This window comes from Mobula hypostoma, chromosome 20 (assembly GCF_963921235.1).
Source record: "Mobula hypostoma chromosome 20, sMobHyp1.1, whole genome shotgun sequence".
Taxonomy (NCBI): Eukaryota; Metazoa; Chordata; class Chondrichthyes; order Myliobatiformes; family Myliobatidae; genus Mobula; species Mobula hypostoma.
In genome coordinates this window covers 35,473,792-35,545,880 of record NC_086116.1, presented here as the reverse complement: position 1 = coordinate 35,545,880, position 72,089 = coordinate 35,473,792, and positions in this window count along the sequence as shown.

The following is a 72,089-nucleotide window of genomic DNA, read 5'->3' as shown; positions in this document are numbered from 1 at the left end:
GTATGTGGTGACATAAATACACTTCAATAATAAACTTACTTTGAATTGAACTTGGGGAGGCCAGCTCCGCCTTGATGATAAATCTAGGTTTCGGATTTGTTCAGCCTACACCATTATGGGATCACAGAGACATGGCTCCAGGGTGACCAAGGATGGGAGCTCAACGTTCAGGGATATTCAATATTCAGGAGGGATAGACATGAAAGAAAAGGAGGTGGGGTGGCATTGCTGGTTAAAGAGGAGATTAACGCAATAGAAAGGAAGGACATAAGCCGGGAAGATGTGGAATCGATGTCGGTAGAGCTGCGTAACACTAAGGGGCAGAAGACGCTGGTGGGAGTTGTGTACAGGCCATCTAACAGTAGTAGTGAGGTCGGAGATGGTATTAAACAGGAAGTTAGAAATGTGTGCAATAAAGGAACAGCAGTTATAATGGGTGACTTCAATCTACATGTAGATTGGGTGAACCAAGTTGGTAAAGGTGCTGAGGAAGAGGATTTCTTGGAATGTATGCGGGATGGTTTTTTGAACCAACATGTCGAGGAACCAACTAGAGAGCAGGCTATTCTGGACTGGGTTTTGAGCAATGAGGAAGGGTTAATTAGCAATCTTGTCGTGAGAGGCCCCTTGGGTAAGAATGACCATAATATGGTGGAATTCTTCATTAAGATGGAAAGTGACATAGTTAATTCAGAAACAAAGGTTCTGAACTTAAAGAGGGGTAATTTTGAAGGTATGAGACGTGAATTAGCTAAGATAGACTGGCAAATGACACTTAAAGGATTGACGGTGGATATGCAATGGCAAGCATTTAAAGGTTGCATGGATGAACTACAACAATTGTTCATCCCAGTTTGGCAAAAGAATAAATCAAGCAAGGTAGTGTACCCGTGGCTGACAAGAGAAATTAGGGATAGTATCAATTCCAAAGAAGAAGCATACAAATTAGCCAGAAAAAGTGGCTCACCTGAGGACTGGGAGAAATTCAGAGTTCAGCAGAGGAGGACAAAGGGCTTAATTAGGAAGGGGAAAAAAGATTATGAGAGAAAACTGGCAGGGAACATAAAAACTGACTGTAAAAGCTTTTATAGATATGTAAAAAGGAAAAGACTGGTAAAGACAAATGTAGGTCCCCTACAGACAGAAACAGGTGAATTGATTATGGGGAGCAAGGACATGGCAGACCAATTGAATAATTACTTTGGTTCTGTCGTCACTAAGGAGGACATAAATAATCTTCCAGAAATAGTAGGGGACAGAGGATCCAGTGAGATGGAGGAACTGAGCGAAATACATGTTAGTAGAGAAGTGGTGCTAGGTAAATTGAAGGGATTGAAGGCAGATAAATCCCCAGGGCCAGATGGTCTGCATCCCAGAGTGCTTAAGGAAGTAGCCCAAGAAATAGTGGATGCATTAGTGATAATTTTTCAAAACTCGTTAGATCCTGGACTAGTTCCTGAGGATTGGAGGGTGGCTAATGTAACCCCACTTTTTAAAAAAGGAGGGAGAGAGAAACCGGGGAATTATAGACCGGTTAGCCTAACGTCGGTGGTGGGGAAACTGCTGGAGTCAGTTATCAAGGATGTGATAACAGCACATTTGGAAAGCGGTGAAATGATCAGACAAAGTCAGCATGGATTTGTGAAAGGAAAATCATGTCTGACGAATCACATAGAATTTTTTGAGGATGTAACTAGTAGAGTGGATAGGGGAGAGCCAGTGGATGTGGTATATTTGGATTTTCAAAAGGCTTTTGACAAGGTCCCACACAGGAGATTAGTGTGCAAACTTAAAGCACATGGTATTGGGGGTAAGGTATTGATGTGGATAGAGAATTGGTTAGCAGACAGGAAGCAAAGAGTGGGAATAAACAGGACCTTTTCAGAATGGCAGGCGGTGACTAGTGGGGTACCGCAAGGCTCAGTGCTGGGACCCCAGTTGTTTACAATATATATTAATGACTTGGATGAGGGAATTTAATGCAGCATCTCCAAGTTTGCGGATGACATGAAGCTGGGTGGCAGTGTTAGCTGTGAGGAGGATGCTAAGAGGATGCAGAGTGACTTGGATAGGTTGGGTGAGTGGGCAAATTCATGGCAGATGCAATTTAATGTGGATAAATGTGAAGTTATCCACTTTGGTGGCAAAAATAGGAAAACAATTATTATCTGAATGGTGGCCGATTAGGAAAAGGGGAGGTGCAACGAGATCTGGGTGTCATTATACACAAGTCATTGAAAGTGGGCATGCAGGTACAGCAGGTGGTGAAAAAGGCGAATGGTATGCTGACATTTATAGCAAGAGGATTCGAGTACAGGAGCAGGGAGGTACTACTGGAGTTGTACAAGGCCTTGGTGGGACCACACCTGGAGTATTGTGTGCAGTTTTGGTCCCCTAATCTGAGGAAAGACATTCTTGCCATAGAGGGAGTACAAAGAAGGTTCACCAGATTGATTCCTGGGATGGCAGGACTTTAATATGAAGAAAGACTGGATGAACTGGGCTTGTACTCGTTGGAATTTAGAAAATTGAGGGGGGATCTGATTGAAACGTATAAAATCCTAAAGGGATTGGACAGGCTAGATGCAGGAAGATTGTTCCCGATGTTGGGGAAGTCCAGAACGAGGGGTCACAGTTTGAGGATAAAGGGGAAGTCTTTTAGGACCGAGATTAGGAAAAACTTCTTCACACAGAGAGTGGTGAATCTGTGAAATTCTCTGCCACAGGAAACAGTTGAGGCCAGTTCATTGGCTATATTTAAGAGGGAGTTAGATATGGCCCTTGTGGCTACGGGGATCAGGGGGTATGGAGGGAAGGCTGGTGCAGGGTTCTGAGTTGGATGATCAGCCATGATCATAATAAATGGTGGTGCAGGCTCGAAGGGCCGAATGGCCTACTCCTGCACCTATTTTCTATGTTTCTATGTTTCTATGAACACAGTCACATCTCTCAGCAAAGATAGTCTGAGACGTATATCTCACCCTGGGAAGGGGTTGGCCATCCCAACGGTAGGTTCAGAAGCATATTTGCGGCGTTCAGAGAGGCGAGCCGAATACGGCTGCCCACAATACCAGTCCACAGAAGCAAAGTAATGGGGCACGCTTGGTCAAAGAGCCTGAGAACAGGATTGGCCAAGTGTTATCCTGCAGGGTGAAGATGTGCTGCTGCCGTGGTTCAGTTACTATCAAGTACAAGAACCCAAAAGAAAAATGTGATTCATCCATTGGCTCACATGAGAAACCGGAAACAAACAGGAACATTTTAGAATTCAGCAGGGAAATCGAGATAGAAAAGTAAGATGGACTGAGAGTGGACTTGCAGGAAACATGAAAAAAGGATTGTGTGTGTTTTATGGACGTGGATAAGGCAAAGAATAAGGAGGGGAAACGTGTACTGTTGAAAGTGTCCTGACCGCTTGCATCATAGTCTGGTGTAGCTTTTCAAATGTACGGAAACATAAGATGCTACAGAGAGTAGTGGGCTCAACGCAATACCTCACGGGCACGTTCCTCCTCACCGTGGGTAGTATCTACAGGAGGCGCTGCCTGAACGTCCACTATCAAAGATCCCCCACCATTCATGCCATGCCATCTCCTGGCTGGTCCCATTGAACGGGGGGCACTGAAACCCCTATGGGGAAGAATCTATAGTTTAACGAACTACAGAACACCGCAGGACAGTACAGAACAGGCTCTTTGGCCACCCCCCAAGATCAATCTAACCCTTCCCTCCGGCGTGACCCTCCATCTTTAATACTGTGAAGAAATCAAATATAATTAAGAAATAAATATATGTCTCACATCTTAAAGTGTCATGTAAATGAATAAAGTCAGATGACCCTGATAGCACAAGTGATATTTTCATTACGCTTCTGGTTTGTAGTTTCCTACGGGCAATAGATTAAGCCATGTACTGATAAATTACTGTGATATTGTCATGTGAAGCAGTTTAATAACTGTAAATGAACCAGCTGTCTCTTTTCATAAGTATGGTTAAACAGAGAAAATCCACAAGGGAAACTGATGTGGGGTCACACATGATAAAATGCGCAGAAAAAACAGACAAACCAGGAACTGAAGTGGCTGTTACATCAAAGAATGAAAATACAAATGAGAACTTCTATTTAAACCAGTTCGATTTTTAAAACAATCTGACAGTTTCATGGTTTCCAGATGAACTTTTGCTATTAAATTTCAATTTTATTCAATTACTTGAATTTATTACCCAGCTGCAGTGACAACTGTACAAGCTGAAGTTCAAGTTTATTGTCATTCATCCGTGCACATGTATACCTGCAAACAAAACAGCGTTCCTCCGAACGAAGGTACTCCACACAGTACATGTAGCTCTCACACACAACACACAGAGTAGTTTTACCACAAATAAGTTAACAAATAATAAAATACATTCCAGACATTTAGCATAAGGTTCATTTACAACACGAGTTAAAAAGTAGCCAGTATAACGCTACGGACACTTCACATGTGATGGTGGGGGCAAGGAATTCAGTCATCTCACAGTCTGGGGGTCCTGATGAGACTTAAGTGGTGGCAAGGAGCTCAATCGTCTTATACCCTAGGGGAAGAAGCTGTGTCCCATCCTAACAGTCCTTGTCCGAATGCTAGGGTACCTCCTGCCTGATGGTAGGGTGTCAAAGAGATTGTGGAATGGATGGGAGGGATCATTGACAATGCTAAGGGCCCAAAATATTTGAATTATGTATCCTGAACCACGGTTGAGAAGTTTAGCTGCTCGTTCACTCTGTCTCAGCACCCTCCGACACACACACGGCCATACTGGAAATAGCTGGGCACTTGTTTTCTCTGTGGGGCTCATTGAGCAGAGAGAGAAAGCTCGGAGAGGTGGGGAAAAGTGAAGGGGAACGACAGAGGGAGAAAGATCAGAGAGGTGGAGAAGGGAGGAGGGGAGCAGAGAGAGAGAGAGAGAGATAGCAGAGCGATGGGAACGACAGAGGGAGAGAACTCATTGAGGTGGGGAAAGGAGGATGAAATGGCGGAGAGAGAGAGAAAGCTCAGAGAGGTGGGGAAAGGACGAGGGAATGACAGAGAGAGAGAAAGCTCGGGGAGGTGGGGAAAGGAGGAGGGGAGCAACAGAGAGAGCTCAGGGAGGAGAGGAATGACAGAGAGAGCTCAGAGAGGTGGGGAGGGGGGGAGAACAACCTCAAACTGACCTTTCTTTGTGAAATGTCAGCTCAAATTCTCCAACTGGTTCACAACAGGATGAATCTGATGTTGGAGAATTAATAGCCAATAACAGAAAATAATAACATTTGAATGGTATGGCCCAGAAGGGGAATAAATTGAGATGGAAATGTTCATGTCTCTGATTAATGATAATCCTGAAGTCCATTCATGGTGTACAATCTCATAAACTCCTCACATAAACCTCTTATTCTCTGGCAGTGCTCCCATTATATCAGTAACCCAGGGCTACCTCTATATGAACATTTGCTCCAAGATGCACAATGTGTGTTATTTTGTTTAAACATGCACCATTTCATGAAAATCAGAAAAGAAGTGTCAATGCTGGAAATATAAAACAAACAGAAAATTCTGGAAGTAAGAGATTTTGCAGATGCCGGAAATCCAGAGTAACTCGCAATGCAAGCAACATCTATAGAAATAAATAAACAGCCGATGTTTCAGCCCAAGACCCTTCATCGGGACTGGAAAGGAAGGGGGATGAAGCCAGAAAATGGAAAATGCAGGAAACATTCGGCGGGACAAACAGCATCTGTGGAAATGAATAATGAGTTAATGTATTGAGCTGAGATACTCTTTCAGGATGGGAAAGAAAAGAGGAAGAAACCAAAAAATAGAAGCACTCAGCAAGTCAGGTGGAATCTGTAGAGGGAGAACACCAGTTAATGTTTCAGTTCGAATACCCTTCTCCAGATCCAAGAAGGAGTCAACAGAGGTTGATAAAACTGCAAGGAGCATTGGGGGGGGAGGTAACTCTAGTGGGGTAAAACCAGGGTGCAGGACACCAGACTGGAGGAAATACAAATGAATCTTTGCTTCACCTGTCCAGACAGTCTGGGTCCCTGGATAATGGGAAGGGAAGAAGTGAAAGGATCAGGGGCTGTATCTCCTGCAGCTGCATTAAGAAGGGGACATCTCACATTTATCATATAAAAATCCAGAGAGTTGATGGGAATGTGGAAGAAGTTGGCCTTGGAAGACTGGGAGTGTTGGGAATGCACTGAGAATTAGCATGAACTTGATTGGTCAGATGGTTTTGTTCTATATTATTAAAAAAAAAGAAAATATGTTGAAGGCTGAATTTTTTTTCTTTCTTTCCACAACTCTATAGGTAATTACTCTTGGTAATTATCTTTGCCCTTGTTGTTACAGTGTAATTGTTAGCAAAATGTGCATGTTACTTCAATTCCATCTTGCATTGTTTCTATGTTTGAGACATTAACTTAAATGAAGTTAAATTTACATTTATAATGTTCCTTACGTACCCTTTTCAGGATGTTACAGAATATTTTATGTGTCAATGAAGATTTTGGAAGTGACTCATTGTGTTGTGTAGTAAATATAATTGTAAATATCTCCACACACACCAGCAGAATGGTACATGGTTAGGAAAGGTAAAGGGATAAGGGCCAAACGCAGGCAAATGGGACTAGCTTAGATGGGAATCTCGGTCAGCACAGAGCAGTTGGGCTGAAGGGCCTGTTCCTTGCTGAATGTCTCTATAGCTGTAATGAAAGGGCAGCTTCAGTGTTCCAAGATCTTTTTGGTCATTTGGGGATAGATGTTTTTCTCATTTCTTCAAAGAATGTGGGCTTTACAGGCTGAGCCAGCATTGAAATACCCATCCCTGGTTGCCCTAGGGAAAGTGGTGGTGAGCCTTTGTCCTTGAGGAGATGTCAGGGAGGATGTTCCAGCATTTTGACCCAGTGATGGTGAAGGAACTGCGATGTATTTGCAAGTCAGGATGGTGAATGGATGTTTAAGTTGTTTGGCACTTGAATACTGGTTTCTGGAATGATAGAAGTGAGCTTTAAAATAACAGATATAAGATAAAAATTAATTTTGCTTGTCACATACACGTTAAACATTGAAACCAATCGTGAAATGTGTATTTACATCAACGACTGACATAGTCCAAGTATTTGCTGAGGACAGCCCGCAAGTGGCGCCAATGTGCTAACCCTGACCCGTACGGGATGGCCACCATCCTGGGCTTCTGTTCCACATTGCAGCATCAGGTGCCCTGCTACCCCACTGGAGTATAAAGGAATACATGACAGCAGCTCTCCAACCCTGCCTCTTTGCTCTACAGTTCTGGAAACCTATTGTCACTCTTCATCGGATTGTCACAGATGGGGTAACATGGGAGCGTAGTGGTTAGTGTAACACTTCACAGTGCTAGCGACCTGGGTTTAAATCCCACTGCAGCCTGCGAGGAGTTTGTATGGTCCAGAGAGCAAAGGTTAATTTTTTTCATTGTAAATTGGCCTGTGATCAGGCTAGGGTGGGTTCCTGGGAAGTGTGGCCTGTTCCACATTGAATTTCTAAATAAAATACAATACAGGTCTTATATGAATGGTTCTAAATATACTTTGTGCCACTGTGACCAAGTGTCCCTTCATCATCTTCTGTGACATGAGGACGATGAGACAGCTTCGTTCCCTTTCTCCTCGGACTCCAGCAGACCACTTCTCCCATCGCTGACAGGAAGAATAAGCCTTGTGTCTGTTATCTTCTCCTGCACTTGAAAGCCTCCGTGGTTGTGGGCAGTCCGATTTAGACTCAAGTCAACACGCAGTCAAATGGAGACACTGCATGAGTTCGTCACGATTTCTCTGCTGTGTAGCCTGCTGCTCCCTACAGATAATTCCACATCCTGTCAGCGTGCCTGACTGCTGATGTGCTGTGGACAGTTTTAGCAGTGAGGACTTTGCAGTCAGCTACTTCTAAAGCCACTGGTGACAGGCACCTCCACTTCCTTTGCTGTCTGCAATATTTCACCCTGGAGTGCATTGACTTTCATCAACATTTTTCATCAGGCGACTTTTCTGATGCCTGAGCTGTCTCCTTCTGCTCCAATACGCCTTCCACTGACAGCACTTTTGATGATATTGAAAAGAGTTCCTGAATTTAGCTTATTTTTATAAACTGACCATGAGTTACTGCCCTCAACTTCCCTCCATGCTCCACTAACTCCTCCTCTTCCCATCACCTCTCTCTGGTGCCCTTCCTCCTTCCCTTTTTCCCATGGTGCACAGCTTTTTTCTTCTTCACACCTTTACCTTTTCCACTCAACTTCTTATTTCATCCCTCTCCCGCATCCACCCATCCTCCCACTCACCTGACTGACTTCACCTGTCACCTGCCAGCTTTCACTCCAACCTCTAGCCCCCACCGTTCACTCTGGCTTCTTCCCCCTTCATTTGCATTCAACTGTCTATTGCCCTCCGTAGATGCTGACTGACCTGTTGACTTCTTCTAACATTTTGTGTGTGTTAGCCTGACTTCAGTGGTTGGGAAGGTATTGGAGTCCATTATTAAGAATGAAGTTTTGGGGTGCTTGGAGGCTTAAGAGAAAATAGGCTAAAGTCAGCATTTCCTTAATGGGAAACCTTGACTGACAAATCTCTTGAAATTCTTTGAGACATAACAGGCAGGATAGACAAAGGAGATTCAGCGGATGTTCCTTATTTGGATTTTCAGAAGGCCTTTGACTAGGTACCACACATAAGGCTGCTTGACGAGATAATAGTCGGTGGTATTACAGGAAAGATACTAGCATAGATAGAAGATTGACTGATTGGAAGGAGGAAAAGTGAGCCTTTTCTGGTTGGCTAGTGGTGCTCTGCATGGGTAGGTTTTGGGACAGCTTCCTTTTACATGACGTGTCAATGGTTTGGATGATGGGATTGATGGTCTTGAGGCCATGGTTATGGACAATACGAAGATAGACAGAAAGGCAGGTAATGTTGAAGAAGCAGGGAGTTCACAGAAGGACTTAAACAGATTAGAAGAATGGGCAAAGGAGTGGCAGGTAGTGTAGGGAAGTGTATGGTCATGCACTTTAATAGAAGGAATAAAGGTGTAAAACTATTTTTTAAACAGAGAGGAAATTCTGAAATCAGAGGAGCAAAGGATCTTTGGAGTCCTCATGCAGGATTCCCTGAAGGTTAACTTGTGGGTTGAGTCAGTGATAAGAAAAGCAAATACAATATTAGCATTCATTTCGAGAGGACTAGAATATAAAAGCAAGGATGTAATGCTGAGGCTTTATAAGGCCACGTTTGGAGTATTGTGAGCAATTTTGAATCCCTTATCTAAGAAAGATGTGCTGGCATTGGAGAGGGTTCAGATGAGGTTCATGAGAATTACTCCAGGAGTGAACGGGTTAACATATGAGTTGCATTTGATGGCCCTTGGCCTGTACTCACTGGACTTTAGAAGAGTGAAGAGAAATCTCACTGAAACCTATCAAATATTGAAAGGTCTAGGTATAGTGAATGTGGAGAGGATGGTTCCCATAGAAAATGGACAGAGTGGACGTGGCAAAGTTGTTTCCCATGATGGGAGAGTCTAGTACGAGAGGCCATGACTTAAGGATTGAAGGGCGCCCATTCAGAACAGAGATGCGAAGAAATTTTTTAGCCAGAGGGTGGTGAATCAATGGAATTTGTTGCCACGGGCGGCAGTGGAGGCCAAGTCATTGGGTGTATTTAAGGCAGAGATTGATAGGTATCTGAGTAGCCAGGGCATCAAAGGTTATGGTGAGAAGGTGGGGGAGTGGGACTAAATGGGAGAATGGATCAGCTCATGATAAAATGATGGAGCAGATTCAATGGGCCGAATGGCTGACTTCTGCTCCTTGGTCTTATGGTCTTATAGTCTTAAAATGAGTCCAGGACTAGAGGGCACAGCCTCAGAACAGAGAGACATCCCTTTAGAACAGAGATGAGGAGGAATTTCTTTAGCCATAGGATAGTGATTCTGTGGAATTCATTGCCACCAACAGCTGTGGAGGCCAAGGTATTGCGTATACTTAAAGCAGAGATTGATAGAATCTTGGTTAGTCAGAGAGTCAAGGGTAATGGAGAGAAGGTAGGAGAATGGGGTTGAGAGGGATAATAAAACAGCCATGATGGAATGGTGGAGCAGACTCAATGGGACAAATGGCCTAACTCTGGTCCTTTGTTTTATGGTTTTATGGTCTCATGAACTCCTGAATGGACCTCTTGCATAATATGATGGACTCTTGACCTCTCGATCTACATCGTTACGAACTTGCACATTGTCGTTTACCTGCACTGTACTTTTTCAATAGTCTCTACACTTCATTCTGCATTGTAATAGTTTTAACCTGTTCTTCCTCAATGCACCATCTAATGATCTGCTCTGTGTGAGTACGCAGCACAAGTTTTTCACTGTATCTTGGTACATGTGACAAAAATAAAACAATAAACTCTATCTTCCACCCCTCCTCCATCCTCTCTATCTGCCATCACACACTCATTGCTCCCTCTGGTTCACCGCCCCATCCCCTCCCTTTATTCCTTTCTCCATCTTCCTCTCCTGTCAGATTCCATCAACTTCAGCCCACTGCACAGCATCAGAAAAAGCTGCAGAAAGTAGCAAACTCTGCCAGCTTCACCATGGGCACTAGCCTCCCCTGCACCGATGCCTCAAGAAGGCAGCATCCATCATTGAGGAAACCCATCACCCACGTCATGCCCTCCTCTCATTGCTACCATCAAGGAGGAGGTGCGGGAGTATGAAGACACACACTCACTGTTTCAGGAACAGCTTCTTCTGCTCCACCATCAGATTTCTGAATGGACTATGAACTAATGAACAATATCTCAGTATATTTTCCTCCTCTTTTTGAACTAATTATTCAATTTTTTATACGTACTTCTTGTAAAATTTTAGTTTTTATTATTAGGTATTGCAATGTATTGCTGCTGCAAAACAACAAATTTCATGACATATACTGTATCAGTGACAATAAACCTGGTGATTTTTCCAGCCTACCTGCATATTGAAATTCCCCCATGATTATTGTAACACTACCCTTTTGACATGCCTTTTCTATTTCCCATTGAAATTTATATCCCACATTCTCGCTGCTGTTTGGAGGCCTCTATATAACTCCCATCATGGTCTTCTTACCCTTGCAGTTCCTTAACTCTACCCACAACAATTCTGCATCTTCCAGTCCTATGTCAGCTCCTTCTTACAATTTGATTAAATTTTTTACCAGCAGATCTACGCCACCCCCTCTGCCTTCCTGCTTGACCTTTTGATATAGTGTATACACCTGAATGTTAAAACGTAAACATAGAAACATAGAAAACCTACAGCACAATAGAGGCCCTTCGGCCCACAAAGTTGTGCAGAACATGTCCCTACCTTAGAAATTACTAGGCTTACCGATAGCCCCCTATTTTTCTAAGTTCCATGTACCTATCCAAAAGTCTCTTAAAAGACCCTATCGTATCCACCTCCACCATCATTGCTGGCAGCCCATTCCACGCACTCACCATTCTCTGAGTAAAAAACTTACCCCTGACATCTCCTCTGTACCTACTCCCCAGCACCTTAAACCTGTGTCCTCTTGTGGCAACCATTTCAGCCCTGCGAAAAGCCTCTGACTATCCACACAATCAATGCCTCTCATCATCTTATACACCTCTATCAGGTCACCTCTCATCCTCCTTCGCTCCAAGGAGAAAAGGCCGAGTTCACTCAGCCTGTTTTCATAAGACATGCTCCCCAATCCAGGCAACGTCCTTGTAAATCTCCTCTGCACCCTTTCTATGGTTTCCACATCCTTCCTGTAGTGAGGCGACCAGAACTGAGCACAGTACTCCAAGTGGGTTCTGACCAGGGTCCTATATAGCTGCAACATTACCTCTCGGCTCCTAAATTCAATTCCACGATTGATGAAGGCCAATACACCCTATGCCTTCTTAACCACAGAGTCAACCTGAGCAGCTGCTTTGAGCATCCTATGGACTCAGACCCCAAGATCCCTCTGATCCTCACACACTGCCAAGAGTCTTATGATTAATATTATATTCTGCCATCGTATTTCACCTACCAAAATGAACCACTTCACGCTTATCTGTGTTGAACTCCATCTGCCACTTCTCAGCCCAGTTTTGCATCCTATCAATGTCCCGCTGTAATCTCTGACAGCTCTCCACACTATCCACAACACCTCCAACATTTGTGTCATCAGCAAATTTACTAACTCATTCCCCCACTTCCTTATCCAGGTCATTTATAAAAGTCACGAAGAGTAAGGGTCCCAGAACAGATCCCTGAGGCACACCACTGTTCACTGACCTCCAGGCAGAAGATGACCCGTCTACAACTATTCTTTGCCTTCTGCGGGCAAGCCAGTTCTGGACCCACAAAGCAAGGTCCCCTTGAATCCCATGCCTCCTTACTTTCTCAATAAGCCCTGCATGGGATTCCTTATCAAATGCCTTGCTGAAATCCATATACACTACATCTACTGCTCTTCCTTCATCAATGTGTTTAGTCACATCCTCAAAAAATTCAATCAGGCTCATAGGCATGACCTGCCCTTGACAAAGCCATGCTGACTATTCCTAATCATATTATACCTCTCCAAATGTTCATAAATCCTGCCTCTCAGGATCTTCTCCATTAACTTACCAACCACTGAAGTAAGACTCACTGGTCTATAATTTCCTGGGCTATCTCTACTCCTTTTCTTGAATAAAGGAACAACATCTGCAACCCTCCAATCCTCTGGAATCTCTTCCGTCCCCATTGATGATGCAAAGATCATTGCCAGAGGCTCAGCAATCTCCTCCCTTGCTTCCCACAGTAGCCTGGGGTACATCTCATCCGGTCCCGGTGACTTATCCAACTTGATGCTTTCCAAAAGCTCCAGCACATCCTCTTTCTTAATATCTACATGCTCAAGCTTTTCAGTCTGCTGCAAGTCATCACGACAATCACCAAGACCCTTTTCCATAGTGAATACTGAAGTAAAGTATTCATTAAGTACCCCTGCTATTTCCTCCGGTTCCATACACACTTTCTCACTGTCACACTTGATAAGTCCTAATCTTTCACGCCTTATCCTCTTGCTATTCACATACTTGTAGAATACCTTGGAGTTTTCCTTAATCTTGCCTGCCAGGGCCTTCTCATGGCCCCTTCTGGCTCTCCTAATTTCCTTCTTAAGCTTCTTCCTGTTAGTCTTATAATCTTCTGGATCTCTAACATTACCTAGCTCTCTGAACCTTTTGTAAGCTTTTGTAAACTCCCAACTATGATCTTCTTTCAGCTATGACTCAGTGATGCCTGCCTACCAGTCTGTAACTGCTACAAGATCATCTACTTTATTCCATATACTCCATGCATTCAAATGCAACACCTTCAGTGATGTATTCCTCACCCTTTTGGATTTGGTCCTCATGTTACACTGCAACTCATGACACTGACTGCAATTCTGCCCGATCATCTGCCTGTCCTTCCTGACAGTCTCACTACACATTACATCTGCTTGTACACAACTGCCCCAACCTCAGCCCTATCAATGTGGTTCACATACCCCCGCCAACCCTCCCCAGCAGTTCTAGCAAACCTGCCCACAAGCATATTGGTCCCCCTCGGGATCACGTCCCTTTAGTACAAGTCATAGCTCTTTCGGAAGAGATACCAATAATCCAGAAATCTGAGACCGTGCCCCTGCGTCAGTTTCTCAGCCACATATTCATCTGCCAAATCATCCTATTTTTACCCCCACTGGCCCAAGGCACAGGCAGGATTCCAGGGATTACTTGGCAGGAAACCATACTTTTCAGCCTTCTACCTAGGTTCCCAAATTCTCTCTTCAGGACCTCCTCCCTTTTCCTACCTATGTCATTGGTGTCAATACGTACCAAGAATTTTATCTGGAATATTGTCAAATGTCTTCCATCCTCCCTTAATAACAGGAATAAAGTTTCATAGACATGCAGCACAAAAACTGGCCCATTGAATCCACTGCACCCATACGGCCAGTCAGTACCCGTCTATAGAAATCCTATTTACCAGCACTTGACTGTCCAAGTGGGTGCATTCTTTGGTTATGCTGGTTGCTTCACAGGGGCAGTGAAAGATATAAGCAGAGTTCACGAGGGAGAAGTTGGTTTCTGTGATGTGCTGCTCACAGGCAGACCAGTTACCATACCAAGCTGCCAAGCATTCAGAAGGATGCAATCTAAGACCATAAGACAATAAGGTATAGGAGCAAAATTAGGCCATTTGGCCCATCAAGTCTGCCCCACCATTTCATCATGGTTGATCTAAATATCCTCTTAGCCCGATCTCCTGCCTTCTCCCCAAATCCCATCATGCTTTGATCAATCAAGAATTTATCAAACTTTGCCTTAAGTATACGTAAGGACTTGGCTTACCTGTGGCTCAGAATAGAGAGGTGTCCTTTTAGAATGGAGATGAGGAAGAACTTCTTTAGCCACAAATTTACCTCCTTTTGGCTAAAGAAATTCTTCTTCATCTCCATTCTAAAAGGACACCCCTCTATTCTGAGTCTGTGTCATCTGGTTCTAGACTCTCCCTCCATAGGAAACCTCCTCTCCACATCCACTCTATCAAGGCCTTTTAACATTCGATAGGTTTCAATTAGGTCATCCATCATTCTGCTGAATTCTAGTGAATATAGGCCCAGCGCCATCAAATGCTCTTCATATGATGGGCTGTTTATTCCTGGAATCATTTTTGTGAACGTTCTTTGAACCGTCTCCAGTGTCAGCTCATCCTTTCTCAGATATGCGGCCCAAAGCTGTTCACAATACTCCACATGAGGCCTTATCTGTGCTTTATAAAGCCTCAGCATTACATCCTTGCTTTTATATTTTGATCCTCTTGAAACGATTGCTAACACTGCATTTGCCTTTCTCACCACTGACTCTACCTGCAAATTAACCTGTAGGGAATCCTGCACCAGGGTTCCCAAGTCAATTTTCACCTCAGATTTATGGTTTTTCTCTCCATTTCTATGCTTTTATTTCTTCTACCAAAGTGCATGATCATACACTTCCCAACACTGTATTCCACCCGCATTCTCCTAATCTGTCCTTCTATAGCCTACTTCCTGAAAACTACCTGCCTCTCCACCTATCTTCATATTGTCTGCAAACTTGGCAACAAAGCCATCAATTCCATCATCCAAGTCATTGGCATATAACGTAAAAAGAAGTGGTCCCAACACAGACCCCTGTGGAAGACCACTAGTTACTGGCAGTCAACCTGAGAAAGTTCCCTTTACACCCAGTCTTTGCCTCCTGCCAATCAGCCTCCGCTTTATCAATGCTAGTATCTTTCCTGCGATAATATAGGACTTGTTAAGCAGCCTCATGTGTGGGTCACATTTGGTGAGGGTCAAATTTCTTTAACCTCCTGAGGAAGTAGCAGTGCTGATGAGCTTTCTTGACCCTGGCATCTACATGGTTGGACCAGGAATGTTACAGGATGCTCCCAACCGTGACTGTTTCTGGGATTTAGATGCTCTAACTCTCCAGAGTGTGGATAGCTGGCGAGGCCCCATTAAGGGTTCCTGCTAATTGGCACCATTGGTTTTGGGCACCAAAAATTGAATATTTAATGAGCACCTGAAGTCAATCGTCAGCTTAACTAGAGATATAATCTAGCCTTTTGTTTTTATTCATTTCTCATTCCATCTGTATACCAATACTCCAGCACGTGGGTCCGAACAATCCTCGACAAGGTCTCTGGTCACAGTACGATTCAGCCAACATGGATCACGTGGGGTATCAGAATCTCTTGGCCACTGTGGCCCGCTATAGCGAGAGGATTTCCAGACAGAACCTGGAGATACATGACCTCCAGGCCTCCGTGTACCAGCTAACACAAGGAGGATGCCAGAATCGCTCAGGTGAGGCTGTCGGACGCTCTTTGGAGCCAGTACATCTTCTGATGCCAGAGAGATTCGACAGAGACTTGGGTTCTTGCCACAGCTTCCTCATACAATGTTCATTGTGTTCAAACTCCAGCCGTCCCAGTTCCCTTCACAGCATGGAAAAATGGCCTTCATAGAAACATAGAAACATAGAAAACAGGTGCAGGAGTAGGCCATTCGGCCCTTCGAGCCTGCACCGCCATTTATTATGATCATGGCTGATCTCTCTCCTGACCCAGACAGCCCTCGCCTAGGCCACTGCGCATTGGGAATGAAGGTTAGAGATTTGAGCGGATTCAGAGGAACTCTTGGCTGCCATGAGGAAGGTGTTTTATTAGCTGAACCTCAAGACCATCTGATGGATTCGGGGGTCGGTCAGTGGCCAACTAAGCAATCGAATTTTGGACCTTGGCGCAAGAGAGTGGTTGGAATGGGGAGACCTTGTCTGCTCTATAACACCCCAGCCTCCAGGACAAACTAAAGGATGCCCTCGTTTTGAAAGAGCCAGCAGGGTCTTAGAGGTCCTCATTGACCAGTCGATCCGCCTTGACAATCGTCTGGCAGAGCTTAAGAGGGAATACTTTACGAAGCCGAGAGAAGCTAGCCCAAGCTCGGCCTTGATCCACTGCGGTTCCACCCCCCCCTCCCCAATCTCGAACCATGACCCCCCTCCTTCTCAAGGTGATGTAGAGCTCATGCAGATCAGTCACATGAGGCTCTCCACCAGTGAGCGATCCTGGCATCAAAATCAAGGCTGCTGCTATTATTGTGGGGAAGCAGATCACCATCGGACTGAATGTCCAAAACTGCAGAGACCTGGAGAACTGCTCCGACCATCCAATATCAGGAGGATTGTGATGATAGCAGCCACTGCTCCCAATCTCACAGATTCTGGTTTCATGCTGAAGGTGGAGTTCACCTGGGGTAAGAATTTGAGGCAGGTGAAGGCTTTTGTGGACTCTGGGGCAGCGGGTAATTTTCTGGACTTGGGAACCGCCTGTCAGCTCGACATGCTGCTGCGAGAGTTGGGTCATTCTATGCCCACGACTGTCTTGGATGGCAGCACGCTGGGTTCCAGCAACAGACTGTGGTTTTGCAGGTGATGATAGGGGATCATGTAGAAGACATTAGTTTCTCCATCACTGACTCCCCACGCATATCCCTGATCCCTGGGTACCCCTGGCTGTCCCAGCATAACCCATCCGTGGACTGAAGGGAAGGAAGTATTATTGTTTGGTCTAGTTATTGTAAGAGGGTATGTTTGCCATATGATGCTCTGACTCCCAGACTCTCCCGAGACCAACGACCAGCAGGGTGACAGACTTCAGTGCAAGGCGACCTGAAGCCTATGGAGTCCAGCTGCCAGGTCCCGACTAAAGCAAAGACTCCTAAATTCAGACCTTTGGAGCCTGTTCTTGGGGGTGCAAGGACCCTGAGGATACGACGGAGTCTCGTGAACCTAGAGAGGAGACTCGGAGGTCAGACAAACCCCTGCCACCTAAGAAGCCTCAGGAGTCGTCTTTGAAGGAGGGTTCAGAAGAACTTGCAGCACCCAGGCAGGTCGAAGTTCCTTCCATGTACAAGGACTTGGAAAAGGTCTTTATCAAGGGAAAGGCCCCGACTCTCCCATCACACCAACCCTACGACAGCTGTAGATCTTCTGCCTGGCACTTGTCCTCCACGTGGTCACTTTTTCGTCCTCTCAAGTCCGGAAAGAAGTGCAATGGAAGAATATATAAAGGAAGCTCTTGCTATGGGATTCATTCAACCTTCCCCTCACCAGCTGGCGCAGGCTTCTTCTTCGTAAAAAAAAAAGAATAGGAGCCTGCGGCCATGTATTGATTATAGAGGATTAAACGGCATGACACCCAGGAATCGTTACCCTCTTCCACTCAGGGATGCTGCCTTTCTCCAAGAGACAAGAGTTTTCATTAAGCTTGACCTATGGGGTGCGTACAGTCTGGTCCATATAAGGGAAGGCGATGAGTGGAAAACTGAATTCAATACTCTAAGGGAGGCACAGCCTGTTGTGCATTTCAGTCTTCCGAACGCTCGAGCAAATTTTCAGGCCTTTATAAACGATGTGCGCTGGGATATTCTCCATAAGTATGCCTTCATCTTCTGGATGATATCTTAATCTTTTTGAAGTCCACAGAAGAACACGTCAGGAACATTTTAAAGGGGTTTCTAAACCATGGACTTTATGTCAAGTTGTAGAAGTCCAAATTTCACATGACGGCTGTTTCATTTTTGGGTTTCATCATCTCCAATGACGATCTCAGGATGAACCCAACCAAGATCCAGGCAGTCATAGGGTGGTCACAACCATCCAGTATCAAACTAGTCCAGTGATTCCTGGGCTTTGCAAAGTTCATCAGGAACTTCCGCTTGGTGGCAGCTCGGCTGACAACACTAACTAAGAAATCCATGGTCTTTTTTGTCTGGACTACTGGAACGGAGGCTGCTTTGACAGAGCTTAAACAGCAGTTCACATCAGGTCCCTTCTTGGTTTCTCCCAACCTGGCCCTTCCCTTGATCCTGGAGTTGGACACCTCAGACACTGGAGCGGGTGCAGTGCTGTCTTATTGCTCACTTTTGGACAGCAAACTGCACCCGTGTGTATTCAGCTCCAAGCAGCTAACCCCGGCAGAGAGAAACTATAACATCAGGAATCAGGAGCTTCTTGGGGTTAGGAAAGGTATCACTGGCTGGAGGGGGCCAAGAACCCTGTTATCATTTGAACGGACAACAAGAACCTGGGTTATATTCAGGAAGCCAAGAGGCTGAATTCCAGACAGGCCAGGCGGGCTTCATTCTTCAACAGCTTTAATTTCGTCCTGACTTATCGACCAGGGTCAAAGAACCAGAAGCCAGATGCCCTGTCCCGTCACTTTGATGAACCAGAACGAGAGGAGCAGCCTACCACTATTTTGCCCCAAGCCAGGGTGCTAGCACCAACTTGTTGGGGAATCGACACTCTTGTTTGCAAGGCCCAAGCACAAGGGGAGATTCCTAAGTACGGTCCTCCAGATTGGCTGTTTGTCCGAAGTTCTGTCCGGTCCCAGAACTCAAGTAGGGACTTTCATCGAGAATGGCCACTCACACAGATTGCCAGGACCCTCAAGTTCATCAAGAGGAGGTATAGGTGGCCCGGAGTGACAAAAGAAGTTTGGCAGTATAAGCAGGCATACAAGATGTGCGCCCGGAACACAGAGCCCTGGTGTCTTCCACTCCCTACCTGTTCCAGAAAGACCACGGGCTCACATCTCCATGGACCTAGTCACAGGTCTTGTTCCATCCAAGGGGAAGACTGTCATCATGGTAGTTGCCAATTGGTTTTCGAAAGCCTGCAAGAAGCTACCATCTGCGGCAGAGATGGCAAAATTCTCCTGGACCAGGTCTCCAGGATCCACAGATTGCTGGTTTACCCTTTTTTGTGATCATGGTCCACAATTCACATCGCATTTCCAGTGGGCATTCTGTAAGCTGATTGGGGCAACAGCAAGTCTTTCCTCTAGGTTTCACCCGCAGTCAAATGGCCAGACGGAGGAGAACAAACATGATTTGGAATGCACCCTAAGATGCCTGGCCTCAGAAAGATCTGATGAGTGGTGTGACCATTTGATGTGGGCAGAGGTAACCCACAACACCTTACAGCATTCAGCACATGGGCTATCAACATTTGAGTACCAGTTTAGTTACCCTCTGCCTCTTTTTCAGGAACAGGAGGCTGAGGTTGGGGTCTCTGCGGCCAAAGATTGCATCGGACGCTGTAAGCAAAAATGGATTCGGGTGAGGGAGCTTTTGAAGGTGGAAACCAAAGTAAACTGAAGGAGAAGACAGGGATCCACTTTGCAGCCTGGGTAACAGGCCTGGCTGTCCACTCATGATTTATCTTTCTGGGTGGAGTTTAGAAAGTTGTCTCCCAAGTTCCTTGGACCCTTCAAAGTCCTGAGAAAAGTAAACCAGTGGCTTACACCTTGAAGCTCCCAAGACCCTAAAGATCAATCCCACCTTCCACATTTCTAAATTAAAGCCTCTCGGCACCAGCCCCTTGTCCTCACCACTGTCAGACCCTCTGCCACCCAAGTTTATCAAAGGGGAACAGGTCTTCACGGTGAGAAGACTTTTGGACTCACGTACTGTTTGGATGTTCGTCAATAGCTCATGGACTGGGAAGGATTCAGATCTGAGGAGAGGTTCTGGGTGCCTGAAAGAGGCATCTTGGATCCGGTTGTCATCCACGACTATTATTACTGTCTCTCTGAGCAACCAGGGCCATCAGGAGTCAGCCATAGGGGACAGGAGTGGGGTGGGAGTTCCTGTTATGAGGTGCTCCCAACTGCATCAGCTGCCGGGATTTAGACACTCTAACTCTCCAGAGTATGGATAGCTGGCGTCACCCCTTTAAGAATTGAGGACGGTCCCGCTAATTGGCAATCACATTTTGGGTGCCAAGAATTAAGTATTGAAAGAGCACCTAAACTGAGGTTCGGTGCTCAGTAATAAGTCTAATCAGGGATGTTGTCTAGTGTTTTGTTTTTGCCCATTTCTCTTTCCAGCTGTATACCGTGTCTCGATTCCAGCATCAGGGTACTCCAGCACATGGTCCAAACCATCCTCCTCAAGGTCACTTGTCACAAGGGCATTGTTGATGTTCAATCTGAGGAAATTGAGACTCTCAACCCTCTTAAGCCAAAGCCTGGAGGCTGGAGACTTTGAGAGGGAGAAGGGAAAATCAGACGTGTCAGTATTACAGTTGAACAAAGGGGACTATGGAGCCATGAGGGAGGAGCTAGCCAAAGTTGACTGGAAAGATACCCTAGCAGGGATGACAGTGGAACAACAATGGCAGGTATTTCTGGGAATAATACAAAAGGTGCAGGAGCAGTTCATTCCAAAGAGGAAGAAAAATTCTAAGGAGAGTAAGGGATGACTGTGGCTGACGAGGGGAGTCAAGGACAGTATAAAAATAAAAGAGAAGAAATATAACATAGCAAAGATGAGCAGGAAGCCAGGGGATTGGGAAACTTTTAAAGAGCAACAGAAGGTAACTAAAAAGGCAATATGGGGAGAAAAGATGAGGTACAAAGGTAAGCTAGCCAAGAATAGAAGGGGGGATAGTAAAAGCTTCTTTAGCTATGTGAAGGGGAAAAAATTAGTTAAGACCAAAGTTGGGCCCTTGAAGACAAAAATGGGTGAATTTATTATGGGGAACAAAGAAATGGCAGACGAGTTGAACAGGTACTTTGGAACTGTCTTCACTAGGGAAGTCACAAACAATCTCCCAGATGTAATAGTGGCCAGAGGACCTTGGGTAACAGAGGAACTGAAGGAAATTCACATTAGGCAGAAAATGGTGTTGGATAGACTGATGGGACTGAAGGCTGATAAATCCCCAGGGCCTGATGGTCTGCATCCCAGAGTACTTAAGGAGGTGGCTCTAGAAATCATGGATGCATTGGTAATCATTTTCCATTGTTCTATAGATTCAGGATCAGTTCCTGTGGATTGGAGGGTAGCTAATGTTATCCCACTTTTTAAGAAAGGAGGGAGAGAGAAAACAGGGAATTATAGACCAGTTAGCCTGATATCAGTGGTGGGGAAGACGCCAGAGTCAATTATAAAAGATGAATTACTGGCACATTTGGATAGCAGTAACAGGATCGGTCCAAGTCAGCATGAATTTACGAAGGGGAAATCATGCTTGACTAATCTTCTGGAATTTTTTGGGATGTAACTATGAAAATGGACAAGGGAGAGCCAGTGGATATAGTGTACCTGGACTTTCAGAAAGCCTTTGATAAGGTCCCATATAGGAGATTAGTGGGCAAAATTGGAGCACATGGTATTGGGGGTAGGGTACTGACATGGATAGAAAATTGGCAGACAGGAAACAAAGAGTAGGGATTAACGGGTCCCTTTCAGAATGGCAGGCAGTGACTAGTGGGGTACCGCAAGGCTCGGTGCTGGGACCGCAGCTATTTATGATATACATTAATGATTTAGATGAAGGGATTAAAAGTAACATTAGCAAATTTGCAGATGACACAACACTGGGTGGCAGTGTGAAATGTAAGGAGGATGTTATGAGAATGCAAGGTGACTTGGACAGGTTGGGTGAGTGGGCAGATGCATGGCAGATGCAGTTTAATGTGGATAAATGTGAGGTTATCCACTTTGGTAGCAAGAACAGGAAGGCAGATTACTATCTGAATGGTGTCAAGTTAGGAAAAGCCGAAGTACAACGAGATCTAGGTGTCCTTGTTCATCAGTCGCTGAAAGTAAGCAAGCAGGTACAGCAGGCAGTGAAGAAAGCTAATGGCATGTTGGTCTTCATAACAAGGGGAGTTGAGTATAGAACCAAAGAGGTCCTTCTGCAGTTGTACAGGGCTCTGGTGAGACCACACCTGGAGTATTGTGTGCAGTTTTGGTCTCCAAATTTGAGAAAAGATGTTCCTGCTATTGAGGGAGTGCAGTGTAGGTTCACAAGGTTAATTCCCGGGATGACGGGACTGTCATATATTGAAAGATTGGAGCAAATGGGCTTGTATACACTGGAATTTAGAAGGATGAGAGGGGATCTGATTGAAATATATAAGATTATTAAGGGATTGGACATGCTGGAGGCAGGAAGCATGTTCCCGCTGATGGGTGAGTCCAGAACCAGAAGCCACAGTTCAAGAACAAGGGGTAGACCATTTAGATCAGAGTTGAGGAAAAACTTTTTCACACAGAGGGTTGTGGATCTGTGGAATGCTCTGCCTCAGAAGGTAGTGGAGGCTAATTCTCTGGATGCTTACAGGAAAGAGTTAGAAAGAGCTCTTAAAGATAGCGGAATCAAAGGTTATGGGGATAAGGCAGGAACTGGATACTGATTGTGGATGATCAGCCATGATCACAGTGATTGGCGGTGCTGGCTAGAAGGGCCAAATGGCCTACTCTTGCACCTATTGTCTATTGTCTATCGCTGGCCTGTCCTGGAGTTGGAGGACTGTCCATGTGTGGGTAGGTGGGTGGGTGGGAGACATGGTCTTGTTTTGATCTTGTTTCGTTGATTGCTGTGTTCTCTGCATCTGCCGAGCATTGTGGGCTTGCTATAGTAGTGCCAGAATGTATAGTGACACTTTGGGTTGTGTTGGTTGTTAACACAAACAACACATTTGACTCTATGCTAACATGTACATGTGATAAATTAATCCGAATCCAAATCGGAATTTGAATCCAAATTGGAATTGCAATCTGTGAATATATCTGAAAGAGGTCCATTTACTAAGGGGTTAAATGCACAGAAAAACATAATACAAACGGTGTCCAAGAAAGCAGCATTTAGGAGATATCACTATATAAAGCAGACGCAAAGGTCAATATGTCCTGACACTTATTCATATGTAAATCACATCCAGCAGAGAATGAAAGACTTCTGCTCCACAGAGGACTAGACAGTGAGCTGAGCACAAACCATCACACAGTCCTTGGCTCTCTGCATTCAATTCATAAAAGAAACTTCACAACTGCACATTATAAACAGCAAAACATTTCATGAAGAATAAAGTTGGCACCCTACCTAGCCCAACACTATAGTTCACAGAGCTGCATAGCATGTGGTTGTCCTGGAGTAACTGCCTACCCAAGAATTGGGAGATTATTGGCAGTACTGCAGAATTACACTCTATGGCCGCATTATGAGGTACATCTGTACACCTCGTTAATGTAACTATCTAATCTGCCATTCACGTGGCAGCAACTCAATGAATTAAAGCATTTACCCTTTTGCAACAAATGCAGCATCAGTGCATGTGCATTGAGTATAACAAAAATGGAGTTGTGGATAATGAAGTAGGTTTTCAAAGCTTGCAGAGAGATTTAGGCCAATTAGAAGAGTGGGCTGAAAGATGGCAGATGGAGTTTAATGCTGATAAATGTGAGGTGCTACATTTTGGTAGGGCTAATCAAAATAGGACACACATGGTAAATGGTAGGGCATTGAAGAATGCAGTAGAACAGAGGGATCTAGGAATAATGGTGCATAGTTCCCTGAAGGTGGAATCCCATGTGGATAGGGTGGTGAAGAAGGCTTTTGGTATGCTGGCCTTTATAAATCAGAGCATTGAGTATAGGAGTTGAGATGTAATGTTGAAATTGTACAAGGCAATGGTAAGGCCAAATTTGGAGTATTGTGTACTGTTCTGGTCACCGAATTATAGGAAAGATGTCAACAAAATTGAGAGAGTACAGAGAAGATTTACTAGAATGTTACCTGGGTTTCATCTCCTAAATTACAGAGAAAGGTTGAACAAGTTGAGTCTTTATTCTTTGGAGTGTAGAAGGTTGAGGGGGGATTTGATAGAGGTATTTAAAATTATGAGGGGGATAGATAGAGTTGACGTGGTTAGACTTTTTCCATTGAGAGTAGGGGAGATTCAAACAAGAGGACATGGGTTGGGAATTAGAGGACAAAAGTTTAGGAGTAACATGAGGGGGAACTTCTTTACTCAGAGAGTGGTAGCTGTGTGGAACGAGCTTCCAGTAGAAGTGGTTGAGGCAGGTTCGATGTTGTCATTTAAAGTTAAATTGGACAGCTATATGAACAGGAAAGGAATGGAGGGTTATGGGCTGAGTGCAGGTCGGTGGGACTAGGTAAGAGTAAGAGTTCGGCACGGACTAGAAGGGCCGAGATGGCCTGTTTCCATGCTGTAATTGTTATATGGTTATATAATATCAGTCTCAGTGGAGTGTGAATTGTGAACTCCTGTGCAGGGCCATATTTGTCCAACATTGCCATCGTTGATGCAAGAGATAATGCATTTCAAGAGCAGTTTCCATACTGTGTGGCATGAATTGCAATCAGTTGGCTAATCTTAAAAACATCATACATGTAGTCCTTGTCCTTGTGTAGTTACGCAGTTCACTCATGGCTTTACAGCACCAATTGATTGGGGTTCAATTACCACCGCTCCCAGTAGGAGCTTGCACATTCTCCTTGTGACCGTGTGGATTTTCTCCAGGTATTCCAGTTTCCTCCCACATTCCACAGATCCACGGTTAGGGTTAGTGAGTTGTGGGCATAGTTATTTAGTGTGACTGCATTTCTTCACTTGCAGGCTGCCCCCAGCACAAACCTCACTGATTTAATCTGACACAAACAATGCAGTTCACTGTTCATTTTGATGTTTCGATGTACACATGAGAAATAAAGATAATCCAATAAAATTAATCTCAAAAAGCTAACAAAGGAGTGTGTATCCCATATGTGAGAAAATTAATAAGAACAGTTAAAAAACTTGATTTTTCTTAATTTATCAAAAAAAGACTAGCAGGACCACTTCAGCGTCCTTAGTTAAAGCCTCCCTGTGTTTCTTTTAAAATTATTTCAGCTATTTTATAGAGTGTTACACTGAACTGGAGAGCAGCACACTATCAATCAGGCTGAATTCCCTTGGTGAAAAAATTACTTTCAAAAGCTGAATAAAACAGCACAAAGTTATCACTCTCAAATATACTTGTGTGAATTCAGCTTGGGCAGCAACTGCTTCAGAGAGCTGAAGTGAAAATTTTACTTATTCCTCAGAAAACTGATACACGGAAGCTTCACCATCTGTCACTGTTATCCCGAGGCAAGGTCAGAGTGGGTTCATGATTTAACTTGTGTGACAAACGTGACACGTGGCGGAATTTCAATTCCTGCATACAACCAATCATCTTCAAATACTTCATGAATTATTCACCAACTTCCCTTCCCCAAATCTCTCCTACTCAGCACAGTCACAGATGGTGAACACTTTATGACGCCCGTATCAACAGTAATCTAGTCTCGGACAGGTTGCTGCTTTCATTGTGAACTGACAATAACTGGGGCAATATTACTTGCATTTTATTGCATAGAGAAAAAATTTATCCCCCTGCCCCCCACAGAGATGAATAAAATTGTATTTTGTGTCCAAATGTCCTATCTTTCAGACTGTTGGGACAGTCACAGAGAATATGATAGTTTTAATTCAGTCTTTCATTAGATCCTGCCAGCTTTGAATAGCCTAAAATATTATCCTAAAATGCTACTAGAAAGAGTACAATGAGGATTTACCAGCATGTTGCCAGGACTCGAGGCCTTCAGTTACAGGGAAAGGATAGATCTTACTCCCTGGTGAGTAGTAGATTGAGGAGTGATCTTAGAGAGGTGTATAAAATCACGAGGGGTATATAGAGAGAGTGAACATCAGAGAAAGGGCACCAAAAACGAGAGGGTTTAGGTTTAAGGTGAGAGGGGAAAGGTTTAAAAGTGACCTGAGTGGAAATCTTCTTTATGCAGAGTATGGTCTGTATATGAAACAAGCTGCCTGGAGGAAGAGGATGAGGCAGGTTGGTTAGCTAGCTAGATGAGTACAGGAATGGTTCAGAACAGGGGTTCCCAACCTTTTTATGCCAAGGATGAATACCACTAAGCAAGGGGCTCTTAGACCCCAGGTTGGGAACCCTTTGTTTAGAGGAAGTTGACTAATGCATTTGGACACCCATGATCAGCATGGACGAGTTTGGGCTGAAGGGCCTGTTTCTGTGCAGTATAGCTCTATTATTATTCACACTTTCCACTTTGATCAGTTTTGGTCTGGCCATCTCTGGATTCCTGTTTACTAAATAAACTAAACTATAAATGAAGCTAAACTAAATAAGCAGCCAAAATATAAAAATGCTTAAAGATTTGCACAATAAAACCCTTTCAAAATATGTCAGCATAATATTCAAATGCTTAATAATACGCACAAAACTCCCTTTTTAAAATATCTCAGAGGGGATAACATTTGCATTAAAATAGCAACAAAAAGGCTAACACAAAAAGATTGAGCATTTATATGATAACAGTGCAGTGAAAGTGACTGAATGGAGTTTTGGTATAAACAAGCTGTGATCTTACTGACTTGCAAAGCAGCCTCAGAGGAAGAAATGGTCACCTTGTTCCCAACAGCCAGCTGCGGTTCCATTTTGGAAAGAAAAACCAACATAGGACTTGTGCTATGAATGGGGTGAAGGGAGTGGAATGGAACAGAAGGACCCAAGAACACAATGTTGTTGAAAATGGTGTCACAGATAGACAAGGTGGTGAAAAAGGGGTTCGGCTCACTGGCCTTCATCAGTTAGGGCAATAAGTACAGGAGCTGGGACAATTCAGTTCAGAAAAGGTTTTGGTGAGACAACGCTTGGAGTACTGTGTACATTTTGTTCACCCTATCATAGGAACAATGTGGGTAAAATGGAAAGAGTGCAGGGAAGATTTACGATGATATTGACAGGAATAGAGGGCCTGAGTGAATGGAAGTTGGCAAGGGAATGATTTTATTCCTTGGAACCTATGAGAATAAGGGTTGACTTTAGGAAGTTTGAAAAAGTATAGGAGACATACAATACTGTGAAAAAATCTGAGGCTTAGATTTAAGCTATGCATACAGAATATGCTGAAGGCTTATGCACAGTACTGTGGATAAGGTGGATGGCAACAGTCTTTTCTCCAGGATAGAGGAATCTAGAACTAGAGGGCGTAGAGGTTTAAGGGGACAGGGAAAAAAATTAAAGGGGACCCAAGGGGGGCAATTGCTGAACACAAGGGGTGGTGAATGTATGGAAAAACATAGCAGAGGAAGTGGTTGACGTACGCACAATAGTGTCATTTCAGAAGCACTTCAACAGGTACATGGAGGTCAGGACTTGGAGAGATGAGGAAGGAATACAAGAAATTGGGACTAGCTGGGTAGGCATCATGGGTGGCATGGACTTGTTGGGCCAAATGGCCTGTATCCATGCTGAAGAAGCAGTATGATCACTCGAGTTGAGTACGATGGTCACTTAAAGGTTTGTCCACTGGTGAGTCCTCAAATGGCTATGGAGGTCAATCTAGGATTCTTTCAATGGAGCATGCTTGTGTGTGATTTTGTTTAACGTGGGAAGGCTGATGCACAGGCAGCCACCACACAGTCCTTGATAGATTAGATTCAGGGTCCTGTGAATTGGAATACGAAATGACTGGGGACCCTTTACTGCTGTAGCTTTCCTCTGCCTTCGCTGCCAGTGTAATGGGTCATCAACTTGCTCCAGCTCCACCATTGAGGTCTTGGTTGGATATTCCTTGTCTGGAATTTACCACAATGGGTGACCCTGCTAGGAGCTAAGCACCAGATAGCTAAACTCCATACGGCATTACTCTCGGAGTCCCAGGATCTCAGGATCTCACAAGCCTCTCCATCATGAAAGGTGACAATCCTTGGAGAAGGATCCACCTTGTGTTGCTCTGTGACCGTGACTTTCTCAACTTCACAGAAGTCAGCCTTTTCCGCTTGTTGCTGTCCAGGGTGCTGAAGTTTGTGAATTCTGTGTATCCAAGCGGGAGGTCTTGAAACTTTTTAAGTATTAAACAGCCATCTGTTTATAGGTAGGTATAATTAATATGTCTAGAAAATAAATTATATGAGGAAGTTAGCATCAATTTTCAATTGCACTGCAGTTCAGCAAGTCCACAGAAATAATGATGCTTCAATGGAAATGCAGTTTTATTGTACTGCCCTAGGTTTTGCTTTAATGTCACATTAAAGCTCTCTCTTTGCACTAAATTTTTCACAATTTTTCCATAGCTAAGATTCAAAACTTCCATTATCCAAGGGTTTTAGAGATCATGTGCTCTCCTTGGTTTCCAAGGAACATCCAATGGTGTTGAATGACGTAGATTCATTGCAAAAGCATCGCTCCTGGAAATATGCTCAGTGCCCACTTTTTTAGGCCCATCTGCACCCGGCAAAGTGGCCACTGAATGTCTGTTCATGGTCGTCTGTGGCTGTAGCCCGTTCACTTCAACATTTGACGTGCTGTGCATTCAGAGATGTTCTTCTGTTACACCATTGTTATAACACATTGCTGTGGGCTTCCTGTCAGCTTGAACTAATATAGCCATTCTCCTCCCTCATTAACAAGGTGTTTACATCCACAGATCTGCCACTCACTGGATTTCTTTTGTTTCTGCATCATTTTCTGCCAACTTTAGAGACTGTTGTGTGTGTGAAAATCCCAGGAGGTCTGCAGTTTCTGAGATACTCAAACCACCCCATCTCGCACCAGCCATCATTTCATGGTCAAAGTAATTTAGATCACATTTTTTCCCCATTCTGATGTTTTGTTCCCAACAGCAACAGAACCTCTTGACCAAGCTCCTCTGCATGTTTTCATACATTAAGTTACAGCCACATGATTGGCAGATTAGTTATTTGCATTAACGAGCAGGTGGCCACTGATTGCATTTTGTGCCCTCTGCAATCCCTTAGAGAGAGACAACACAAGAAATTTTGCAGATGTTGGAAATCCAAAGCAACACACGTAAAATACTGGAGGAATTCAGTAGGTCAGGCAACATCTATGGAGCGGGATCATTTTGGGCTGTGTCCATTCTTTCTTTTCATTAATTTAGGAAACAGGAGCAGTGGAGTATCCTTTTTGTAACTAATAACTTGCTAAATTAAATTAATGCTTAAGGAAATGACTGCCATGGGGAAATATCAACTGTTTAAATCATATTTTGTAAGGAACAATGGTTCAAAGACCCTGATGAAGGGTCTTGGCCTGACATATCGACCGTTGTGGGTATGTAAGGAGCAGTCGCATAAGGAACTGGATGTGTGTGCGTTTGCAGAACATAAGGATATGAACATAGTGGAACAGGTATATGCAGTCACGGTGGACACAAAGCAAGGGAAGGTTACAATGGAGTGCTGGTGGATGTGTAGTTGGTTGTCCACTGTCCACTGCTCCTGATTCCTAATGACAAGAAACCTATGTGGGAAAGGTTTTAAAGTGAAAAAGCTATAACGCTGAGGCAGTTCCACTCTCTCACAGTATTTAGAACTGAAGTTCACAGAAGTGAGTCACAGCCGGGCAGATTTAGAAGCACATGAGTTGCAAGCCACAACCTCACTAGGCAGTTCTGCTCACTTTCATTGTCTGCATTATTTGTTTTTTTTTCTCTCTGTACATTGAGTGCTCAACAGTCTTTCTTTTAATGGTTCTTTTGGGTTTCTTCGTTTTGCGGCTGCCTGTAAGGAGACAAACCTCAAGGTTGTATAAGGTATGCTAACTTTGATAATAAATGTACTTTGAACTTTGAACCAAGTCTTGGCATCAGAATCCAAGTGTGGCCCTCTTAAAAATAGACACCAGAGTCTGAAACAAAAGTAGAATCAAAATCAGAATCTGAATCACATTTATTATCACTGTCCTATATGACAGGGATTGGTGCTGGGTCCTTTGTTGTTTGTTATCTATATCAATGATCTGGATGATAACGTGGACAAATTTGCAGATGACACCAAGACTCGGGGTGTAGTGGACAGTGAGAAAGGCTATCATGGCTTGTGGAGGGATCTACATCAACTGGAAAAATGGGCTGAAAAATGTCCTATGGAATTTAATATAGACAAGTGCGAGGTTTTGCACTTTGGTAGGACCAACCAGGTTAGATCTTACACAGTGAATGGTAGGGCACTGAGGAGTGTTGTAGAACAAAGGGATCTGGGAATACAGATCCATAATTCATTGAAAATGATGTCACAAGTAGATAGGATCATAAAGAAAGCATTTGGTATGTAGGCCTTCATAAATCAAAATATTTAGCACAGGAGAGGGGATGTTATTTTGAAGTTGTATATCACATTGGTGAGACCTAATTTGGAATATTGTGCAAACAACAGGAATTCTGCAGATGCTGGAAATTCAAGCAACACACATCACAGTTGCTGGTGAACGCAGCAGGCCAGACAGCATCTCTAGGAAGAGGTACAGTCGACATTTCAGGCCGAGACCCTTCGTCAGGACTAACTGAAGGAAGAGTTAGTAAGAGATTTGAAAGTGGGAGGGGGAGGGGGAGATCCAAAATGATAGGAGGAGACAGGAGGGGGAGGGATGGAGCCAAGAGCTGGACAGGTGATTGGCAAAAGGGATATGAGAGGATCATGGGACAGGCAGTCCAGGGAGAAAGACAAGGCGGGGGGGACCCAGAGGATGGCCAAGGGGTATAGTCAGAGGGACAGAGGGAGAAAAAGGAGAGAGAGAGAAAGAATGTGTGTATATAAATAAATAACTGATGGGGTACGAGGGGGAGGTGGGGCATTAGCGGAAGTTAGAGAAGTCAATGTTCATGCCATCAGGTTGGAGGCTACCCAGACGGAATATAAGGTGTTGTTCCTCCAACCTGAGAGCGGAAGTTAGAGAAGTCAATGTTCATGCCATCAATATTGTGTGTAGGTCTGGTCATCAACCTACAGGAAAAATGTAAATAAGATTGAAAAGGATTCTAATCCACCTACGTCTTTTATTGGCTCTCCTCCATTATGTCCTGTTTAAGTTTAGAGAAAATAAGAAGTCAGACATTTGATACATCCTTTAAATTTGAGCAAATCTGGTGACCTTTTATCCAATATTTTCATTCAATTTGATTTATTACGCTTTCAATTTTTTTTTCAAAGTTTTAGATTTGATCAGAAAGTCTTTCTTTTTTTTGGTCATATCCTCAAAATGGATTGCTCAGTCCCTTTTTTTTTGTTTTTTTCTTTTTGTTTTTTTTAATATAGTGCAGTGGGATTTTCTTTTCTCCTCATTTAAAACTCAATGTTTTTTTTCTCTTCATAAACTGATAAGAGGAGAATTGCTATTTTCATTTTTTATTATATATTTTATACTAGTTCAACAATATCTATGATTTTGACAATGTCTATCTTAATCTCGGTTTATATTGTTACTGATATATATATATACACACACATATGTATTTGAGATAATTCTCCTCTTGATTGTATTTATGCTCCTTTTAAATCAATAAAAAGATTTAAAAAGGAAGAAAGAAAGAAGAAGATAGAAAAAGTACAGAGAAAATTTACAGGGATGTTGCTGGGACTGGAGGACCTGAGTTATAAGGAAAGATTGAATAGGAATTTATTCCTTAGAACATAGAAGTTTGAGAGGAGATTTGACAGAGGTATGCAAAATTATGAAGGGTACAGATAGGGTAAATGCAAGCAGGCTTTTTCCACTAAGGTGGTTGGGACTACAACTAGAAGTCATGGGTTAAGGATGAAAGGTGAAATGTTTATGGGGAACATGAGGGGAAACATCTTCACTCAGAGGGTGGTGAGTGTGTGGATCAAGCTGCCAGGGCAGGTAGTGCATGCAAGCTCGATTTCAATGTTTAAGAGAAGATTGAATAGGTAAATAGATGGTAGGGGTATGGAGGGCTATTGTCCTGGTGCAGGTTGATGGGACTCGGTAGCTTAAAAGGTTTGGCATGGACTAAATGGGCTGAAGAACCTGTTTCTGTGCCATACTTTTCTATAACTCTATGGCTTTATGGGAGCAATACAGAGCAAAGACATAAAATTATCATAAGTTACAAAATAAATAAATGGTGCAACAGAAAAGGAATAATGCAGTTGTGTTCGTGGGATGTTGGACTGTTCAGATACCTGGTGGTGGAGCGGAAGAAGCTACTCCTGAATCATTGAGTGTGGGTCTTCAGGTTCTTTTACCTCCTCACTGATCGACAAGATGGTAGGCTCCTTCGTGATGCGTGTCCCAGATGGTGAGGCTCCTTCGTGATGCGTGTCCCAGATGGTGAAGCTCCTTCGTGATGTGTGTCCCAGATGGTGAGACTCCTTCGTGATGCGTGCTGCCTTCTTGAGGAACTGTGAAGATGTCCTTGGTGGTGGGGAAGAATCTGCCCACGATGGAGCTGCCAGAACCTACAACCCTCTGCAGCCCCTCATGATCCTGCACATTGGAGCATGAGAACAAAATATAGAAAAGCAGTAACTGTGCAAAGAGAAGCCAGTTAATGTTTAGAGTCAGTGAACCTTCCTCAGAACTCATTATTGCAATATTATTTGTGAGAACCTCCGTTTACACCCAGTGCTATCTCTGTGCATTATTGCAAGAGGTGCATTCAAAGTCGTACCACAGAATAAATATTTATTGACCTGGTGGAGATTCATAAAATTATAAGGTGAATAGATGGAATAAATAGCCAAAATCATTTTCCCAGCACAGGGGAATTTAAAATTCAAGATTCAAGATTGCTTAATGTCATATCCAGTTCACAAGTGTGGAGGAGAATGAAATAATTGTTTCTCCAGATCCGATGCAGCACAAATAACAACTCAATTTGATAAAGTACACAATAATTAAAATCACAATAGATATAAAATGCAGTATATAAGATATCTTATATACATAGATTGATTATATGTTCATTAAGTGACGTTAGGTACAGGAGTGTCGGTACATAAGGTGACTGACAGGAAATGATAAGGTAGCGGGAGCTGGGGGTGTGGAGGGGTGGGATAATCAGTGGAGGTGTTGATCAGCCTTTCTGCTTGACTGGAGGGGATAGGTTTATGTTGAGAAGGGAGAAATTTAAATGAGACCTGAGGGGTAAGATACACACACACACACACACACACACACACACACACGACTATCTGGAATGAGCTGCCAAAGGAGATGGTGGATTCTATTGCTGCCATGAAACCATAAATTTCTGGAAATGTGTCGGTGATAAAAAGCTGATTCTGATTCTGCGCTCTCACCCCTGATGTGTGCTGCTAAGAGACGAATGCCTTCCAATTGCAATTTTGCCTGTAGCTTGCTTTGGCTTTTACCTAATCATCCAGAACTGGAAAGTGGGCCACTTCTTTTTTGTGTTGTGACAACAAATTTTATTCTGGCCCTGCCATGTTGATGTCCCAGCCAAGAAAGCTCTACTTCCCCAGGGAGCTTAAGAAACTCAGCATTTCCCTGTTGACTCTTATCAATTCTTATTGATGCGCCATAGAAAGCATTCTGTCCAGATGCATCACAACTTGGTATGACAACTGCTCTGGACATGACTGTAAGAAACTGCAAAGAGTTGTGGACAAGAGATCAGTACATCACAGAAACCATCCTCCCCTCCAAGGATTCTTGCCTCCTCAATAAAGCAGCCAGATTAATGGATGCTTGGCCTCACAATCTACCTCATTATAATTTTTTACTTTATCGTTTATCTGCACTGCACCAGTAGCCATTAAAATTAATATTCTGCATTGTGATTGTGCAGGAGAGTTTTTAAAATGGAAAAGCCATTACACTGGGGCAGTTCCACTGTCTCGAGCTCAGGACTCCAGGTCCAATGGTACGAACATGCATCACAAACTGGGCTCTTCCTTGGCTGCAGTAGATGACCGTGACATCTTCTGTACCTTGTCATGCCCTTTGCTTTCCACAGAGTGTTGTATTGCCACCTTCCTGGCCATTGAATCCATCAATACCAATAGAGAAACCAAATGTGCATTAATATTCCTTGGTTTGTTCTGGCTATTGATTTGGAAATTTTAATGGAAGCACTCAGTGCTGGTCAATGCAAACAGGAATACACAATCCTTCATTCTTATTTGCATTTTATGCATCGACTCAGAAATTGTATTTTCATCAAGTTATTATTTTGTACAATTAATCATTCAATTAATAGATAACTTGTGTTTGCAGTAAAAGAAAAGACAAACCTCCCTAGGATTTCGGCATGTAATAACATTATTATCACCACATGATTTTATCCTGTGTGAAAAGACATTCCCTTTGAGCGGTAATGCTGAACGATCTCTCTATTCCTTGTCGACTATTGCCTCTTCCTGTCAGTCACGGCAGCATTATACCCTAAGCTGCTGTGCAAGTCAAGAATTCTTTTGGCTTCGTGACACCATTATTAACCTTCAAAATTTAAGTTCACCCGACTTGAAATCCATCTGAAGTTTCAACAGAATGGCGGAGCCAAATTAATATGAAGCTGAGTAATTTGAATTACAGATTGGCAGCTGGACGCGTGCTCCACTTTGATTCACATTTCAAAGTAAAGAAACTGGGTCACACTAAAACTGGATGAGATATATCCATAAAGGCCATAAGACACAGGAGCAGAATTAGGCCATTCAGCCCATTGAGTCCACTCTACCATTGCAACATGGCTGATTTATTTTCCCTCCCAGCTCCTTCCTTCTCCCTGTAATCTTTTACGTTCTGACTAATCAGAAACCTAACAACCTCCACTTTAAATGTACCTCCACAGCCATCTGTGGGAATGAATTCCACAGATTCACCACCCTCCGGCTAAAGAAATTCCTCCTCATCTCCATTTTGAATGGACGTCCCTCTATTCTGAGGCTGGGCCCTCTTGTCCTAGACTCCCCCACTATAGAACACATGCTGTCTGTCTAGGCCTTTCAATACTTGGTAAGTTTCAGTTTCCCATTGGGACACGTCCAGGGTACCATCCAGAGTTTCCGTCGTTGTGGTATAGAGACCACTGAAAGCACAAGAGAGGAGGAAAGGAGAGCTTCCAAGTACTTATGAAGAGATTGTCCAGACTGGAGTCATTTTAGTTGGAGCAAAAGCCTCGCGAGGAGAGATTTTGATCTATGAGGGAACTGTGGAGAAACTCGTGTTGTTCTCCATAGAGTGTCGGAAACTGAGGGGAGACATGATAGACATACTTAAAGATATGAGAGACATAGACAGGATAAGTTCCAGACGTGCAGGCTGTACACAGAACTTGAAAATTAATCAAAATATAGATGAATGTAGGATCTAATTATAACATGTCTTCCATTCCCTCCGTAACCCTTCATCACCCTACCTTAATAAATATTCACAAAATCTACTCCCACTGGCTTTTGAGGGCAAGACTCTATCACTACTTAGATGATATACCCCTTTTTTTTATTTTTATGAGGTTTTGAGAACTTTGAGTTCCTAATTGTGAATATCACCAATACACTCAGTGGCCTCTTTATTAGGTACCTCCTGTGTATTCTGAGTGTATATTCCTGGTCCTCTGCTGCTGTAGCTCACCCACTTCAGAACTTGATGTGTTGTGTGTTCACAGATGCCTTTCTGCACAATACTCTTGTAACATATAGTTAGTTGAGTTACTATCACCTTCCTGTGAGCTTGAACCAGTCTGGCCATTCTCCTCTAACGCCTCTCATTAACAAGGCGTTTCTGCCCACAGGACTGCCACTCACCGATGCTATTTTGTTTCTCACAGTAAACCCTAGCAACTGTTGTGCATGAAAATCCCAGGAGATCAACAGTTTCTGAGATACTCAAACCACCCCAACTGGCGCCAACAATCATTCCACGATCGAAGTCACTTAAATCACATTCCTCCCCCATTTTAATATTTGGACTGAAAAAGAAGATTCAGAAAACTGAAAGCACTTACTACCAGGCTCAAGGGCAGCTACTGCTGTGAGAAGACAATTGAATGGCTCCCTTATACAATAAATTAGACTCTTAACTTCACAATCCACCTCATTATGATCTTACACTTCATTGTTTACCTGCACTGCACTTTCTCTGTAGCTGTTACACTTTACTCTGTATTCTGTTATTGTTTTACCTTGTCTTAATGTGTTTAAATGAGCTATCGCTGCTTAAAATCAACGGAAACAACACCTCGGAGGAAGCACGGGCGTAGATCAGGATTACAAGTGCGTTTAAGGAAACGGGGTTTAAACTCTCTATACCGACTATCTCGCTGGTGAACGTGCAGTCTCTGGTGAATAAAATCAATGATCTCAGAGCCAGGGTGATGAATCAGAGCGATATTAGGACCGCGTGTGTCCTTTGTTTCGCGGAATCCTGGTTAACCCCTTCCATACCGGATGCAGCGATCCAGATCGACGGGTTTACTATACACCATCAGGATAGATCTATAGAGTCTCTCAAAAGCAGAGGTGGAGGAGTATGCCTCATGATCAACTCTTCTTGGTGCACAAATATATCAGTGCTGTCCCAATTCTGCTCACCAAACCTGGGATATCTAGCAGTAAAGTTTCGTCCTTTTCACCTACCACGGGAGTTCTCTGGGGTCATTCTGATAGCAGTTTACATTCCACTTCAGGTCACTGTCAAGCAGGCTTTAGATGATCTGAGTAATAGGATCAACATGCACAAAACAGATCACCCTGACCAACATTTTGGGAGATTTTAACTAGGCCAGTCTGAAAAAAATCACGAAGCAACTACCATCAACAGATCACTTGCAATACCAGAGGAAACACCACACTGGACCACTGCTATACTACCATCAAGAACGCCTACCGTGAAATCTGATCATCGACTATAGCTCAGCATTTAATACCATCATTCCCACAATCCTGATTGAGAAGTTGCAGAACCTGGGCCTCTGTACCACCCTCTACAATTTGATCTTTGACTTCCTAACCAGAATACCACAGTCTGTGCGGATTAGGGATAACACATCCTCCTCGCTGACGATCAACATTAGCACACCTCAGGGGTGTGTGCTTAGCTCAGTGCTCTACTCTCTGATACACATGACTGTGTGGCTAGGCATAGCTCAAATACCATCTATAAATTTGCTGACGATACAACCATGGTTGGTAGAATCTCAGGTGGTGACGAGAGGGCGTACAGGCATGAGATATGCCAAGTAGTGCAGCCGTCCCCAACCACTGGGCCACGGACTGGTACCGGGCCGCAAGGCAAGCGCTACCAGGACGCGAGGAAACAATATGATTTGGCAATATGAGTCAGCTGCACCTTTCCTCATTCCTTGTCACGCCCACCGTTGAGCTTGAACACACGCGAGGTCATTACCCGCGCGTCATCCATGTTAGCGCGGGAAGGAGATCAACTCCTCGAGCTTGTAAATGACGGTGGGCTGAAAAGTATGTTTGACATAACATCTCTGCCGGCATTCTGGATCAAAGACAAGGGTGAATATCCTGAGATAGCCACAGAAGCACTGAAAACGTTGGTTCCATTTCCAACATATCTCTGCAATGAATGTAACAAAAACTAAATTGCGGAATAGACTGGACATAAGGAAGCCCCTTCAAGTATCGCTGTCTCCCATCACCTCTCGATAGGACCGTCTTGTTGCAGGGAAACAAGCCCAGGGCGCCCACTGATTCAGCGATATTGGTGTGTTGCAATGATTTTATATGTTCATACGGGGAAAATATGTGCTGCGTGTTTAATATCCAAACGTTACTCAAAATGTTATCATGCTATTGACTTACTTATATAACCCATACAACAATTACAGCACAGAAACAGGCCATCTCTGCCCTTCTAGTCCGTGCCGAACGCTTACTCTCACCTAGTCCCACCGACCTGCATTCACCCCATAACCCCCCCATTCCTTTCCTGTCCATATACCTATCCAAGTTAACTTTAAATGATAATATTGAACCTGCTTCTGCCACTTCTACTGGAAGTTCATTCGACACTTACTTCAAGCTCCCCTGTCCTCCCCTGATAATTGACTTATCGCTATATTCATGCGAGGAAAATAATGCGCTGTGTGTTTAATATTAAATTCGTTAGATAAACCCTTTTAGAAACAAAATTGAGTGTATTAGCCACTTATCACCGATATTCCAGTCGTGATTAACTACCCCACCCCCCCCGCGCGAACAGAATCGCCAAAGACGATTTGTAAAAAAAAATCAGCACATGCAAGTCACGCATGCGTACTGGTGCCCGCACAAGGCTTCATGGTCATTGTAGTCTTTCTCAGGATAAACGCAACATATTTGACTGCTACTCTTGTCCGTTGGCAACCACCCCTGCCCCCCACCCCGGTCGGCCCGTCCGCAAGAATATTATCAATATGAAACCGGTTCGCAGTGCAAAAAAGGTTGGGGACCCCTGAACTAGTGGAATGGTGCTGCAGCAACAACCTGGCACTCAACGTCAGTAAAATGAAAGAGCTGATTGTGGACTTCAGGAAGGATAAGACAAAGGAACACATACCAATCCTCATAGAGGGATCAGAAGTGGAGAGAGTGAGCAGCTTCAAGTTCCTGGGTGTCAAGATCTCTCAGGATCTAACCTGGTCCCAACATATCGATGTAGTTATAAAGAAGGCAAGACAGCGATTATACTTCATTAGGAGTTTGAAGAGATTTGGCGTGTCAACAAATACACTCAAAAACTTCTATGGTTGAACTGAGAGCATTCTGACAGGCTGCATCACTGTCTGGTATGGAGGGGCTACTGCACAGGACCAAAAGAAGCTGCAGAAGGTTGTAAATCTATTCAGCTCCATCTTGGGTACTAGCCTACAAAGTACCCAGGACATCTTCAGGGAGCGGTATCTCATAAAGGCAGCGTCAATTATCCAGCACCCAGGACATGCCCTTTTCTCACTGTTACCATCAGGGAGGAGATACAGAAGCCTGAATACTCACACTCAGCGATTCAGAAACAGCTTCTTCCCCTCTGCCATCCGATTCCAAAATGGACATTGAATCTTTGGATACTACCTCACTTTTTTTTAATATACAGTGTTTCTGTTTTTGCACTTTTTTAACCTAATCAATATACATAATTATTTAAAAAGTTGCTAGTGAACGCAGCAGGCCAGGCAGTATCTCTAGGAAGAGGTACAGTCGACGTTTCAGGCCAGGACCCTTCATCGGGACTAACTGAAAGAAGAGCTAGTAAGAGATTTGAAAGTGGGAGGGGGAGGGGGAGATCCAAAATGATAGGAGAAGACAGGAGGGGGAGGGATGGAGCCAAGAGCTGGACAGGTGATAGGCAAAAGGGATATGAGAGGATCATGGGACAGGAGGCCTAGGGACAAAGACAGGGGGAGGGGGGAAGCCCACAGGATGGCAAGGAGTATAGTGAGAGGGACAGAGGGAGAAAAAGAGAGAGAAAAAATATATATTATAATAATAATAAATAAATAACAGATGGGGTACGAAGGGGAGGTGGGGCATTAACGGAAGTTAGAGAAGTCAATGTTCATGCCATCAGGCCGGAGGCTTGATACCCCATCCATTATTTATTTTGGAAACTGATAAGCAATTGCTTCTATTAATGTCTGTGCATCGATACTCTATCAAACAATGTATCATCTACTGATATCTTATGCCCATTGGTCTGTACCATTGTAACAGACAGGAGAAGACAATAAAGCAGGATCTCCCAGTGGCCACACATTTTAATTCCACGTCCCATTCCCATTCTGATATGTCTATCCACGGCCTCCTCTACTGTCAAGATGAAGCCACACTCAGGTTGGAGGAACAATGCCTTATATTCCGTCTGGGTAGCCTCCAACCTGATGGCATGAACATTGACTTCTCTAACTTCCGTTAATGCCCCACCTCCCCCTCGTACCCCATCCGTTATTTATTTATTTATACATACATACATACATATATATATATATTCTTTTTCTCTCTCTCCTTTTTCTCCCTCTGTCTCTCTCATTATACTCCTTGCCTATCCTCTGGGCTTCCCCTCTCCCCCTTTCTTTGTCCCATGATCCTCTCAGATCCCTTTTGCCACGTTCAAATCTCTTACAAGCTCTTCTTTCAGTTAGTCCTGACAAAGGGTCTCGGCCGAAACGTCGACTGTACCTCTTCCTAGAGATGCTGCCTGGTCTGCTGTGTTCACCAGCAACTTTTATGTGTGTTGCTTGAAATACAAATTCATGCTTACTGGCCTCATCACCCTGTGGAGATGTGGCTACTGCACTGGATGATTTTTCTATTCTTTGGGTTATGGACAGAATCAACTTACAGACTTGTGGAAACATGGAATGTGTTGGTTATTGGATAGAGCCTGTAAATATAAACCAGTAAATTTGATACGTACACATTCATTGCTTTCATGCACTCCTTATATCTTACCAGAGAAGAACAATTCATGCTATCTGGACTATTCCTCTTCTCACCCTGTCTCTTGCAAAAATGCCATCCCCTTCTCGCAATTCCTCCGTTTCCGCCGCATCTGCTCTCAGGATGAGGCTTTTCATCCAGGACGAGGAAGATGTCCTCCTTTCTTAAAGAAAGAGGCTTCCCTTCCTCCACCATCAACACTGCTCTCAAACGCATCTCTCCCATTTCATACACATCTGCTCTCACTCCATCCTCCCGTCACCCCACTAGGAATTGGGTTCCCCTGGTCCTCACCTATCAGCCCACCAGCCTCCGGGTCCAACATATTATTCTCCGTAACTTCCGCCACCTCCAATGGGATTCCACCACTAAGCATATCTTTCCCTCTCCCCCCCTCTGCTTTCTGCAGGGATCGCTCCCTATGCGACTCCCTTGTCCATTCGTCCCCCCCATCCCTCCCCACTGATCTCCCTCCTGGCATTTATCCTTGTAAGCGGAACAAGTGCTACACATGCCCTTACACTTCCTCCCTTACCACCATTCAGGGCCCCAGACAGTCCTTCCAGGTGAGGCGACACTTCACCTGTGAGTCGGCTGGGGTGATATATTGCGTCCGGTGCTCCCGATGTGGCCTCCTATATATTGGCGAGACCCGACGCAGACTGGGAGATCATTTTGCTGAACACCTACACTCTGTCTGCCAGAGAAAGCAGGATCTCCCAGTGGCCACACATTTTAATTCTACATCCCATTCCCATTCTGATATGTCTATCCACTGCCTCCACTACTGTAAAGATGAAGCCACACTTAGGTTGGAGGAACAACACCTTATATTCCATCTGGGTAGCCTCCAACCTGATTGCATGAACATTGACTTCTCTAACTTCCGCTAATGCCCCACCTCCCCCTCGTACCTCATCTGTTATTTATATACACACTTTCTTTCTCTCTCTCTCCTTTTTCTCCCTCTGTCCCTCTGACTATACCCCTTGCTCATCCTCTGGGTTCCCCAACCCCTTGTCTTTCTCCCCGGACCTCCTGTCCCATGATCCTCTCATATCCCCTTTGCCAATCACCTGTCCAGCTCTTGGCTCCATCCCTCCCCCTCCTGTCTTCTCCTATCATTCTGGATCTCCCCCTCCCCCTCCCACTTTCAAATCTCTTAATAGCTCTTCCTTCAGTTAGTCCTGACGAAGGGTCTCGGCCCGAAACGTTAACTGTACCTCTTCCTAGAGATGCTGTCTGGCCTGCTGCGTTCACCAGCAACTTTGATGTGTGTTGCTTGAATTTCCAGAATCTGCAGAATTGTGTTTACAATTCATGTCCACTCTGGTTTCTTATTCACCAGTTTCCCATTCACACCATTATTATTCCCACTCCACCACCAACTTCCATTGGCAATAATAAACTTCAATATATCTCCTTCTCAAGTCCATCAGTGACTCTATACAATATCCATTGTTTATCCTTTATCCACAGTACGTGGCATTCCTTTAAATTCTAATCAATGAATCAAACATCCTTACAAAACGAACCATCATCCTATTGTTTGTTAGAGTAACGATTGTACTAATAATTCAATGCTTTAATCCCAAGTGCATTTAAGCATTCCTGGCATCAGTTCTCAAGCATGAGTTTGAGAATTGGCAAGATGGCACCAGTGACCAACATGACTAAGGGTGACGCTCTGCACACACAGTTCACAAAACTACTTCTTCTCCTTCTTTTAAATATACTTCTACCACTATTCTGCGTGTAACTTACATTTTGACAATGCGTTTCCGGGTCGAGTGATCGATCTGCCGCTTTTGCTGTCTCCGAAGGAACTTAGAACGTTTGAGAGTAAGGTTGAGCATGGAGTATGTGGCCTAATGGCAGAGCGTAAACCCATGATCAGCTCCAATTCTCGACAACTCACCGATTAAAGCATTGAGCAAGATTGGAATCAGCAAGGACGAGAGTGGAAAGCCAGTGGGTGTTCAGCACTGTCTGCCTGTGTTTGACTGGTCTCCCTCTTCTTCTTGGGTCTTGGGCAAGGTTTGATTGGCATAGTTTGTGGTTTGGACTCCTTTTAAGTGGACTCAGCTGTTCTTGTTATATGTTTCTGGTTTCTGGTCTCTCCTTTTTTATTGCTATTTTGCGCAATTTTGATCAGGATGGACTGCAGTCAACAAATTATACAGCACTAATTTGAATTAAACAGAACATTGCTAGGCTGTTTCAAGGACTCTGCTGATGTTTAGTACTCTGTGTGTCATTTAATCATTTTTTTCCATTTGCACAATTTGTTCTTTTTTTCACATAGGGTCTTTGATGTTTTCTTTGAGCAGGTTCCATGAGATTTCTTGGTTTCATGGCTGTCTGTGGGAAGACAAATCTCAGGGTTGTATACTGCATATATACTTAGATAATATAATGTACTTTGAATCTCTGAATCTTTATTTTGAATCCTTGAATTATTGAGATGATATTTTGCACTCTTTCATGGTTTACTAGTCTGAACTAAATTCTTCTTTGCAGAACACTAAATCTACAGGATAATGACATTAATCTCCCAAACAGCTCTTCAGTTTATATGCCTTGGAAGACAGTAATCTTGAACACCATCTGTAATGGAAATATAGAGAAAGAAGTCTTCTGATGATTGTGTATATTGATTTCAAGTACAAAACTGAATTGAAAAAATATTGAAACTGTCAGAATTTGAAGTTGGATTTTCAGAAATAATGCTTGAATTGAACAGGTAATTGAGGTAGCAGCTAAGATGTAAGGAGAACTGAATGTTGTTCAATTGCTTACAAATGTCAGGTTTTGTCTAGAATGTGTGTTTTTCACTTTGGATTAGTACGACTGTAAATCGAAGCAATCACAACCTCAGTTGTTTAGTGCAACCTTTGCAACTATCGCCATCCAGGAGAGTAGAGTTGGAGACCCTGCTGAAGTTCTCACTCTTCCAGCAGCCAGACCACGGACGGGGCATTCAGTCTTCATGAAGTTTATACAAGGATTACAGGAGCATACACCATCACATGTGTGGGGTAGAGGGACTGGGCTCCAGACCATCTGTACTTGTATCCATGCCTTTGAAATACAGATATTTTAACAGTATCTGTGGTGAGTGTGTAGAACGGACTGCTGGAATGGTGGTAGAGGCAGATACATTCAGGGCATTTAAGAAACTCTTAAATAAACACATACATGAAAGAAAAATGGAGGGATATGGAGGAGGGAAGAGCTAGAGTGATGTTAGTGTGGGTTAAAAGGTCAGGCACAGCATTGTGTACTGTGCTCTAAGGTTCTATGCTCTGTGTTCTATACAATATTGTAATTTACCCAGCAATGTGGATATTGTTCATGTATAAATATCCACACCCCAGATAACTATCACATCAATCTACAGCCGGTTACCAGCAGAAAGGTGGAAAGGCAAGAGTCATCACTAACGCTGTCATATAAGAGTTCATTTACCCCCAGGACATGGACCTCAATGGCAAGCTCTGTGCATAACTAGCCAGGTCGCTCAGAGGGCTGTTAACAGCCAATGATATCAGTTGGTCAGGATTCCCATCCGGGCCAGATTGGAAATGGGTGGAAGAATAACGTCAAACCAGGTGGGTTTTTGCAAGCATCTGGTCACCATTATAGCTACTAGTTTCCCTGGTCTATTTCATTACTTCTCATTGCCTCAGTAAAATAGCCAACGTAATCAAAGACCCCCATCTCAGACATTCTCTTTTCATGCCCTCCCATTGGGCAGAAGTTACGAAACCCTGAAAGCACATTCCACCAGGCGCAAGGACAGCTTCTACCTCATTGTACCCTAATAGACCCACCTTCATCATTATGTGCCATGTCATATGACGTGGGTGATCATGGTCTTTGACCATGTTTGTTCTTCGACAAATTTTTCTGCAGAAGTGAAGTGGTTTGCCATTGCCTTCATCTGGGCAGTGTCTTTACAAGACAGGTGACCCCAGCCATTATCAATACTCTTCAGAGATTGTCTGTCTGGCGTCAATGATCGCATAGCCAGGATGTGATATGTACCAGCTGCTCGTATGACCATCCACCATCTACCCCTATGGCTTCATGTGACCCTGATCGGAAAGCGGGGGTGGGGGGGGTAGGGTTAATGCTAAACAGGTGGCTGACCTTCAGAGTGAAGGAAGGCCTTATATCTCCTTTGGTAGTGGCATATCTCCACTTGCCACTCTACCCAAATGGACTAGGATCTATTAAATACACCCTTATAGATCAGGGTCTATTAAATAGCTTCTAAGTACAATTAGTTGGAATCTTGACCTCATTATGGTATTACACCTTAATGTTTATCCGCACTCTACTTTCTTGTTAACTGTTACTCTCTATTCTGCAATATTATTTTACCTTGTTCTACCTCAGCGCACTGTGTTTTGGATCTGATCTGTATGAACAGTATACAAGACAAGCTTTTCACTGTATCTCAGTACATGTGACAATAATAAACCAATTCCACTTCCAATTCCAATTCCAGTTCATTAACAGAAATTAATTCCCCAGCCTCCATGCTTAACTCACGTCACGAGAGCAGGGGCTTCCAACCTTATTTATGTCATGGACCCCTACCATTAACCAAGGGTTCCATGGACCTCAGGTTGGGAACCACTGCTCTAGAGGACAGACCTGGACCTCCAGGCACTGATTCAGTAGTTGAGTGACCTTATCTGTCTTCCTTGTGCACTAAGGCTTGGTTCAAGTTTGAACAGCCTACTTAGCTCTAGACCTCAGTTCAACCCTGGTCCAAACTGAGTTCCAGAGACTAGGCAGAACTGCTCATTTTTGCCATGTAGTAATCTTTGACCATGTACTTACATATGTATAAACTTGCAGGCTTCCCCCAACACATCATCAGATTGTATTGGTTCTTAACACAAACAGTAAACTTCACTGTGTTTTGATATACATGTGATTAATGAATAAATCAAAATAAAACTTTAAATCTTTATTTCACATTCACCAAGAACTTAAGTAAAATTGGGCTTTTTTTTCCTGAGTTGTGAGTTGCAGGAAATTTTAGGAGATCACCAGGATGTTGCCTGGATTAGAGGCAATAAGGACAATAAGGAGATGTTGGACAAACTTGTGTTGTTTCTTCCAGAGCTTCAGAAGATGAGGGGAGATCTGCTAGAAATTTATAACTTTATGAGAAGCATTGATAGACAGCTGGTTTAGATCACAGAACAAAGAACAGAGAACATTGCAGTACAGGTACAGGCCCTTCGGCCCACAATGTTGTGCTGACCCAGCTAAATAGTAAATCAAGCAAACCCCAAAATTAATCCCTCCTACCTACACAACGTCCATATTCCTCCATCTTCCTCATATCAATGAGCCTATCTAAAGGTCTCTTAAAAGCCTCTCATACATTTGTCCCTACCACCATACTGAGCAGTGCATTCCAGGCATCAACCACTCTCTTTTTCCAGTATCGAAGTATCTAATACTAGAGGGTCAATCACAAACAAGAGAAAATCTGCCGATGCTGGAAATCCGAGCAACACAAACAAAATGCTGGAGGAACTCACCAGGCCAGGCAGCATCTATGGAAAAGAGTACTGTCGGCGTTTCGGGCCGAGACCCTTCATCAGGACTCAGGGGGCATGCATTTAAGGTGAGGGGGGTAAAGGAGATGTATGGGGCAATTTTATTTTTGTAGAGTTGTGGGTGCCTGGAATGCACTTCCTGCAGTGGTGGCAGAGGCAGATACATTTAAATAGACAGGCACGTGAATGTTCAGAGAATGGAGGGATATGGACGTTGTGTAGACATGTGTAGAAACTCATTTGGTTAGCCATTTAATTACTAGTTTAGTTAGAATGGCATAACATTGTGGGCTGAAGGACTGTGCTGTACTGTGCTACTTGGAACTGATGCTTTATAGAGGCACGTACGGGAAGGGAATGGTCTCACTATAGAGATTGCCAGATAGGGACAGCACAGAAACAGCCCCATTGGCCCATCTAGTCCATTTCAGCCCCATCTACTGCCTAGTCTCAACTACCTCACTCCGACTATATCCGCCCATACCCCTCCCATTCATGTACTTATCAAAACTTCTCTTTAAAATCGCATTCACCACTTCTGCTGGCAGCTCATTCCACACTCTCACCACCCTCTGAGGGAAGAAGTTCCCCCACAGGTTCCCCTTTCACCTTTCACCTTTCACCCTGAGCCTACAGTCCGAGCCTCACCCAACCTAGGAGAAGAAATTCTGCATGCATTCACCCTGTCTATTCCCTACGTTGGCGCTGCAGGCATGGTGACACTTGCAGACTGTTCCCAGCACAACTCTCCTTGCTTTGGCACGGATAGGATTCGACACAACACATTCACTGCATGTTTCAATGTACATGTAACAAAAAAGTTAATAATTTTATCTTAATTCTAACTTAACTTACTGTTGAAAGAATCCTGGATGGCTGACAGCCATCAGAATGCACAGGAATGCTAGGGGCTTCAGGCAGAAGCACACTCACCCTGAGCACGTTCCTCCCCACGATCGGTAACATCTGTCATCAAAGCTCCCCACCATCTGGGTCATGTACAGCTACCATTCAACAGGAGGCAGAGAAGCCTTCAGTCCCAAATCATCAAGTTCAAGAACAATTACTTCCCGTCAACCATTCGGTCCTTGGCCCCACAGGCAAAACACTAATCACAACAGTTTGACAATATGATAAACACTATGCATGACAATTGTTGTCTTTTTTTTTTATTTTTGTGAACCGGGTATGGAGTATCCAATTTACAGAATTGCAAGGGGCTGCAGAGGGTTATAGGCTGAACCAGCTCCATCACAGACACAACACTGCCCACAATCAAGGATCTCGTCAAAAGGTGATGCCTCAAAAAGGCTGCATCTATCATTGAGAACCCTCACTATCCGGGGCACTCAAGGTTCAACGTTTATCTTCTTGTCAAGGTATGCATGTACAGATATTTGAGGGGCACTCCCTTTTTTCATTACTACCATTGGAGACGAGGCACAGGAGGGTGAAGACCCACACTCAATGTTTTAGGAAGAGCATCCCTTCTCTGTTATCAGATTTCAGAATGGTCCACAAACGGTAGCTCAGTATTTCTCGTTTGCATTATTTATTTATTTATTTATTTTCTGTAATTTATAATAATTTTTTATGCCTTGCACATTACTGTTACCACAAAGCAACAAATGTGAAGTACAATGTCGGAAAATTCATGGTCATACACTTTGGTCGTAGAAATAAATGTGCAGACTATTTTCTTAACAGGGAGAAAATCTAAAAATCTGAGATGCAAAGGGACTTGCGCAGAACAACATAAAGGTTAACTTGCAGGTGAGGAAGGCAAATGCAATGTTAGCATTCATTTCAAGATGTCTGGAACTCAAGAGCAGGGATGTGGAGCTGAGGCTTTATAAGACACTGGTGAGTGGTGAGGCCTCACCTTGAGTATCGTGAACAGTTTTGGGCTCCTCATATGAGAAAAGATGTGCTAACATTGAAGAGGGTTCAGAGGAGGTTCACAAGGATGATTCCATGGTTATCACATGAGGAACGTTTGATGGCTCTGGGTCTGTACTTGCTGGAATTTTGAAGGATGAGGAAGGATCTGATTGAAGCCTTTAGAATGTTGAAAGGCCTAGACAAAACAGATGTGAAAATGATGTTTCCCATGGTGGGGGAGTCCAGGATGAGAAGTCAAAGCCTCAGGATAGAGCAGCGTCCATTTAAAACAGAGATGCGGAGAAATTTCTTTAGCCTGAGGGCGATGAATTTGTGGAATTCATTACCACAGGCAGCTGTGGAGGCCAAATTGTTGAGTGTATTTAAGGCAGAGTTTGATCAGTTCTTGATTGGACATGGCATCAAAGGTTACGGGCAGAAGGCCGGGGCTTGGGGCTGAGGTGGGGAATAAAAGGTTTAGCCATGATTGAATGGCAGAGCAGACTCGATGGGCCAAATGGCCTAATTCTGCTCCTTTGTCTTATGGTCTTATGTCATGAGAGAATCTGCTCATGACACACACCAAATGCTGGAGGAGCTCAGCAGGCCAGGCAGCATCTATGGAAAAGAGTACAGTGGATGTTTTGGGGTCTCTTCATCAGGACTGGAAAAAAAGACACTGACATATGTCAGTGATAAATAAATAAGTAAAAGCATCCGTTACTTTTGCGAGACCATGGATCTGCACCTGGAAAGTCTTCATTCTCCAGGGCGCAGGCCTGGGCAAGGTTGTATGGAAGACCGGCAGTTGCCCATGCTGCAAGTCTCCCCTCTCCACAACACCGACGTTGTCCAAGGGAAGGGCACTAGGGCCAATACAGCTTGGCACCAGTGTCGTCGCAGAGTGATGTGTGATTAAGTGCCTTGCTCAAGGACGCAACACGTTGCCTCAGCTGGGACTTGAACTCACAATCTTCAGATCACTAGTCGAACACCTTAACCACTTGGCCACGTGCCCAAATGTCAGTGATAATAAACCTGATATTGATAGATTTCCCACGCCAGCACACTTCCTGTATTGGACATTCGACTGTGAACACAGAAATATAATGGACAGTGTGGGCAGGACTAATCCTCCCATACCCGCACCACGCTAGTGTTGGAATGTAATGGAGACCGAGAGAGGGACCATCCATAGGTTAAATTTCCCCCACACTAGCACTGTTTCAGTGTTGGAGAATAGGTTGTGTATACAGGAATATGATGGTGGACAGTGAGGGAGAGAGAGGAACTGTGAGCAACATAACACTACCTTGCCTTTCCTCTTTCGAACTGTTTGTTTATTTATTTTTGTAACTCAGTGTAATTTTTATGTGTTGCTCCGTAATGCTGCAACAAAACAATACGTTTCACAACTTTAATCAGTGATATTGAATTTGATTCTGATTGTGTCTTTTCTAATATAACTTTGTGTAATTTATGTATAATTTTGCAAGGGTTCGATTTCTTATAACACTTCCAGATGCAGAGAAATTGATACACACTTTTGTTTTTAGCCGATTAAACTGTTGTAATGAACGAGGCGAACCCAAACACAGGACACAGGCACGGAGATTGAGTTAGGATGCAGATGCGGGCGTGAGCGTTGAACGGCAAACAGGAGGGAGCGCAGGAAAGCAGGAAGCAGGCAGAACTTATCTTGACACGGAACATAGAAAGGAAAGCAGCAGACAAAACTTTTCTTAGCACGGAGAGACGGAGTCACACAGGTAAACCTCGGTGCTGAAGTAAAACTTAGAAAACCTATCTTGACACAGAGAGACTGAATTTCACAGGTATATCTCGGTACTGAAGCAAAACTTAGAACACACAATCCTAAGCGGCCAGGAAATGTTAATTACCACACTGGCAAAATCAACGATCTGGCAACTAGTGGGTGCAAAGCCGGGGTTCTTATGCTGCAGGTCTTGATGAAAACCAGGTGTGCTGCCATCAAAGGAAATTAGGAGAAAATGGGGAATTACCAGTCGGGAGCGTTAATAGGCTGCAGCTTGTTCAAAATGCACAGCAAGAACTTTAACCAAAAAAAGAAAATCTGAGCACATCTCACCAGTTTCGGCATCGTTACACTGGCTGCCTGCACCCTTTAGGATCAATTTTTAAATATTCTTGATAGTAGATAAAACTCTGAATAATCTAGCTCCTCCGTGTATTTTGGAATGCCTATCCTCTTACATTCCTAATTGCAATCTTAGATCCATGAATACTAGTTGGTTTAGCATTCCCAGAGCCAAGCATGTAAGAACTGGTGATGCGGCCTTTTGATCTTATGCACCAAAAATCTGAACTATTCTAATGACTGAGAAATGCCGGGCTAGTACAGTGCAACATCTCAAAACACTTCTAAAAAACTACCTTTTAAAATTTGCCTACTGTGGGATTACTTAATGCATGTTGATGTTGATTAGACTTATATAATCTGATATATTTGATTACATTTTATTCTATGTAATGTTTGCCTTTATTTTAATCTTTCCTGTATTTTTATGACTATATGAATTTATCTTTACAATCTATCTAAAGCATTTTGAACCTGCATCTCAATGTATGAAAGGCACTATGTAATTATTATTTAGTTATGTTTTTTTCTTGTGAACACTGTTTACCTGTTGCTCTGTGCCTGTGATTAGATGCAAATTAAGTTTTCATTATATCTGTGCATACGTGAACTTGTGCAGATGATAATAAATCCAACTTTGACTCTGACCTTGAACCTAACCTCAGAAACCTTCATAAAAAATTGATTTCCAGTGCAGTGTTCCCCGTCCCACTAGATTTATTAGCTCCTCTCACTGTGAATTGGAACAATTTATAATCTTAAACTACTTGTGACTAAGCACTTCATTGCAGTTGGCATCTGCTGCTGGATTCAGGCTTCGGAGTTATTGGTTTAAATTCTTTGTTCATACAAGATGTGCAAAAGAAAACCGAACCACAGAGTAACACGCACAAAATGCTGAAGGAACTCAGCAGGTCAGGCAGCATCTATGGAGATGAATAAAGGGTTGATGTTTCAGGCCTAGTCCCTTCTTCAGGACTGGAAAGGAATGGGGAAGATGCCAGATTAAAAAGGTGGGGCAAGGAGAAAGAAGATAGCTATAAGGTGTAGTTGAAGCCTGGTGGGTGGGAATGGCAAAGGGCTGGAGAAGAAGGAATCTGATAGGAGAAGGGAGTGACCATGGGAGAAAGGGAAGGAGGAAGGGCATGGGGAGGAGGTAGGGGTGAGGAGAAGAAGTAAGAGGCTGGAGTGGGGAATAGAAGAAGAGGAGAAGGGGGGAGTTTATTTTAACCGAAAAGATAAATCAATATTCATGCAATATTCCATAAACCGATATTCATGATTATTAACTTTAGAAGGAAGAAACCATGAGCCAGCCCTCTTTGGGGAATCAGAGGTGGAGAGGGTCAGCAACTTTAAATTCCCCGGTGTTACCATTTCAGTAGATCTGTCCTGGGCCTAGCACGTCGGTGCAATTATGAATAAAGCATAGCAGGGCCTCTGCATCGCGAGAAGTTTGCAAAGATTCAGCATTTCATCTAAAACTTTGACAAACTTCAATGGACGTGTGGTTGACTGGTTGCGTAACAGCCTGGTATGGAAACACCAATGCCATTGAATGGCAAATCCTACAGAGAGTGGAGGATATAGCCCAGTCCATCACTCCACTCTTCAAGAAGGGAGAGAGGCAGAAGAAAGGAAATTATAGGCCAGTTACTCTGACCTCGGTGGTTGTGAGGATGTTGGAGTCAATTATTAAGTTCTCAGGGTACTTGGAGGCACATGAGAAAATAAGTCGTAGTCAGCATGGTTTCCTCAAGGGAAAATGTTACCTGACAAATCTGTTGGAATTCTTTGAGGAAGTAATAAGCAGGATAGACTGGGTTGATGCTGTGTACTTGGATTTTCAGAAGGTCCTTGACAAGGTGCTACACATGAGGGTCTGCAGAATCTCTTGAGTTTACGATTTGCTGTCTGTAAGAAGAATGTACATTCTCCCCAGGATTGGGTGGGTTTCCTCCAGGTGCTCTGTTTCCTCCCACATTAAAGGCTGATTTATACTTGTGCATCAACTCGACGCCATAACCTACACAAGTGACTGACGCGCATTGTGAGCATTTATACTTGTGCGTTGGTGCGTCTGCGTCGCTCTGCAATTCGGGCACATCGCGCATGCGCACACACCTGCCCGTGCAAGGCTTCATGGTCATGGTAGTCTTTCTCGGGGTAAACAAGTTTAAAGTGAGCGTCTTTTTGCGTAAAAGCGAAATGTGTCCTCCATAATTTCAGAGGTTTGTAAAGCTTTATGGAAAGCATTGCAGCCAGAGTTCCTTCTCTGCCCTTCAGTCGCCCAATGGGAAGCTACTGCAGCGTAGGAGGAAATGCGATGCGACCGGGCGGACCAATCGCAGTTGTTGCGGTCTGCGTTGCTGCGATGCGTAGTTACATTTTGGGAGAGGTGCGTGTCAGCCTACGGCGTAGGGATCCGCATAGGCTCTGCGTAAGGTTCGCGGCAACGCCGCAAGTATAAATCAGCCTTTAGTGAGTTGTGGGTGTGCTAAATTGGCACTGGAAGCATGACGACACTTTTGGGCTTCCCCCAGCACATCGCAAACGACGACACAAATGATGCATTTCACTGCATTTTTCAATGTTTTAATGTATAGGTGACAAATAAAGCTAACCTCTATCTTTACCTTTGAACCACCAGTTTTGTCTTCAGTTCTCTGAACAGGGACACAAGCCAACAGTCGACAACTTTTCAATCAAAAATAAATTGTTTCCTTTCAAGGGAAAATTTTAAAATTGCTTTTCACCAGATAAATTCAGAACTTAAAACGTCAGTGACCAGTGAAAAGCACGGAGCACAATATTTGCAGGGCTGTAAGTTGTCAAAGCAATCTTCAGCTGCTGGTTGAAAGGAGGGTATTATGGTCTGTAATCATCCGGAAGGAGATTTCATTCTCATAATACCAGGAGACTAGCTTCATTGCTGGGAGTTTTGAAAGGCAGATAATAGCTTCCCATCTAGCACTAATGACAGAAGGTTTATGTTCTTGCAGTTCTGAACGTAAGCTGTAAAGCCTGATTTACACTTCTGCGTCAGTGCGTCGCTATAAGTACTGTGTTGCCACAAACCCTACGCAAAGCCGACGCGGAACCCTACACGAGAGCCTGCATTGCTGCGACGCGCACCTCTCCCAAAATGTCACCGCGAGTCGTGGCAACGCAGACCGCAACAGCTGTGATTGGTCCGCTTGGTAGCAACGCATTTCATCCTACGCTGCAATAGCTTCCCATTGGGTGACTGAAGGGCAGGGAAGGAACTCTGGCTGCAGTGCTTTCCATAAAGCTTTACAGACCTCTGAAATTATGGAGGACACATTTCGCTTTTACAAAAAAGACGCTTGCTTCTTGTTTACCCCGTGAGCTACCATGAAGACTACCATGACCATGAAGCCTTGCACGGGCAAGTGTGTGCGCATGCGTGACGTGCGCGAATTGCAGAGCCACGTAGACACACCAACGCACAAGTACAAATGCTCTCACCGCGCGTAAGTCACTTGCGTAGGTTACGGCGTCCAGTTAATGCAGAAGTATAAATCAGGCTTAAGAGTATCAGCTCTCATTGGACAGGACGTCCAGGAGCCTTGGGATCCATACCACCAGCTTCAGGAACGGTTATCACCCTCCATGTATCAGGCATGGATAACTTCACTCCCTCACTCCCCCCAACATCGAACTGATTCCATAACCTATGGACTCACTTTCAGGTACTCTACAATTCATGTTCTCAGTATTATATATTTACTTATTTTTTTCATTATTGTTTGCCCAAGTTGTGCTCTTTTGAACATTGGTTGTTTTTCAGTCTTTAGACTGAGAGACTTACTGTATGGTTTAGCTCTGTTTGGCCCAGTGAGCTCAGACTGCCCAATTACACCCATGAGGCTAATTAACCTAACAGGCCTACACCATCCAATCACACCTATTAACTAACCTACTGTCCTAACCCATTCACTAACCTACTGTCCTAACCCATTAACTAACCTACTGTCCTAACCCATTCACTAACCTACTGTCCTAACCCATTCACTAACCTACTGTATTAACCCATACGCCTTTGGCCTGTGGGAGGAAACCGGAGCACCCGGAGAGATCACACGCAGTCACGGGGAGAACGTACAGACTCCTGACAGGCAGTGAAAGAAATTGAAGCTGGATTGCTGGCACTGTGATACCTTTACACTGTAATGTAACCATGCCACCCCAATGTGAATAAGTTATGGATAGTTGTACATCAGTTCTATTCTAATTCTTTATTTTCCTGTAAATGCCCGCAAGAAAGTGAACCTCAAGGTAGGATATGGTGACATAAATCTACTTTGATAATGAACTTACTGGGACTTGTCATCTCAGTTCTGAGGTGTAGTTACCCCACAACACGCCGTTGATCCTGGTTCTCTAACCCTGCGTTTCAACAGACCAGCCTGGGAGCATGGGGATGCGGAGGCATTTTACAGGATGCACCTGTTGGGAAAAACACGTTCTCCGGTCCACGGCCTTCAAAGTGATTCCGGCAGGAAGTTGCAGGGAGCTCAGCTGGTTGTACGCAGTTATTAGAAATTTACTGGGCTAATGAGCAGCGCGAGATGCTCAGTATTCAGTATGAGTGTAATTTCTGCTGGCAGTGCTGTCGTTGGCGACTGGGGTCAGCTTCTGGTCCCAAGAATTGACAGGGCTCCTGCTCCAGCTGCTGTGTGAGTGTGAAGAATTAGAACCTAGAACCATACAGCACAGTACAGGCCCTTCACCCCACAAGGTTGTACTAACCTTTTAGATATTAAACATCGAACAGTACAGGCCTTTCAGCCCACAATGTTGTGCTAGCTCTTCAGATGCTAAACATAGAACGTAGGACCATACAGCACAGTACAGACGCTTCAATCCATGATGTTGTGTTGCTCTGGATCTCCAGCGTCTGCAGAATCTCTTGAGTTTATAACTTTACATTTCCTTGCATAAACCGCCTGGGTTGAAAGCAACACGCACGAAATGCCGGGGGGGGGGACCTCAGCAGGTCAGGCAGCATCTATGGGAATGACTAAACAGTCGACGTTTCAGGTTGAGACCCACTCATCCGGGTTGGACAGGATGGGGGAAGAGGCCAGAGTGAGAAGGCATGGGAAGGGAAAGGAGGACAGGCTGGAAGGTGATAGGTGAAGCCAAGTGAGTGGGGGAGGGGGGTGAAATACGAAGCTGAGAGGTGGAAAAAGTAAAAAGCTAAGGTAAAGGTATAGATAAACATGAAAACACACACTCAGTGATTCAGGAACAGCTTCTTCCCCTCAGCCATCAATATCTGAATGGGCATTGAACCCATGAACATTACCTCAGTACTTTTTATTTCTTCTTTAAAACTACTTAATAATTTTGCTATTATATATACAGTATATATATATAGATAGATAGCTATAGATACACACGCATATATACACTTACGGTAATTCATTTTTTTCTATTATTATGCATTGCGTTGTACTGCTGACTCAAAGTCAACAAGTTTCACAACATACACCAGTGATATTCAACCTGATCGTGATTCTGGGGCAGGAGAAGGAGGAATTGGATATCAGAGGAGAGCAAGCCATAGGAGAAAGGGAAGGAGGAGGGGTACCATGGGAAGGTGACAGGCAGGTGAAGAGATGAGGTAAGAGAGTAGAGTAGGGAAATTGAAGAAGGGGGAATAAAATTACCGGAATCTGGAGAAATTGATGTTGGTGAGAATTAATCCTGGATTGATGCTTTGACACGGACAGTCTCCACAGAACCAGATGTGATAGGGTTGCAGTTTTTCCATTATATTTGCACCAATGGGGATTAGACGTCACACTGTTAGCGGAAACTGTCAAACCGTATAAGCTCATTCAAATCCCAAAGAGTGTGTACAGTTCCATGGAGAGCACCAATGCCTTTATCACACTACACCGCAATAATATTTCCACTGGACATTTCAAGTTTAAAATCTGCTTCACATGCCAAAGAGAGAAAGCATGGTAATCAAAAATAAATTATCATATCCTGAGAAGAGATAAGAGCACCCAGCTGATAAAATAGTAAATTAACTTATAGAGTGAGTCCACAATAAAACTTCAGTACAGCCAGTCCAGGACTCCACAATTATCAGCAACATTCAAAATCCTGGGTTTAACTCTTTCTTTTGACTAGAAGCAGCCACGCTCTGGGATTTAATGCTTTCAGGCTGGCACTGCTCATTAGCTAATACTGGTATTGATATACAGTAGGAATGGGCTTGACATGATACTTTATACTTTATTGTCGCCAAACAATTAGTACTAGAACGTACAATCATCACAGCGATATTTGAATCAGCGCTTCACACTCCCTGGATTACAAATACTAAATATTAAAAATATTAAAAATAGTTAAAATTAGTAAGTATTAAAAATTTAAATTATAAATCATAAATAGAAAATAGGAAAATGGGAAGTAAGGTAGTGCAAAAAAACCGAGAGGCAGGTCTGGATATTTGGAGGGTACGGCCCAGATCCGGGTCAGGATCCGTTCAGCAGTCTTATCACAGTTGGAAAGAAGCTGTTCCCAAATCTGGCCGTATGAGTCTTCAAGCTCCTGAGCCTTCTCCCAGAGGGAAGAGGGACGAAAAGTGTGTTGGCTGGGTGAGTCTTGTCCTTGATTATCCTGGCAGCACTGCTCTGACAGCGTGCGGTGTAAAGTGAGTCCATGGACGGAAGATTGGTTTGTGTGATGTGCTGCGTCGTGTTCACGATCTTCTGCAGCTTCTTTCGGTCTTGGACAGGACAACTTCCATACGAGGTTGTGATGCACCCTAGAAGAATGCTTTCTACGGTGCATCTATAAAAATTAGTGAGGGTTTTAGGGGACAGGCCAAATTTCTTTAGTTTTCTCAGGAAGTAAAGGCGCTGGTGGGCCTTCTTGGCAGTGAACTCTGCTTGGTTGGACCAAGTCAGGTCATTTGTGATATTGACCCCGAGGAACTTAAAGTTTTTGACCTGTTCCACTTGCACACCACCGACGTCAATTGGGTCGTGCGGTTCGCTACTCCTTCTGAAGTCAACAACCAATTCCTTCGTCTTGCTGACATTGAGAGATAGGTTATTGTCTTCGCACCATGCCACCAGGTTCTTAATTTCCTCTCTATACTCAAACGCATCATTACCCGAGATACGGCCTACAATTGTTGTGTCATCAGCAAACTTATATATTGAGTTTGATGGAAACTTGGCTACACAATCATAGGTGTACAGTGAGTACAGCAGGGGGCTGAGCACACAGCCTTGTGGGGCACCGGTGCTCAGAGTGATTGTAAAGGAGAGCTTGACCCCTATTTTTACAGCCTGGGTCCTGTCTGTGAGGAAGATGAAGATCTAGCTGCAGATCTGATTGCTAAGGCCCAGGTTCTGGAGCTTAGGAATCAGTTTATTTGGAATGATGGTATTAAAGGCAGAGCTGTAGTCAATGAACATAGAACATAGAATATAAACAAACACTCAGTAGCCACTTTATTAGGTACACTTGTACACTTGCTCATTAATGCAAATATCTAATTAGCCTATCATGTGACAGCAACTTAAAGCATAAAAGCATGCAGACGTGGTCAAGAGGTTCAGCTGATGTCCAGATCAAACATCAGAATGAGGAAGAAATGTGATCTAAGTGACTTTGACTATGAAATGTTTGTTGGTGCCAGATGGGGTGGTTTGAGCCCCTTGAGATTTTCATGCACAACAGACTCCAGACTCCACTAGCCTCCAACCTGATGGCATGAACATTGACTTCTCTAACCTCCGCTAATGCCCCACCTCCCCCTCATACCCCATCCATTATTTATTTTTATACACACATTCTTTCTCTCACTCTCCTTTTTCTCCCTCTGTCCCTCTGACTATACCCCTTGCCCATCCTCTGGGTTCCCCCCCCCCGTCTTTCTCCCCGGACCTCCTGTCCCATGATCCTCTCATATCCCCTTTGCCAATCACCTGTCCAGCTCTTGGCTCCATCCTTCCCCCTCCTGTCTTCTCCTATCATTTTGGATCTCTCCCTCCCCCTCCCACTTTCAAATCTCTTACTAACTCTTCCTTCAGTTAGTCCTGACGAAGGGTCTCGGCCCAAAACGTCGACTGTACCTCTTCCTAGAGATGCTGCCTGGCCTGCTGCGTTCACCAGCAACTTTGATGTGTGTTGCTTGAATTTCCAGCATCTGCATAATTCCTGTTGTTTGAGACTCCAGAGTTTACACAGAATGGTGCAAGAAATGGCGGCAGTTCTGTGGGTGAAAATGCCCAATAAATGAAAGCGATCAGGGAAGAACTGCCGGACTGGTTCAAGCTGCCAGGAAGACGACAGCAACTCAGATGACCCCCTGTTACAACAATGGTGTGCAGAGAACCATCTCCAAATGCACAAAACATCAAACCCTGAAGTGACATACATCAAAGTTGCTGGTGAACGCAGCAGGCCAGGCAGCATCTATAGGAAGAGGTGCAGTCGACGTTTCAGGCCGAGACCCTTCGTCAGGACTAACTGAAGGAAGAGTGAGTAAGGGATTTGAAAGCTGGAGGGGGAGGGGGAGATCCAAAATGATAGTAGAAGACAGGAGGGGCAGGGATGGAGCCGAGAGCTGGACAGGTGATAGGCAAAAGGGGATACGAGAGGATCATGGGACAGGAGGTCCGGGAAGAAAGACAAGGGGGGGGGGTGACCCAGAGGATGGGCAAGAGGTATATTCAGAGGGACAGAGGGAGAAAAAGGAAAGTGAGAGAAAGAATGTGTGCATAAAAATGAATAACAGATGGGGTACGAGGGGGAGGTGGGGCCTTAGCGGAAGTTAGAGAAGTCGATGTTCATGCCATCAGGTTGGAGGCTACCCAGACGGAATATAAGGTGTTGTTCCTCCAACCTGAGTGTGGCTATCAACCTGTTTGCGTTTAAACCCTGAAGTGGATGGCTACAGCAACAGAAAACAGTGAACACATATTCAGCAGCCATTTTTTAGATCCAGGAGGTAACTAATAAAGTAACCAGTGAGCATAGAACAGTTCAGCACAGGGCAGACCCTTCGGTCCACGATGTTGGTCAATTTTATAACCTACTCTCAGAGGCAAATACATTAGGAACATTTAAGAGATTCTTAGGCGCACGGACGATAGAAAACTGGGGAGCTATGTCAGAGGGAATCTAACCCTTCCTTCCTACAGAGCCCTCCATTTTTCTATCAGGACTCACCACCAGTTATTACCCCACAACCATCAGGCTCTGGAACAAAAGGGGATAACTATACTCATTTTCCCATCCATTGAGATGTTCCCACAGCCAATTATCTCACTTTAAGTACTATTTTATCTCATTATCCCATGTCCTCTTTTTTTATTGCTACTTACTTATATTTACATTTGCACACTTTGTTGTCTTCTGCACTCTAGTTGATCTTTCATTGATCCTGTTAGAGTTACTATTCTATAGGTTTGCTAAGCATGCCCCCAGGAAAATGAATCTCAGGGTTGTATATGGTGACATACACTGTATATATGTACTTTGATAATAAAATTTACTTTGGACTTTATCTGAGAGTTACTTAACTGTCATTAATGTATCTGACTCTACCACCACCCGTGACAGGGTGTTCCTTGCACCCAATACTCTTGGTGTAAAACACCTATAAACTTACATTTTTTTACTAACTTTTTACAAACATTATTTGGCTAATTTTCTGTCCATAAAACTTACACATAAATTGGCTGGGAAGTTGAGATATTTCAAGGGGCTCGGAAGGTTAATTGGAAGTCACAATCAGAGGAAATCAGATGGTAATTTATTAAAACGAACATTTGTGTTGGAAAGAAAAATTCTTGGCAGTATCGGTAATTCAGTTTGCTGTTACATCTTAAAACATTCAGCATTCCTGGTGACGGCACTCACAGCTGTCTCTCAGAGAACAGCTCGAAGACAAAGCCTTTTCGAATCACTGTCTTACCCGAGATGACTGGCTGCATGACACGTGTCCCTCCAAAATTGCTGCTGAAATGTGTACCTCAACCCAAAAGTCATTAATCACACACAATGACCATTCAGACAAATAATTTGGACACAATGAAAGGAATTCAGTTCTGTACTCCAGCACGTTCCAGCGGTTTAGTTAACCCTTGTCTTCTGTGCGATGGAGTCTGAAATAAGTTGTGTGTGCTGGTGTCTGAGTTAGTCACAATCTGAACAGTTACACTGAGGCGCCTGCTAGCTAACTCGTTGTGAATATGAACGACATGCAATTTAATACGATGTCGTATTTGCTCGTTGTAATAATCAATCAGACAGGAAATGAATGTTGTTTTGTCAGAGAGAGTCTTGATGATCAGGGAGTGCTCTGGTGGGGAGGTAGAAGTGCAGGGAACCACACCCACCACTTAGACCATAAGACATAGGAGCAGAATTAGGCCATTCAGCCCATCGAGTCTGCTCTTCTATTTCATCATGGCTGATCTATTTCCCTCCTAACCCCATTCTCCTGTTTTCTCCCTGTAACCTTTCACGCCCTCACTTATCAAGAGTCTATCAACCTCCACCTTAAATACACCCAATGACCTGCCCAACGGATCACTAGCATCAGCCTATCCACGTCAAGGACATTTATATAAAAAGGTGCTGGAAAAGGGCCAGTAACATCACAAAGGATCCCACCCACCCTGCTCATGGACTGTTTGCCTCACTGCCATCAGAAGTGGTGGCATTCACACCAGGACCACCAGATTCAAGAAGTTACTTTCCCTGAGCAGTAAGGCTGAATCAACCTCTCCACCCACTAGCTCACCCCTCCACACTCCCAAACGCTCCAGCACTACTTTATCATTTCCTGTCAGTCGCCTTATGTACAGGCACTCCTATGTCTATGTCCACTTTATGGACATACAGTCAATCTATGTATATAAGCTATCTTATGTATTTATATGCAAGCACAAGGAATTCTGCGGATGCTGGAAATTCAAGCAACACACATCAAAGTTGCTGGTGAACGCAGCAGGCCAGGCAGCATCTCTAGGAAGAGGTACAGTCGACGTTTCGGGCCGAGACCCTTCGTCAGGACTAACTGAAAGAAGAGCTAGTAAGAGATTTGAAAGTGGGAGGGGGAGGGGAAGATCCCTCCTGGCACTTATCCGTGTAAGTGGAACAAGTGCTACACATGCCCTTACACTTCCTCCCTTACCACCATTCAGGGCCCCAAACAGTCCTTCCAGGTGAGGGGACACTTCACCTGTGAGTCGGCTGGGGTGATATACTGCGTCCGGTGCTCTCGATGTGGCCTTCTATATATTGGCAAGACCCGACGCAGACTGGGAGACCGCTTTGCTGAACACCTGCGCTCTGTCCACCAGAGAAAGCAGGATGTCCCAGTGGCCACACATTTTAATTCCACATCCCATTCCCATTCTGACATGTCTATCCACGGCCTCCTCTACTGTAAAGATGAAGCCACACTCAGGTTGGAGGAACAACACCTTATATTCTGTCTGGATAGCCTCCAACCTGACGGCATGAACATTGACTTCTCTAACTTCCGCTAATGCCCCACCTCCCCCTCATACCCCATCCATTATTTATTTATATACACACATTCTTTCTCTCTCTCTCCTTTTTCTCCCTCTGTCCCTCTGACTATACCCCTTGCCCATCCTCTGGGCTTCTCCCCCTCCCCTTTTTCTTCTCCCTGGACTTCCTGTCCCATGATCCTCTCATATCCCTTTTGCCAATCAACTGTCCAGCTCTTGGCTCCATCCCTCCCCCTCCTGTCTTCTCCTATCTTTCAGATCTCCCCCTTCCCCTCCCACTTTCAAATCTCTTACTATCTCTTCTTTCAGTTAGTCCTGATGAAGGGTCTCGGCCCAAAACGTCGACTGTACCTCTTCCTAGAGATGCTACCTGGCCTGCTGCGTTCACCAGCAACTTTGATGTGTGTTGTTATGTATTTATATTTATTGTGTTCTTCATCTTATTGTGTTTTTTGTGCTGCATTGGATCCGGAGTAACAACTATTTTGTTCTCCTTACACTTGCGTACAGGAAATGACATTAAGCAATTTTGACTCTTATTGCCAGAACACAGAACTACTGGAACTTTTAAATAAACCATTGTAATCTTGATTATTTAGAGGTACAGCACAGAACAGGTCCTCTCTCACACTCTCCCAAAGTTCAAAGTTCAAAGCAGATTTATTATCAAACTTCATATGCATTATACCACCTTGAGATTTGTCTCTTTACAGGCAGCCACAAACCAAGAAACAACACGAAAAAAAGAACCCAACAGAAAAAATTCAACAAACACCGAATGTGTGGAGAGGGAGAGGGAGAGGGAGAGGGAGAGGGAGAGGGGGAAGGGAGAGAGAATCGTGCAAACAGGCCCACAGCCCAGCCTCAGTACAGCAAAGATCAGAGCAAATGCCATGAAGCAATGAGCAGAGCTCTCTCTCACTCTCTCTCCTTTCACACCATCTCTGCCATATACTTTGGAGTTCTTCTGGTTAACAGATTGGCCTTAAATGGGTGCATTTCTACTGCGTAAGATGCAACGAGAGCTGTGCAGCAGCAATCGGTACTGACACCAAAATGGTTTACAATTACTGTAGTGACTTGGTTCAAGTACCATTGCTAAATTTCCCGAGGAGAAGCCAGATAGGATGGTTATATACAGGAGGGTTACGTACAGTGGGATATCTACAGGATGTGGGTGGGCTACAATCAAGCATGTGCTGTACTGAATGGAGAGGCTATTTTAGCAGGAAAAATAAAAGCCTATTATCCGAATGTTGAGAGGAGCAGAGAAATCTGGGTGTGCAAGTACGAGTAGGCTGGTATATGATTAAAGTTCAAAGTAAATTTATTATCAAAATACTTATATCTCACCGTATACAACCCTGAGATTCATTTTCTTGCAGGTATACTTAATAAATCAAATAATCATAATATAATCAATGATAGACCACTCCAAAAGGGCGGACAACCAATGTGCAAAAGACAGCAAACTGTGCAAATGCAAAAAGAAAGGGAAAAAATGATAAGAAGTTCAAAGTACATTTACTACCAAAGTATGTACACATTATGCAACCTTGACATTCACCTCCCAATAGGCAGCCACAAAACAAAGACCAAAAGAACCCGTTAAAAAAAGACCATCAGACACCCAATGTGCAGAGAAATAAAATCATGCAAACAATGAATGCAAGCAAATAGCATTCTGAACTGAAGTCCACAAGGACAGTCCTGTCCACAGACCCTTAGTTCAGTGCAGAGCCGAGCAGCAAGCTGAACTGGCCCGTCCCTTGCCTTCAGTACTGATACTCTGACCTTTTCAATCTGGCCTGGTACCTAAGTCATCATCCCAACATCAGATCAGTCACTTCAATATGCTCTGGGGGGCTGCACCCCGCTGCCTCGATTCAGCCTGTACCTGACCTTTCCGATTCAGCCCGGCGCCTGAATTTATTGAACCTTAGGTCTTTGTTGCTCTTGGCAACGGGCCTGCTGCCTCACCTCGGTTCGGCCAAACCGAATTTCCTCCGAGTCCAAAGGGAAGTTACAGATTATTCTTTGCGATCATCATTTGCCAGAAAAAGAGTGATTAACAAAATAGTTGTTTTCCTTGTTTCATTAGCCACCAGAATTTGTTGAGATTCACCAGCGCCATCTTAAACCACAAGGCTAATGATAATAACATATAATTAAGCAATAAGTGTCGAGACTATGAGATGAAGAGTTCTTCAAATTGAATGCATAGGTTGAGGGAACAGTTCAGTCATGGGACAGGTGGAGTTGAGTGAAGTTATCCTCTTCGGTTCAAGAGCCTGATGGTTGAGGGGTAGTAACTGCTCCTGAATCTGGTTGTGTGAGTCCCAAAGCTCCTGCACCTTCTTCCTGATGGCAGCAGTAAGAAGAGAGCAAGTCCTGGGTGGAGGGAGTTAAAGCGAGAGGTTAAAGATCTCAGCAAACATTCCAGCCAGTTGATCAGCACAAGTGTTTATACTCAGCCAGGCACCTCGTCTGAGCCGGATGAATTCCCTGGGTTCACCCTCCTCAAGGATGTTCTCACGCCGGCCCCAGACACTGATATCACAGCATCGTCGAGGCCTGTGGGACTTCATGAAGGTGCCTCCGTACTTTGGCGGTCAAAGTGAGCATAGAAGGCGTTAAGCTCATCTGGGAGTGAAGCCTTTTTACTACCTATGTCAAGGTGACCCTGACTGGAGATGATGAAGTAGTGGTGGTGGGGTGGTGGTGTTAATCAGCCTTACCTACTTGGAGAGAGTAACTGGGAAAATAAAAATTATGATTTTTATGATTATGATTATGAGGACACACAGTCCTCTTTTATTGTCATTTAGTAATGCATGCATTAAGAAATTATACAATGTTTTCCAGAATGATATCACGAAAACAGATGACAAACCGACTTAAAAACTAACACAAAACACATAACTATAACATATAGTTACAACAGTGCAAAGCAATACCGTACTTTGATAAGAACAGACCATGGCTTGGTAAAAGTCTCAAAGTCTCTCGAAAATCCCATCATCTCACACAGACGGTAAACCTCCAGCGCTGCCAACTTGCCAATGCAACATACTGGAAGCATCCGACCACAGTCTAACTCCGAGTCCATCCAAAAACTCCGAGCCTCCAACCAGCTCTCCGACACCAAGCATCGAGCACCATCTCTGCCGAGCGCTTTGACCCCAGCCCCGGCAGCAGACAATAGGCAAAGCCGAGGATTTGGGGCCTTCGTCTCCGGAGATTCTCAATCGCAAATGAGGAGTGTAATAATCCCCAGGCAGCTAGTGGGTAAAGAAGGTTTGGTTTTGGACTTGTTTCCAGATATATAATCTGTCAGGCAAATTCTGGTTGTGTTTCATTAAAGTCTTCTCACTGTGGAGTGGATCCTGTTTAATACAGTCCCTTGCTGGGGTTTATCCATCTGATGTTAACTGAATACTTTAATGGGTACCTGACTGGAATGCTAATCACACAGAGAAGTCACTCTCATCACTAGTTTTGAGATAAATAGATGTGACTGATCTTTATGATGGAGATACCAATGACAACCTGAGTTATCAGCACTTGTCTGCAGAGCAAATCCATTGCACTAATGCTTAACGCCAGACTCCTGCCTAGCCACAGAGTGTGAGACAGGTCAGGACCAAGAATTTCAATGTGCCATGGAAGTAGAGCAGTTTGGAGGCTGTCCATGAGAATTTGTAGAAATGAGGGAAAAACAAACTGCTGGAGAAACTCAGCAGGTCAGGCGGCATCTGTGGAGGGAATGGGACAGCCGAAGTTTCGGGTCAAGTTTCAAGTTTAAGGTTATTTGTTATTCAACCATACACATGAAATCAACCAAACAAAACAGCATTCCTCTGGGGCCAAGGTACAAAATAGAGAACATACAGTCACACACAGCACACAGCACATACTGTATAATTATGATAGCAGAAAAAACGTAGAGTTACAAAGAATAATGTGTCATGTCATATGACATAGGTGATCATAGATTTTGCATGATTATGATTGTTCTTGGCAAATTTTTCTACAGAAGTGGCTTGCCATTGCCTTCTTCTGGGCAGTGTCCTTGCAAGACGGGTGCCTGTAGCCATTATCAATACTCTTCAGAGACTTTGTGTCTGGCATCTGTGGTTACATAACCAGGATTTGTGATATGTCCCCACTGCTCATCCGACAATCCACCACCTGCTCCCATGGCTTCACGTCACCCTGATCGGGGGGCTAAGCAGGTTCTACACCTTGCCCAAGGGTGACCTGCAGGCTAGCAGAAGGCAGGAGCACCTCACACCTCCTTTGGTAGAGACATATCTCCACCCTGCCACCCAAACAAAAAATAATATAAGAAAAAAATATTAAAGCCCAGGTTCCTGAGTGTTATGTCCTGTAGATTCTTACTTCTCTTCTAATATTTCTATATTTGTATATCTATGCACTTGTAGTGCTACTGTAATCTCCTTTGGGATCAGTAAAGTATCTCAATCTATCTGTCTAACCTGTATCATCACCTCCCTATCATGAATCCCACAATCTCTTTCCACCACTTGACGAGTCCCTTGATGAGTGGCTGGAGACCCCAGTTAACAGAGGACATCTTCAAAAGGGAGTGCCTCAAGAAGGTGGCATCTATTTCTATGGATCCTCAATGTCTAGGAGATGTTCTCTTCTCATTGCTACCATTAGGGATGAGGAACAGGAGCCTGAAGATCCTCAGTCAGGAATAGCTTCTTCCCCTCTGTTATCAGATTTCAGAACAGTCCATGAACACTATCTCACTACTTAGTTCTCTTTTTGCCCTATTTATTTATTTTTATACTATATTCTTATTATAATTTATAGTCATTTTTAAGTATTACACTGTACTGCTGCCACAAAACAACAAATTTCATGACCTATGTCAGTGATAATAATCCTGATTCTGGTTCTGATTTTGATTCATATGTTTTTGTTCACTTCAATTGTGTTTTTTTTTTGTTTTTCTTTCTCTTGTGCATCCAGTGTTGGTCTTCTGTTTTTTTTCTTTAACTGGTTCTTTCGGGTTTCTTGTTTTGTGGCTAACGGTAGCAAACCGTTCTCAAGGTTTTACTATCTTTGATAATAAACTTTCTTTGAATCTTGAATGTTTGAGCTCTGGTGAAAATTATTAAATCAACTGGACAGCAAGTAAGTGTCATCACAAAGGAAAACAGCACCTCTACTTTCTTAGGAGTTTGCGTAGATTCAGCACATCAACAAAAACTTTGACAAACTTCTATAGGTGCACAGTGGAGAATATCATAACTGGGCGCATCACAGCCTGGTATGGAAACACCAATGCCTAGGAATGAAAAAGGCTGCAGAAAGTGGTGGATACAGCCCATTCCATCACAGGCAAAGTTCTCCCCATCAAGTCCATGCTCTCTTCTCACTATTCTCAGTGGATAGGAAGTACAGCAACTGTAGGTTCTACACCACCAAGTTCTGGATAACTTCACTCACCAGAACGCTGAATTAATTCTATAAACTACAGACTCATTTTCCCTAATGCCAATTCAATGAGTTTATTTTAGTAGAGATTGATAGGTTCTTGATCAGTAAGGGTATCAAAGGTTATGGGGAGAAGACAGGAGAAGGGGTTGAGAACGAAAATAAATTCGCCATCGTGGAATAGTAGGGCAGACTCAATGGGCCAAATGGCCTGTTTCTCCTCCTATGTCTTATGGGCTTCTGCTGGAGTTGTAAGCAGCCGAAATTGAACCTCAGCATGGTAACTGGGCAACACTTCAGTCTGTCTGAGGTATCACAGGAAAACAACTCCCAAAGGCGATGATGAAACTGCCTGTTACACAGAGTTAAAATTACTTAGGTGCATCAAGCAAGGGTGTACATGCACATACATGTACACACAAATACATATAAACACATACATATCATTTAACCATAAGACATAAGAATAGAATCAGGCCTTTCAGCCCAACAAGTCATTTCCACCAGTCAATCATGGCTGATACTTTCTCAACCCTTCGCTCCTGCCTTCTCCCCTAACCCTTAGCCCTTTACCAATCAAAAACCTGGCATAAATACACCCAACACACATAAAAGTTGCTGGTGAACGCAGCAGGCCAGGCAGCATCTCTAGGAAGAGGTGCAGTCGACGTTTCAGGCCAAGACCCTTCGTCAGGACATCCAGTGATAAATACACCCAGTGATTTGTCCTCCACCTCCATTTGTGGCAATGAATTCCACATATACACCATCCTCTGACTGAAGAAATTTCCCCTCATCTCAGTTTTAAAGGGATGTCACTTTATTCTAAGGCTATGCACTCAGATCCGAGACTCTCCCACGACAGAAAACATCCTCTGCCCACTCTATCAGGCCTTTCAGTATCCATTAAGATTCAGTAAAGTTCCCTCTCATCCTTCTGAAATCCGTCTATAACAGACCCAGAAAGGTAAAACACTCCCCATATTTTAACCCTTTAATTTCCAAGATCATTCCAATAAGCTTCCTCCACACTCTCTTCAAGGCCAGCGTACTCCTTCTTAGATGCCAAGGCCTAGATAGAGTGGACAAAGAGACTATCCTCCCATTTGTTGTAGAGTCTAGGAGCAGAGGACATAGCCGCAGGATACAAGGACGTCCCTATAGAACAGAAACGAGCGGAGCAGACTCAATCAGCTGGATGGACTAATTCTGCTCCTGTGTCTCGCATGCGCCGGTCGTGCATGCAGCCTGGTACAGCCGTTACGATCTATTCTTACTTTCTTCTTCTTACTTTTTAATTTACATTATTTTTTGTATTTTTTTTTCTCATGGTAACACTTCGAAGCTGCACCCTCTCTAACATGCTGGTGGAGAGAGTTTTATTTGGGTTTTCTTTAGCCCTGGAAACGGTTACATCCTGACACCCGGGACAGAAGCAAGGTCGCATTGTGACTTCCACGGACTGGCAAATGCCGGCCGGTTTAGCAAGCAGAGCAGCGGACACTCCTGCTGAAAGCCGGAGGAAAACACACAGAGGATGCAGAGGGGGATCACAAAGCCGAGGAAAAAGGACCGGGTCGAGACAACAGAGACTTTTGGAGAAGAGAAGTTCGGTGGGTAATACCGTTCCACCTGACCGGAAGTGCACTGAGAGCGGTAAGCGTAAAGGAATTGGGTGCTTACTGTTCTGGCAACAACGGATGGTGCAATCCGGGGCATATTACGATCGAGGAATGTGTTTGCAGACTGGATATTGAACTTTTTACTGTTGGACTTCAGCCACATTCCACTGTGATACAACACTTGGCGGCACGGAAGGTTATTCCTGCCTGTGGCCATCGAACGTGCAGCTCCTCCCATGGAGGGTCAGACACCCTGAGCCAAATAGACTGGTCCTGGACTTATTTTTCATCTGGCATAGTTTGCATTTTGGTGTTTGATTGTTGGGGGTTTTTTTGTATTGCTATATTTAAGCTCTATTCTTGGTTGGTGCGGCTGTAACGAAACCAAATTTCCCTCGGGATTAATAAAGTATATCTATCTATCTATCTTATGGTCCAGATTGCATCACAATATTCTATCTGGGGTCTGATAGAACCAGAGAGTATTTATTGAGTATGTCCACAAGAAAGTGAATCCCAGGGCTTTATATGGTGGTATATATGTACTTTGAAAATAAATTTACTTTGAACTTTGAACATAAAACATCAGCAGTGCATCCTTGCTTTTTGTATGAGGCCACGCAGACGCACCTACACAAATAATCCCAAATCTAGTTGTTGAATAATAAATGTAGAAATAATGAATTCATGTACCTTATTTCTTTCAATTAAGATTTTTAATTAAAATTCACGTGCTTGACCAGTTCTGAAATTTCTCTTTTGATTAAAATGTTATTATGAATATTAATAATGAATAAAAATCTATGTTGCATTTACAGATACCATGCAAATAATAACACATTGTAAATTTGTGACTGCACATTAATCCAACCAGCACAGCAGAAGTATTCAGTGTAGTTTATCTGTTAAAGAACACCACCACCCTGTTTATAATTATAGATTAACTGAAAGGACTGTTCATATTATAGCAGAGTAGAGTGCTGATTAATGACTTAGACAGTTTGCCAAGGAATGCAGAGCTTGAATTGTAAGTGACATAAAATTCAATTTGCAAATTATTAAACAACTCCTCATTTTATTATTAACTCAGCAAGTCAGCCTAAACTAAAATAATAGAGGACATTGAAAGGGAACAAGAGGATGTGAAAATGTTCTGACAGCTGCAAATTACATTTCACAGGTGAGTGACCAACAAAACAAAAAATAAATTATAAAGTATTTTATGCTTACAGCAGGATTGCATTCTGGGTTCGGGTTTGTTTAATTGAGCGCTTCAGTTAACCCTGATACCATATATTTGTGTGATAAATCAGGGCAATGCTCACATCTAGAGCCATAGAGTCATGCAATACAGATACAGGCCTTTTGGCTCAACCAGTCAACGCTGAACATGGTGTCCAAACAGCTAGTCACAATTTCCTGCATTCAATCCATATCCTTCTGCAGATATATTCATAATGTTGTACATATAGAACAATAGGGTAATAGAGCAGCGATACGAACCTTTCAGTTCACCCGTCCCTGTCAACCACAGTGCTCAACCAACTACTCCTAAATTCCTGCATTCACCCCAAATCACTCCACATTCACTCCATATCCCTCTAAGCCTTATCCCTCAATGGACCTATCGCAATGCATCTTGAGGCCCCCTATCGAAGAAAGGATCTGCTGGCATTGGAGACGGTCCAGAAGAGGATCACTAAAATCATCCCAGGAATGAAAGGGTTAACACGTGAGGCGCATTTGATGACTCTGGGCCTGTACTCTTTGGAGTTTAGAAGAATGAGGGGGCCATCTTACTGATGGACCTCAAAAGAGTGAATGTAGGGAAGGTGTTTCCCATAGTGGGAATGTCGAGGAGCAAAGGACAGTGTCTCAGAAAAGAGAGAGGGATATCCATTTAGAACAGTGATAAAAAGGGATTTCTTTAGCCAGAAGAGAGGGATATTCATTTAGAATAGTGATAAATGGAATTTCTTTAGCCAGAAGGTGGTGAATTGATTGCCCCAGATGGCTGTGGAGCCCAAGTTATTGGGTATATTAAGAGTGGAGATTGATAGATTCTCAATTAGGTAGGGCATCAAAAGTTTCAGGGAGAAGGTAGGAGAATAGGGTTGAGAGGGAAAATGAATAAGATGTGTTCAAATAATGAAGCAGACCCAGTGCATGAAATGGGCTGTTTCCACTGCAATGTTTTATGGTCTTATGATGTTCTCAAATGCTTCTATTGTACCTGCCTTGTCCACTCTCTCTGGCAGCTCGTTCCGTATACTCACCACCCTCTTCAATGAAAAGATGCCCCTCGGTTCCCTTATAAGTCTTTTTCCTGAGCCCTAAGCTTATGCCATTGGCTTTGAACGCACTGGAGATGCTCATCAGGGCAGGCAGCATCTGTGGTGATGAAGTAAATGCCTCAGGTCAAAGAACCTGCAGCAGAATTGTGAACTGGCATGTTCGGAATCAGGTTTAATATCATCAGTATGTGTTGTGAAATTCGTTATGTGTTTGCAGTGCAATGCAATACTGATTAACAAGAACTATAACGGCAGGAGGAGAGAGAGCAGCCCTCCGGTGAAAAATGATATTGTATCCATTAAATAGGGGCCGTGGACAATTCTGATTTAATGGAGATGGACGTGAAAGCACAGAGGAACGTCTGGAAAAATTTCTGAAACGCTCGTTCGCTGCTGTCGTTACCACGCGGTCGGGAATCTTTCAGAGAGAAGGCCCCAAAATCCCTGGCTTTGCCTGCTGTTGGCGACCGAGATGGAGGTTGAATCGTTTGGACAGAGATAGCACTCAGTACTCGGTGTCGGACAGCTGATCAGAGCTCGAAGTTTTCGGATGACTCAGAGTTGGACTGTGGTCGGGTATGGCAGGAAGAGTTTTTCTTCCTTCTCCCGTCTGCGCGAGATGTGGGACATTTGAGAGACTTTGAACTTTTACTGTGCTCGTGGACTTCTTCATCAAGTTATGGTATTGTTGCACTGTTGTAACTATATGTTATAATTATGTGGTTTTGTTAGTTTTTTTCAGTCTTGGTCTGTCCTGTGTTTTGCGATATCACACCGGAGGAAATATTGTATCATTTCTTAATGCATACATTACTAAATAACAATAAAAGAGGACTGCGTGTCTTCATAATCAAAATCAGTGGTTCCTAAACTGGCCTCCACGGATTCCTTGGTTAATGATAGGACTTC